At 36.5% G+C, this 66,482-nt stretch overlaps 1 protein-coding gene across 1 annotated transcript; it reads left to right on the top strand.

The window, feature by feature from the left end:
- The first annotated feature begins 6,171 nt into the window (after positions 1 to 6,171).
- LOC145983128 (N-alpha-acetyltransferase 25, NatB auxiliary subunit-like) lies at positions 6,172 to 56,379 on the top strand. The gene is made up of 16 exons (XM_083116408.1): positions 6,172 to 6,183; positions 8,461 to 8,599; positions 9,267 to 9,460; positions 10,011 to 10,148; positions 11,728 to 11,882; positions 17,250 to 17,506; positions 18,211 to 18,380; positions 19,101 to 19,264; positions 26,645 to 26,817; positions 29,122 to 29,291; positions 30,831 to 30,998; positions 32,729 to 32,835; positions 36,150 to 36,405; positions 43,189 to 43,455; positions 46,530 to 46,643; positions 55,874 to 56,379. The coding sequence occupies exons 1-16, from the start codon at positions 6,172 to 6,174 to the stop codon at positions 56,162 to 56,164; spliced, it is 2,775 nt and encodes a 924-aa protein (XP_082972534.1). The 3' UTR covers positions 56,165 to 56,379.
- The last annotated feature ends 10,103 nt before the right edge of the window (positions 56,380 to 66,482 follow it).

Genomic DNA, 66,482 nt, shown 5'->3' with positions numbered 1-66,482 from the left:
CGAGGAAACAATTCATCTTCAGGAATTATTGACTTCACAATTCCTAATAGCAAATAAAATAATTCTCGTATATAAACTTTTAGATGCACTTATATTCTTGGTACACTACCACTGCTTAACTAACATCTTGGGTAACATCTTTCACCAGCTATTCAAGTTTGTTACATAGATGAACTATTAAAGTGTTTTAAAATTTGCTTTTGTTGTGCATAATAATGCCAAGTTTCCCACAAACATGCGGAGTTATATTTAAGTATAATAAACTTAAATATAGTGATCATGCAACTAAATTGTGCATAAAATAAATCACAAACTAGTACTTCAAACTATTATATTGTATTTTTGTCCATCAAAATGAACAGTAGTACTGTGGCCAAATATACCTCCCTAGACCAACAGTCTAGAATATACTCCCAACCAACCACCCTTATAAGTTGATGTGTTAAGCAGTTACTACATCTATGTAAGATATAGCAGCTAAAGAAACATCAACTTGTTCTTGTTTACTTTGAACAAGAAATTTCTGCACCAGATCAGCATGTGAGCTATTGATATTCTGCAAATGTTGCAACCAGAATTTCCTCTTACAAAGTGAACACCTCCATAACTTTACGTGTTCAATGGCCACATTTTCAATAAAATCACCATTCATGCAAAACAAAATTGAAATACGAGAATCCCCAAAATTTTTTATACATAAGTAAGGACCCTCAAACAGAAAACAATATTTTCTTATAGGATTATCATCCATGTCTCTCTGTCTACATTTGACAAAAACAAGATCACCAGGTGAGATTGATATTTTATTCACTTGCTTTTTGTTCAATTTATCTAACCTTTTTGTTCTAGCAGTGTGGCTCTTAATTTGAGACATGATTAGTTTTTTGTTCCACGGTATGATGTCACCTTGAGAACAAAATGCATCACCCAAATTAAAACTTGGCTCTTTGTTTAGTCTCAACTCTATAGGAGCAAATCCTGTATGTGAAGAAATAGCATTATTTAGCCAATGCAAAGCCAAGCTAACATGCTGTGGCCATCGTGAGTGGTTGTCTATGCACAACACCCTCATGACACGATTAAGTTCAGCATGATAACGCTCCACCATATTGGATGAAGGGTGATATGGAGGAGTAAACACAAGTTTAATACCATACTCCTTCATCTTTGTATTAAATATGTGTGAACGAAATTGCGGTCCATTATCAGAAATTATTTTTTCCGGTATGCCGAGATGCACAAAATAAATTTCACATAATTTTTTCAATACAGAAACAGCATTGCTGTTAGGTATAGGATAAGCAATCAAGTATCTGGAAGCTGCGTCCAAAATAGTGAAAAGGAAACGTTCACGTTTAGGACCCATGGTAAAAGGACCTTGTAAATCAATAAATAAAATCTTACCAGGTTCATCAGTTAAGTGTATTTTGGCTAAATGTTTAGCGGGGTGCCTGTTTGGTTTTGTACGAACACAAATATCACAATCTGTGACATATTGTTGTACATCTTTTCTCATGCCTTTCCATTGAAAGTGACAAAATATTTGAGAAAGAGTACGACTTGCACCAAAATGGCCTGCTAAGTCATGAAATTTGTGCAAGACCAAACCAACTAGAGAAACAGGAATACAAATCCTAAGTTTTTGTGTGTTATGAAAATCCTTGACACACAATATATTATCCCTAAGTACGTACTGCTTACTCCAAGTCCTTCCTCTTGGATTAACAATATCAATTGAGGGATGTACTAAATATTCTCTTATTTCCATTAATTCTGCATCATTCTCTTGTGCTTTAATTAAACTCTTAATGTCTGTAATTGGTTTTAAAACATCTTTAAACTCCAATGAGTTAATTTGATACATCAGATCATCCTGCAAAGGAAAAGTTCTGCTAAGAAGATCTGCGAAAATATTCTCGGATCCCTTGCAGTACTGTATATCAAAGGAATACTGCTGTAATTGCACAAACCATCGGGTTAAGCGTGCATTCCAAGTATGTGCAGTTTCTAGCCAGGTAAGTGCTTTGTGGTCTGTCACCACAACGAAATGTCTACCTTTAAGCAGTGAACTAAATTTATCTATTGTATATAATATGGCTAAAACTTCCATTTCTGTGGATGTGTATGACTTCTCATAGTTTCGAAGTAACCTGCTTACAAAATCAAGAGGTTTGAAATCACCATCAATTACCTGAAAGCAGTATCCAGCCACACCTATCATCGAGGCATCAGTTTGTACATAAAATGTGTGTGTAAAATTAGGGAAGGCTAAAAGCACATGCTCACTAATTTTATCTTTCAGAGTGTGAAAGGCTATTGAAGCTTTCTCAGTCCACTGCCATTTAGTTTTGGTTTTTAGCAAGTCATACATTGGTTGTGCAATAATTGCATAATTTTTTATATATTTACTGATCCAATTAAAGCAACCTAGAATTTTCTGTAGTTGCTTCAAAGAATTAGGAATAGGTAAAGCCATAATTGATTGCACATACTTAGGATCCTTCTTATATCCTAGAGAAGTAATAATGTGTCCTAAAAATTTAATTTCGGACCTACAAAATTCACATTTTTCCAGTTTTAATGTCATGCCCGCTTGCTTTAACTTCTGCAGTACTGTATTAACATGTTGTAGATGTGATGCAAAATCTTTAGATTTAATAATGACATCATCTACATAAACTACCACAAATTCTCTGCAGTCAGCCAACACACGATTAAGTGCATCAACAAAAACAGCTGTTCCATTAACGGAACCAAAAACTACTCTTTTGAAGTGGTAAAGTACACCTTCAAACATAAAGGCAGTAAATTTTCTGCTTTCATGATGCAAATTTATTTGCCAAAAAGCATTCAAAAGGTCTACTGATGTAAAATATTTGCAATCCTGAAATTCTACCAACAATTCCTGTATTTTAATAGGGTGCACCTGAATTAATTTTACATGGCGATTGATTCCTTTTAGATCCACGCATAATCGGATACCTCCACCAGGTTTTGGAACAACCAAAAGTGGAGAAAGATATTCGGAATCTGAAAGCTCAATGACATCCCATTCAAGCATGGTTTTTATTTGCTCTCGACCTTTATCCCTATAAGCATATGGTATGGGATAGTTTCTTCCTACTATGGGTTCATTGGTATCTAATACCATTTTGTGTACATAATTTTTGCACAAACCTGGTCTATTAGAAAATATGTCTTCAAATTCTACTAAAAGCTGAATAAACATAAATTTCTGTTCATTTGTCAGAGAATCTGCCTTATTCACATATTCACTGAATTTGTTCTTAGTATGGATTGGCTGTATTTCTAACTTTTGACCCAAGTCTACTTGAGCACAATCAAAATAACACAACTCTTCATGATCACTCACTATTGGAATGAATCGTGCAAAAATTGGATTTTGTGTAGAACCACAAATCAAAGTTTTATTCATAAAATCTAAAGATGCCCTCATAGCATATAATATATCTAAACCTAAAATTACACTGACCTGTAGATTTTGCACAACTATAAACTGTACATAAATTTGTAAACTTTCGATGTTTATGTGTAATTTCACCATACCTAAAATTTTAGATTTCTTGTTCCCGGCAAAATCGACCAATTTTATGTTCGTGGCAGGTAAAAGTTTAGGTTTAGTAGCCTTTATATTTATATCTTTCCACACTTGAAGTGAAAGTAAACTGATTTCAGCTCCACTATCACAAAGGGCTATGTATGTTTTATCACAAATTTTAACACTAATTTTTGCTGTGTTGGGCTTTTTAATTAAAGCATTTTGAGGTATCGGAATTTCCTTTCCTTGGTCACAATTGTTATATTGAAATTCTTGTTCCCAATCACCAATATTCACTTCACAAATGGCAGGATTTATATTAAGACCTTCGATACCCACCTTAGAACAAAGGTCAACATCTAGTTTTTTCTCCAAAAAGAATCACTATTGTCAGTAGGACAATATTCTATAATATCTGGATTTAAATCCTTACTTGCACTTATATTACTGATATTATGCACTGTAGCTTGTACACTTAAATCAGGAGATGTCCTATCAACTTGGGTTTGTTGCAAGCTACACACACCCATACTAGACAAAAACTGTCTAACTTTATCCATGCCAGCTTTATTCCAATGTACCATATCTATATTATTTCTGGATGGAGGATTTCGTACCTGATTTATGCCCATGGTACCTCCTACATCATGAGCAATCAACAGTTTTCCTGTTGTACTGTGTTATGCACTCTTGTATCAGATGATTGTTTATCACGCTGCTGTTGAACTCGATTACCAACATCAGAAGATGGTTGTTTGTTATTATTTTTATTAAAAGTCCTAGAATTTCTATAGGATTTACTAGAATACCTATCCTTATTTCTATTTTGATCATTAGCACATGAAACATTTGCTACTCTAGCCTTATTCTTTGGATTATAATTATTTCTGTTCATGTCATTGAAACGTGCAGGATTATTTCTTAAAGATTGAAAATTTTCAATTACTTGCAACGTTTGGTGCAATGTACGTACGTTATTAATCACCATGTGTTCACTAATCCTGTGTGGTAATAATGAGGCTAATTGTGCTATCAAATGAGGTTCTTCAGCATGAGGCTGAGTAGACTTCAAAATTTTGTAGTTCTTATTCGCATATTGTAACAGGCTTACATTACTCTCTTTTGTAAAAGGAGAATTCAAAGTTTGAGTCAACTTTACTGATTTCCAGCGGTCATTTTGATAATGTGCCAAAAAAGCCTCTTTAAATTCAGAATAAGTGGTAAACTGATTCTTTACTTCTAAGTACCAAGTTCTAGCACAATCAGTTAGAAGTTTTGGTATGTACTTCAAGAATTGACTTTCTTTGATGTCATAAATATCTAGGTTTTCCTCTACTTTTTCTAAGAATTCCGATGGTGCAAACTCTAAAGATATCCCATCAAAATGAGGGAAATGCCTCAAGTCCTGTGGTTTAATGAGAACTTTAATTTGAATCTTATTACAATTAGTCAATGGAACATCTACTGAATGACTAACATTAGTCATTTGACCCGCATCATGTTGTGCATATGAAATTTTGTCATCAACATTATTATTAGCAACTGATTTGTTCTTCCTCAATTTTCGACTCTTAGATGCTAATCTTGTATTTCGGTATGGACCACTAAGCATACTTACTCTATCATGATCTGAATCTGTACTATTATACATCTCAGATTCAGTATTCACTCCTATATTATGTCTAACAAGACTACTTTTTGGTGAACCATGACAAACTTCATCTTTATTCCCAACTGTATGTTGTCTCTGATTTACAGTGTGAGAACTCATTCGAGGTGTAAAGTCACTCTGTGCTTTAGCTGTATTTTTAACTGCTATTATATCATGAGTTGATAATGGTGTTAATGCATTATTAACTACACTCATGATATTGGTTTCTATTTGTAGAAGTGCATTCTTAACACCTAATTCCAAAGAAGAGTTGATATTGCCTTTATTATTTACATCATGCAACTTATGCAATTCATCGTCTCTATAATACTTATGCCTTGTACTAATATCCACCGACTTATCACTATCAACATCACTCCTAATTGCATCATTCTCTGGAATGCGAGTGATAATAATATGCCTTGCACTGCTAGACATAACTTCTTTATCAACCTCATCATGTTGTATGCCAATAGATTTGACATCAACCTGTGGTTCAGTTGAATTAGCATACTTGGTTTCACTTCGTAACTTAATTAGATCATTACTTAATGTACCAAGTGATACACTACACTGAGCACAAACCTCAAGACATTGGTCCAGTTGAGAAGTAAACTGTTTGGATAAATTACTAACTGTATCGTCTAATTTTTTATCCATATCCGCAGCAAGATAAACTAGCTCATCATTCATCCTTTGATCCAGTAATTGAACTTTCTTTTCTAACTTTTCTGTTCTATCTAAGCATTCCTTACGGAACTGTGAAATATCTACCTTAATTTCTCTAAGTTCCTTATTTTGAGCTTTACTGGCTTCAATGCTTTCTTTCATCTGACTCTGCACAGCACAGATACCTTCTTTCATTTCACTTTGCACTGCAGAGATACCTTCCTTCATTTCACCTTGCACTGCAGAGATACCTTCTTTCATTTCTGCCTGCTGCGATTTGAGCATCATCACAATGTCAGCCAATGTGATCTCCTTCTCCATAATGTTAGGTATTGAAACTAATATCAGAAACAAGAATATTCACAACTCAATAACTTATTCTTTCCTATCCAATAATTGTACCATTTGAGTCCTCATAATCTAAGTTTAACAAAGTAAGTCAGTTTAATTCAAACTCAGTATCAGCACAATAGGTAGTAGCTATGGTGCTATATTGGAAAGGAAATTTAAATTTACATATACTGATAACTTTATAATTATTATATTGATAAAAATGAAAGAAAAAACTAGAAACAACAAAAATTACAATAGCATCAAATTATGCCTTTGTTTACAAGAATATTTATAAGATATCAATGCTATACATAAGAAAATATATATATATATATATATATATATATATATATATATCTTTGTTATCTCCTTCCAGGATAAAGCCAGTCTTTGTATCTACAATTCTGAGCTTCAGTTTTCGAAATTCATCATCTTCTCAAATCACCTCCAAACGTAGAACATATAAGTGTCACTCTATGCGACCTTCCTCCAAGCACTCATTTGAGGAACCGTAACATTCACAAGCCAGCCCCTTAAGCAAGATGAAAACAGATACTTATTCACTGCTTCCAATTCAACATGGCCTCTATTATACATATCAGTGTCATTCCACAACTTTCGAATTTTTATCATATTATATCATGATCGAAGTTCATTCAAATCACAAAAGGCTTCTATGTAACTTTAGCATCCAAGTTATTATCACATTGCCAAGTTTAATGCTTTAAAAGCAACAATTATTGTACAAATATATCCCCATTCCATAATGCTAAATTTGTACTTATCTTTGTTCCATCTTGAGCTCTCCCCAAGTCACAGACAACTCGTCTCAGAGCAACTAATTCAAGCCAAATCTTTTAGTATGTGCAATCTTCAATTGTTTTTGTTTTATATTTTTGTCCATAAGTGCTTAACAGCTTGAATGTTTGTGTTGTAAATGTACATATTTGCTCTGTTACAGCTATTTTACTATGTATATTACAATATACTTATCTAATGATTACAATTACCATTTTTTTGAATGTTGATACAAAATACCAAGTATGACATCATATTATACATTGAACAATTTTAAAGAGTTGACCTTTGTATATACACCTTGAAGCCAATGCAAATGTACACAATTTGAATAAATTTAATTATAAATTTGAATATATCATATCTTTGTTGTCTGAAAGAACACACGTGATTGAAGATATTTGTTTTTCATATTGCCAGTCAAATATAACTGCTATGACTAACTTATTATAAATATTGCACAAATGTAGAACTTTGAACTTAGCCTAACCTTTTTGAAATGTTGTTATGACAATGTATTATTTATATTGTCATAGAAGTCATTCATGAAGGAAAAATGAACCATAAGTTTAGAGTGAACTACCTCTCTTCACGTAACCACCAAACAGGTATCTTTAGATACAAAGTGAAGTAAGTTTTGCAATTTAAAGTTTTTCATTTTGTGAGAAATTGTGTCGTGAAACTTTGGTTACGGAAAATAAGGCAATCAAACCTAATGATTAGGGAAAGGATTTCAAGGTGCAACTATGGTTGGGAAAGGGGAAAAAAGGTTCTGAAAATGTTTTCATGAAGGGGCTGATAAAATGCCTTTATTCAGGTCAAAATATTCTTTATTAAACACTGTAGCAAATAATATAATTAGTTACATACGTAGTTGCATAAAGTAACCAGAATTTACTGCTATTTGCTCTTTTCCTGCACCTTCTGTGTATAATGCACGCAGACCACATAGAGAACTGTAGTTGTGCTGAATGGGAGACTATTTGATTTTATGTAGCTTCTCAAGACAAGTGAAAATTGTACATTTTTTTGTCCAATTTTTAACAAAACATGAAAGAAAAGGAAGGAAATAGGTGCTGAAGCATCAAAGAGGAGATAAAAAGGGGATAAATGTGCTAATCTCAGGAAAAGGTGCAACATAGTTGTTCATTTTACTTGATTTCATGTGCTAGAATACCTATCTCAAACGATCAGTATGAAAACAGAATCCGTTCCCTACTAATAATGATGACTTCCTCAGGAAGTACATTGAAACCTTGAGTTTACATTCCTGCATTTTATATTGCTCAAAGAAACAGTATGATAGAAAATGTTCCCATGTTTACCTTTCTGCTGCAGTGCCGGTCGCTCTGCGCATTCACTGCGAATGATTTACTTTGAGCCCTGTTAGAATTAGATATTGCAGCTGTTGTAAGTGGGAGAGATGAAAGCATTATTGTATGCTTTGTAGGTGTTGAAGGCGTTGGCTCTGCTGAGGCTGGGCAAGGAGCAGGAATGCGAGCAGATCCTGGAGGGTGTGCTGGAGGAAGTGCCTACGGATGACTCCACCTTGCAGGCAATGACCATTTGTTTGAGGGAGATCCACAAATGTGAGTGTTAACCTCTGTTTCTTCGGCAGCACACATGATATTTCATTTCTGTATTTTTTGTTAATTTGTATACACTTGAGGGCATGACATATTCAAATCACAAAACATTATATTTATGGTTACTATTTTAAACAATAATGAAAAACCCCAAAAAACTTGTTCACAGCATATCCAACTGGATACATCAGAATATCAAAATTACCAAAAAATCATGATTTTCTGAAATGTTCCATATTTTCCTTTCTTTTTCAAAATTAGGGAATGGGATTACTTTTCATCAAAATAATAGACTTTTGTCACTCTTCCCTGCAAATTGATTTTGAACTAATTTAATTTTTCTTCAATTTATTTTGTACTTCGTGGCTAGTTTGCACCTGGAAAGTTCTTGTTCGTAGATGCGCACACACGGAAGAAGCTTCCTCTGCTAAAGATTAAACATAAACTTTCCAGGATTGTATTTTCCAGAAGATATTTTTACAAGGAATGTGTAGTTTAGCTGACAAGGTCCAGGTACTATACTCATGAGTTTTCCTTGTAAACTTTCGGAAGTAGCTTAAATAATATTTTGAGTTTTCCTGTTAGCTTGCTTTTCTTGCACGATTGGAGCAGGCAAACTAACTGATGTCCCTCTGCTCCAAACAGTTTTGAAGTTTGAATCCCTTTTCAGCCGAAAAGATTTGCGACATCTACGAAGCAGCTACAAAGAAGGACCCAAGCAATGAAGAGCTGCTCACTCACCTGTTCATGGCCTACGTCCGAGTGGGAGAGTACAAGAAGCAGCATCAAACAGCTCTCTCCTTGTACAAGTTGAAGCCAAAAAACCCATACTACTTCTGGGCAGTGATGAGTGTCGTTATGCAGGTGTGTTGCTATTCATATCACTTTCATCTGATTGGTATGTTATAATCGGTTAAAAATTCAGTATGCGTTAATTATTACAGTGGGGTGTGAAATACCAACTTTTTTGTGCGAAAGTATCCGTCTTATGTACGTTAAGGTAAGGTAAAGTTCTCTGTGCACATGGAGGCACATTCAGGGGATGTGGATAGGGCCCCACACATTCTCGATCCCAGCAATTTTGGAGATGATGTAATCAGCACCATGCTCCATTGCCTTTATCCTCCAGGCTTGAGGATTTGAGGCTAGGTGAGCCCAGGTGCCACTTTATGGGGGGACAAGGCTGGTAAAATTCCGAACTTGGATCACTCACCCCGGGAATCGAACCTGTGTTTCCCGAGTGGCAGTCAGGTACCCTACCAAGTAGACCACCGTGGCTCGTCTTGCGTGAGTTACTTGGATTAAGTAAAGAGTTTATCAACTTTGTGATCAAGTGTTATAAATTTTTGGCTGTTTATTTGAATTGCTAATTAGAGGATTTGGTAATTTCGTTAACTTTTTTTCAATTTCCAAGGCATACGGAGCAGAGGAGACGTTTGCTCAGACTGTCGTCCTTCCATTGGCCGAAAGAATGGTAAAGAAATTTGTTACAGAAGAAAAAATTGAGGCAGAACAGGAAGTTCAACTGTACTTGATGATACTAGAAATGCAGGTAAGGGTGAGTGGGAGGGACTCTGAGGAAAACATTTTATTCCTAATGATTCTTTGCATGCCTACGTTGCCAGTCTTCATTTGTGTTCTTTCTGTTGTACAAAGTTCAAGGCCCGTGAATGCATGAAAGGTGCCTAATCTTTAAGCTTGACTGGATTACTGAGACAGCAGCTGGGATTACATCATAGCACCATTGCATGACAAGTAAGAAGGAAAAATTCAAATTTTCAGGGCAGCATCTTCAGTACAGTAAGCGAGTTGGTAGAAAAGAAAAGCGAGAGTTCGACCTCCAAAGTTGAACAGAGTTGATTATCAGTCGAAGATGATCTTTTCTCAGGGTGGCTACTCACCGGGAATTCCTTCAATTCTGGTAATTCTGCGTGAATTATTGGCTCCGGGAATTATGCGCGAGTTCTGCATGAATTTTTCTCCGTAGGCATGAAAAACTGCAACTTTTGTTAATCCAAATTCCATTCAATTTAAATATATTTTTTAAATGGCTTGAGGAAAGTTTTTCACCGTTTAACTTTTATTCTTATCGAGAAGGAAATGAAAACTGCATGGAAAATAAAACAGAATTATCTGTCTGTTTAGTTTGCTTTGTTAGTGTCCTTTGCAGAGCAATCTATCTGGCAGACGGAAGAATATTGCAAGATATCTTAAAGTTAAATTTGAATTTGAAATTTTATCATAGATTAATATATCCCGTAACGTTTGTGACTTGTGTTTGTACATGGTTTTTGAGTCTGGGTATGTGAAATGGTAAATGTAAACTCCGCATCTTAAATTAAATATTTTAAATCTTGTATGTACCATTTAATTGAATTAGAATTTTTGTATACATTTGAATCGCAAAAATCATTTATATTGTAAATATGTGTGTTTGAATTTTTGGGAAGTTCGCCTTGAGAACCGTGAATTTTATCGTGGTTTTAGAGTTGTCACCCTGTTTCCATACTGATCCGTTGGTGGATGGGACGAGGCATGGAAGCAGTCACTGAAAGGGATAATGTTGTTGTTGGTGTGGGTGGCAACAGTGAAGCCCAGGTTGGGTGGGGGAGCAGTAGTCGTTGATCCCGAGGTTAAGAGCTGTGATGCTGTTTGTGGTGTGCCGGGTTCTTTTGGGGTGGAAGGCAGATTTACCATTGTCATCTGGATCTGGAGGCGAGTGCACATAAATGTGTTTGGCTGTTCTATTTTTTACAGGAAAAAAGTAAATTCCAATAACCACTTTGGTGCAGGAGGAAAAATTGGTGACACCACCATGGCAAGGAACGTGTTAACTGGAAACCAGTTGCCAGCCAAACATACATTTTTAAACAATATTTACGTGTTTTGTATCTTTTTAACTATGAAACTAGCTCCTAGCTACATGATGTTCTGCAAGGCTTGAGGTTAGGTACATGTCAATATTTGTATATTAATAATGTAGAGACGTGGCGTGAGATTTCATTTCATCTTACCCGTGACACCCACATAGAACACCCATGTCCAGGTTGACTCGAACCCAGGAACCTCATTGTAAGAAGGACGCCCTATTAAGCTGCGTCCTTTGTTAAAGTGGTGCAATCCTCTTTCAGGGTAAATACGAAGAAGCACTGGAAGTTGTGGACAGCCATCTGGGGGAGAAGCTGGTTTCCTGTCTGTTGGTGTCCTTGAAGAAAGCCAATTTGTTGATGAAGTTGAGTAGGTGGAGGGAGACCAATAAGATCTATAAACAGTTGCTCAGGGAAAAGTAAGTATTGCCTGCATATTGTTAGTTTTACGATTCAAAATTTTTGTGATAAATATCTTGATGCCATGAACTGGTATTGTAGAAATTCAATAAATACTGCAAACATTCATTTAATTTATTTATCTCATCAAATAATACATGGGTTTATAACGGTACTAGAATTCGTACCATTATAGACAAATAATGTAAAATGCTTGACACTCTTATTTGAGGTGATCTTATTCTTCTAAAGAAATTAAAATAGTAAATTTTAAATTTTTTTACATTGTGGACTAGGAGTACACTTCTGATCTTCAAGTGTTTATTAATATATGTAAGATTGGCAATGTATTTTTGGTCATATTGGTTCATCCATGTACTTGTAAATAATATAACTCAGATTTTAAAGATGAAAATTGTTTTTTCCTATGAATTGCACCTAAACATGAGCAGACAGCACGTGCTGCAATTTTACTTTATTCTCATGTAAGAAAGGGATAAAGGTATAGTCAATTTTGCATGTGGATTTTGTAAAGTTGTTACCTTCTGAGTTGTCGAAGGTTGATTAGAATGTGACGTTAGTAGCACTTGATAATTAATGGTATATGTGATTATGAAATTTTCATGCATTATAGTTGAGGGTAGTGCATTCTTATGTATTCTATTAAATCACACAGTTGCGTGACCACTATACTTTATCTGCTACACGTCTATGCATTCGTCCGACGATCATATTAGATAATTGAGACTCATATTGGGTCACATAATGTGTTTCACTGGGTAATACAGTTGAGACATCAGTAGAGTTTCCATAGTACTAGAATATTGTGACTCAGATAGTCCATGAGATCGTCTTAATATCTAGATTATGAGACTCATGTGCATCTACCGATGGTAAGTGCACGATGATGATGTTTAATATATCGTCGTAATATATTAGATTTATGAGACTCAGTATGTCTCAACATGTTGATATGTTGTAATAGGTTCACTAATATTAAAATTAAAGATCAGTGTTTTCGGAGACGCCAAATTATAAATTGCTGAAAGTAGCACTGCAGTATTTTAATGAATATGTTCCAAAAATTTAATGTCATCCAATTTATACATTTGCAATAGAGGATGACTTCATTGTATGTGGATTGGTAGAATGCACACATACACAATCTCCTCCTTACAGGAGAGTAGGGTTAAGGGATGCCTGAGGGATTCAAATTCTTTGGTACAAAATTTTTCTAATTGTGCATTTAACTTCAGGCAAAATTATTTTTAAACATGATAGTGCAATCCCTCAGATACCAGTGCTTGAAAATTGTAACTATTAAAAGTTGTTCAAGATATATTGGCAAGGGCAATGTGGAACTTTGAGGAGAGGCTCCAGATGTGTGTACAGCAACAATGGCGTCATCTTTCCCACATCATCTTCCATACTTAAATCATCACTGTATCCCCCTTGCATCCCCCGGTGTCTACAAGACCACATGCCAATGCCACAACACCTACATTGGCAGAACCATCCGCACCGTCCAAGAACGAATTAACGAACATGTAAAAGATTCCAAAAACGACACACCTAAATCAGGCCTCTCCCAACACCTCCACTCCACTAACCACACCATCTCCTCCATATCCATACTTCACCCAACCGGCTCTGTCATAGAAAACACCATCAAAGAAACCCATGCTATCATCCAGCAAAAACCAGCACTAAACCTGGACAATGGACAAGCACACCCAACTTGGCACCCTGTCCTCAGAAAGATCCCCGACCTGACAAAGAAAAGAGGCTATGCACATACTCGACCCCCCTCCAGCCACGCGGGGAACAGGAACGGCACATTACCGAGCAACATGGCCCAGCCCCCCAACCCCCAACTGACAACGCCACCGGACAACAGGAAGCAGACGACGCAAACCAAGATGCGCGCGCCAGTGCTGCCGAACGGGAAAAATCGCAACCACCGCCGCCCGGGAACAAACAATGTACTGACGCGGTACCACCTCCGCTTCAAACGCCGTACCCTTTTGTGAATGAAGACAGTGGATCTTCGAAATTGATAGGATTGAACCATTAAATTGTGCAACGCGGAATTGCGAAATCTTTTAAATTTCACGTAAGTAATTTTAAACCGCGTCTACCGCAACCACCATGAATTCTACACCTTTCATACGGAAGGAAATGCGGGAATACGAGCGTAACATCAGGAAAATACAAACCCGACAAGCGGATATTGCTTTCCTCAAGGCGTGCAGGAACAGTAAAGTGACCCCGAAATTCCTCAAGTGGAAAACACCCGCCACCAGCTATAGTGTTAAGAAGGTTGTGTTCAATGCCGAAAAACGGGCAATGAGTGCAGTGATCAGTGATAAATATCGTGAAATAGCATCACTTCAAAAAACATGTGCTTCCCTCCGTGATTACATACAACCGAGAATCAACCCCGACGACTGGAAAAAAGCCCAGCAAAACATCGACTTCATGCTAAAAACGTCGCAAAACAAGAAAACAGCGACCCTAACACAGAAACTGCAAACCCTTGGTGCCCAACCTCCGGCCCTCACCCCCACACCAGTGAACCCCAACACCCCCGCCAGCACCATAATCAACCTCACCAACCTCACCGTGCCGACAAAATTCCACTCCCTCCTCCAACACGGCCTCAAATTCAACCTCCTAAATGACTCCCCCCCCCTCCCTAGACTTAATCTGCTCTGCCGAAAAAACAGCATTTGCAACGAAAACTAACCAAGATGCCGAGTGTGTACGCCTTACCTGTGCTTCCATCATCCTCCGCCAACACGCCCAACCTACTAGCAAACATAAACCCACAGTGCACAATAAACTAAGGAACACAACACAGGAATTCCGAAAGTGGCTACAGGACAACAAATGTTGGTGCATAAAATCGGACAAGGGTAACCAATACGTCATAATGGGAAAAGGCCAATACAGTGACAAAATGCAAGCAAAACTAAACTCTGACGGGTACAAAAAGCTGAAACGTGACCCCACAAGCAGATACAATACAGCCATCCGCCGAGCCATAGATAACTGTGCCCTCCTTCAAGATAGTGAAAAGAAGAAACTAAGGAACACCCACCCCAGCCTTCCCTGTGCATATGGCATACCAAAAACTCACAAACCAGGAACCCCCTTGAGAATCATAGTGGCTGGCTTCAATCAACCAAGTGTCCACCTAACCAAATGGCTCCTCCAGAAACTGACCGCCCACAATGACCAACTCACCTACTGCCTAAAAAACAGCCTCGGGGCAAAAGAATTTGTCACCCTTTTGTCAAAGCCGACAACTGCAAACTAGCCAGCATAGACGTAGTGGACATGTACTCCTCCATCCCGATCAGCCTTGCACTTGACTCCACCAGAACTTGGCTACTCAGCAATAACACGCCTCCATTTGTAACTGATGAAATCTGCAACCTTCTACAAGCCTGCCTTACCCACAACTATTTCCAGTTCGAGGACAGTTTCTTCCACCAGACAGGGGGCCTAGCGATGGGCAACCCCCTTTCTGCACCCCTATCCAACATAGTGCTGCATGTGGCCGAGAAGTCAATTCTCACCCAACCAGAGTTTGCTCATATAAGATACAAAAGATATGCTGATGACACCATAGTCATTTACAAACAGGAAGAGGACCTAACCCTTCTCCTAACTGCCCTCAATAACATACATCCCAACATAAACTTCACCGTTGAAAGGGAACAAAATGGCCGCCTCAACTTTCTCGACCTCAGCATCCGACGACTCCAAGACAAGTTCGTCACATCCGTATACAGGAAACCAGGTTCGGGCACCCAGTATATCCATGCAAAATCCAACCACCCACCAAAACAGAAAGCTGGAGTATGGATGAACTTTTACAGAAGAGCCTTCACACACAGCTGCACAGAAGATGACCTGCAAGATGAAATAGCGTGCGTAACGGAAATAGGCCTAAACAACGGTTACACCGAGCGCCAACTATCCATGTGGTGCGCAAAAACAGAAACCCAGTTCAGACATCCAAGAAACAGAGATAACCCGAACCAAAATCCTAAACCCAAATGGATCGCCTTCCCATACCACCCCACCACATCTGGAAAATTTGCCAAGGCCCTCAAACCCTTCAACATCCGAGTAGCACACAAACCCATATCCCAAATCGGAAGAGCACTACCCAACTTCAAGAGATACTACCTACCCAAACTTGCATCCCCCGGTGTCTACAAGACCACATGCCAATGCCACAACACCTACATTGGCAGAACCATCCGCACCGTCCAAGAACGAATTAACGAACATGTAAAAGATTCCAAAAACGACACACCTAAATCAGGCCTCTCCCAACACCTCCACTCCACTAACCACACCATCTCCTCCATATCCATACTTCACCCAACCGGCTCTGTCATAGAAAACACCATCAAAGAAACCCATGCTATCATCCAGCAGAAACCAGCACTAAACCTGGACAATGGACAAGCACACCCAACTTGGCACCCTGTCCTCAGAAAGATCCCCGACCTGACAAAGAAAAGAGGCTATGCACATACTCGACCCCCCTCCAGCCACGCGGGGAACAGGAACGGCACATTACCGAGCAACATGGCCCAGCCCCCCAACCCCCAACTGACAACGCCACCGGACAACAGGAAGCAGACGACGCAAACCAAGATGCGCGCGCCAGTGCTGCCGAACGGGAAAAATCGCAACCACCGCCGCCCGGGAACAAACAATGTACTGACGCGGTACCACCTCCGCTTCAAACGCCGTACCCTTTTGTGAATGAAGACAGTGGATCTTCGAAATTGATAGGATTGAACCATTAAATTGTGCAACGCGGAATTGCGAAATCTTTTAAATTTCACGTAAGTAATCACTGTATACTTATCCGAACTGCAATTCTTACCGATGGTTTTGGTACTAATAAAAAAGTTTGTATCTTGAAAATCAATGACGTTACACTTATTCCAAAAACATGTATTCTTTTGCACCACCTTGTATTGTAGGGTGGTTATTCCACTCCAATTATAAGCAACCAATTTACCAAAGTTTTGCTTCAAAATATTTAGGAATTACAACAGAATACAAAGAAGCCTGTTGTGTAATGACAAAATACAGTTCTTCACACAATATTTGTACAAATTGAATGAAAACTTTGGATTTTGCATAATTTGCAGGATAATTAAGTTTGTGCAAAAATACTACGCAGCATCTTTGCTGCACCCCCCCAAGGAAAGATCAGACTGCTGGAGAAGTATTGACTGGTATTGGTAAATAATATCCAACTTCTCACCTCAGCCGTAATGGTCTGTTTTTTGCACATAAGAACCACATAATGTTTGTGTGTTAAATGTCAGTTTCTGAATTGAAGCTTTTGCTTCCAGCATGGACAGGTGGTCCTATTTCATGGACTACTTGACAGCAGTGTTTAAGTTATACGACTCAAATGACGTGAAGGACGAGGCAAGCGAAGACCCATGGCAGAGGATAGACTGCACTCCAGGCATGGCAAAGGAATTCCTTGGATTGCTCCTGCAGGACAGCCAGTCAAAGTTCCGGCTGGAGCGAGCTCCTTACATTGCTCACCTGGAGCTCTACAGGAGGCTCCATGAGAGGAACGAGAACCCTGAGGAAGTAGTAGGTAGGTGCAGGGTCACCCACTGCAAACATTCTTAGTTTCCTGTGAAAATGGAAGAATCTGTTCTTCATTTCTAGGGAGGGAGTATTACTCTTTGTTCAGGTCACAAGTTCAAATGTAAACAGTAACAACAGGACAGATTAATATTTTACTGATTTGATACATGTAGTGCAAAGTTCTGCCATTTTTTATAATTTTTATGGATGATCTCCATGCCCTACTTTCTAAAAAAAAAAGTAAATGTCGAAATATGCAACTTGTTTGTATTGCAACCACTTGGAAGAAACATTTATTAAGAAGGTCAATGATCTGTTCAAGTTCTTCGAAGACCATTTGGAATTTTGTATCAGATCTGTAGAATATCGCCTTTCGGTATTGATTAATTTTATGTCTGAACTTTATCGGTATCGGCCAAAATTTCCATCCCATAAATGTGTCTTCATTGCACAGTGCTATATGCACGAGAAAGTTCACCTTACCAAACATTAATTTCTAACTTTTTACTGTGCATCAGGTCATACTGGAGATATTCAAAATATCTTTGAGGGGGGAGACATAAATAAGATCTCAATTTTGTCTTTCCCTGCATTGAAGATTCATGGTTTCTATGTGTTCCTTATTCTTTTGTCCTTTTGATGCTCAAATGTTGGTTAATTAACATATGTGTGTCTTTGGGTGACTTCATGTTGTATGAAATATTTCCTCAGGTGATATCGTGGAGTTGCTGATGATGTACTTCAGAAACTTCTCGGAGAAGCCCTGCTGTTTTTCAGACCTCAAAATGTTCTTGCACCTTCTTCCTGAATGCAAAAGGAACACGTTTTTGGATCTAGCCAAGGATGTTGTTTCTCTGGAAGAAGGAGAATATCCAGAGTCTGTGAGTGTACTTATTGTTTCATTTTGTTTGTTTTGGAGGAGGCTAAGTGAAATTTTGTCATCTACTCTCATCTTCTTTTCATTATTACATAGAAAAAGCAAAACATTTCAGCAAAAACTGGTAGTTGAGGAATAATACACATTCATAAGTTACATATAATAATTTTTGGAGGAAGAAAATTGAAATTTCAAAATGCATTTGTTAAAATAGTAGCAATAAATATATCATTGTGTCATCTGTAGTTTCCAATAAATGACATGTTAATTGCTGCCATGTGGTGGTGATGACATTTGAAACCAACCATCCTTTAAAGGTTTTCTTAAAAAAGTAGATAAGGGATTTTATTCCCTTGCATTTAACAATAGGTAAAGGTTAGGTATGTGCTATGAGAATGATTTTTTTTCCTTCATGTATTAGTTATAGATTTTAAATCAAGTTTGGGATTTTAGACACCATAATGACATTTTATGTAATGCTTTGCTTCTGAAATTTTGATACTTTGTTCATCATAAATGTGTGTTCCTATTCATACACTTCACGGTGCAACAGAATTTCACACTTGTTTTCAATCTTAATTTGAAATGACTGAAATGAAAGTGTTTGTACAAAGCTTTATTGTTTTTATCCTATTGTGCTACTTCCGAGTGTTAATTTGGAATGCTTTGACTTTAAATTTAAAGGTTTAATATGTTGCAAATAATTTAGACAATTATTTTGAAGGTGAAACACATGCAGCAGCACATAAACCTCACACAACTGAGTAGGTTTCTAGGAGTCCATAACAGCCTGTCTCCTGAGCAGAAGTTATTGTTGTCCAATCAGCTCCTGAGCCATTACGATGATGGCATTAAGTTTGGGTTGGATCTTTTACCCACGGATTATCAGTAAGTATGTTTGTTTCTATTTTGCTCTTTTAGAGTATTAATCAGCAAAGCTGGAAAAAAAGTTATTGCTCTGGGCCAAATGTGTCTAAGGCAAGGCATTATTTTTTTTTCTTTACTCTGCTGTTTGGGCCTAACTAAAATAATGTAACATCAGTTTGCATATTTCTGAAAGTTTAGTAGACCATGGCTTGAATACTCCAGAGTTGCTGCAAATGCACCAACCCATGTCAGTTCTTGAACACAGGTCACTGCAGAATGTATTAACCATGTCTATTTCAGGAAAATTCCAAGATAGTAGCAGCATATTTCAGTTTATTTAGCTATTTGTTGTAGAGCCACAAGTATGTGCAAAATATTATACCACTTACATCAAGAATGCTTTACTAGTCTTAAATAGATTTTCCTGGTCACATAACAGAATACACAAAACACATGCAAAGTTCATGACTTGATGCCTGCTGTCAGGGGAGATCGTGCGTGATAAACAAACAGCAAGACTTGAGACATACTTTCTGTTTCAAGGTTTACTTTTCATTGGTCCATGTAACAAAAGGGTGAAAATATAGATAAAGGATTTTAGTTTAAGGGTAACTCTGTCAATAAACATAATAGATATTCGTGTCAAACTTTTCCATAGTTTTGCTATCTCCACCTGTTTTCTTGTTGAGCCAGTTGAATCCTGCACAGAACTTTGTTGTTTATAGTCAAATAAGACTCTTGTTTTTACAGCTTGCAAAGCTTGTATATGGCTTAACTTAATGGCTTAACTTAGTTACGTGAAATTTAGAAGATTTCACACTCCCGCATTGCACAATCCTATTAATTTCGAAGATCCACTGTCTTCATTCACCGGATTTTGAAGCGGAGATGGTACCGCGTCACTGCATTGTTTGTTCCCGGGCAGTACCTACCTCCGCTTCAAACGCCATACCCTTTTGTGAATGAAGACAGTGGATCTTCAAAATTAATAGGATTGAACCATTAAATTGTGCAATGCGGAAGTGCGAAATCTTCTAAATTTCACGTAAGTAATTTTAAACCACGTTTACCGCAACCATCATGAATTAATGGCTTAAGTAAGGTAGCATTAGATACCCATTACAAATTACCCTGGCACTATTAGAGCTACAAAAATGAAATGTTGTTGTACTGTGAAACTTATAAATACCACCTTATCTGCTTGCCCATGTGAGTCCATTTTGCCAGCTAAGATGATGTATGCTGGTGCATCTCAAGTTAAACATGGTATAAAAGTATCTGCAGCAATTATATTCGAAAGGATGTTTTTCATATTCCTGTGACCTTTTTTATATTCGGTTGATTCATAAGTTTGTAGCTTTTTTTTCACCATGGCAAAAGTATTTTTATTTGATAGTAATTTGAGATGAATAAAAGACATAAATTAGTCAGTAACATATTTTCCTTCATTGTCTATGGCTGTCTACCAACGCTGGAGCAGTTTTTCAATTCAACTCCTGAAGAAATTAGCTTATTTTGGGTTAAAAGCATCGTCAAACCAAGTTTGAAGAGCATTTTCGTCACCAAAGGAGCTTCCTTGAAGATTGATGGATTGAGAGCTGAAAAGGTAGCAATCTGAGGGTGCAAGATCGGGGGAGTAAGGAGGATGTGTAATAACTACCCAACCAAGCTCGTGGATAGCAGCTTTTGTCATGTTAGCGGAGTGTGGGTGTCGCAGCACTTGATTCTGTCTGCCTGGCCTACTCATTCATTTGGTTGTTTCATTTAAAGCGTGCGGTATCCTGAACCTTATCCATGGAATGCAAATGTCTCACGATGGTTGAATGGTCACAGTTCATCACATTTGCTAATTCTCGAGTCAACTGATGTGGATCCTTATGGATTAAAGCATTTAAACTGTGTTCATTAAAGCCCGATGGTCTTCTTGAATGTGGAGAAAGGCTTAAGTCAAAATGTCCTCTTTGTAATGACAAAACCATTTTCTTGCCCTGCTTTCCCCATTGACATTCTCCCTGTACAAGGGACAAATGTTTCGAGCCGCTTCTGCTGCCTTTGCTCCTATGTTAAACTCAGACGGACAGAAGAATATGTTGGAAATGTTTTTCCCCCCACTGGACACTTATTGTTCTGTAGTCCCTCTTCAAATTGGTAAAATTCAATGCTTATTCACAAGCTCATTACTGCCACTCCAATTGATTAACATCAAATGATAAACAAACTCCTAACACCGCAGTGTTGCCATACCAAACACAATCACTACAAACTTATGAACCAACCTAATAGTTATTTTAAAAAAAATAGTGTTATTTGGTAATATGCAAACATTTAAGAATAACAGAAATTAATTTTGTTCCTTTATTAAGGAGATATCACACCAATGTGACATTGTGACACATGTCAATCGACTGCACATTTGTGCAGTGTGAAATCTTGCTATTGGTTGTTTTTTTTTCCTCAAGAGATGTTTCTTGTGTCACTTGTCATTTTCGTGTGAAAGCTCCTTAACATGTATTTACCTTGCAGATTGCAATGATACAATAGAAGGATAATATTTATTTTCTAGTATATTCAACTGTGTATAGTTTTATACTATTTATACAGGATGTCTACCAAATAACAAATCCTAAATTCTTGACTTTTCTTTCCTTTTTCTTGACCTTTCTTTTCCTTTTTTTTAAACATTTATTTAATCATCCTGTACCTAGGTGTAGTTGGAAATTAAGAGAATATATATTTTTATTCAATGAAAGACCCCTACTACAAGCCTGGTTAAGATGAAAACTGAAGCTGTACTTTAACAAGAGGTTTAGAGTTGCTTTAACCCTCATGGCATCACTGAGTGCCGCCTATTTAAAAGTTTTGAATTATTTTCCTTACCAGCACAACGAACAGAGGTGTTTGCATCTTATGTCTAGTGTTCTTTCAGTTGCTTACTCGCCTCTGAAGAGACCGGTTCTCCTTAGGTGGCACTCGGTACCACACGGAGGAAGGTTTCCTACCTTAAGTAATAGTTTTAGTACACCAGCCATGAATTTAACGGCAAATTAGAAGAATAAAACTATAATACGTTGTTTGGAATGCAAATTATTTGTATGCAGAAACTATTTCAGTATCCATACGAAATGTCAGGTTTGTCAAAATAACAATATTGAAATGTGACAACATTTGCAGGGTTCCCACACACCTGGAAATCTCAGGGAGTTTGAAAAAAGTAAAATCTCAGGGAAAATCACCTAATTGATCAAGGAGTCACATTGAAGTACATCTGAAAGACTATAATATGCTCCTACCTGTTGATTTTCTTCACACAAGCTGCTTGAAGACATAAGCTTGTAACATATGTTTATTTTCCATTACAGATTAATTGATATTGTGTCCATTTGTAAATTTCTGTTTCTCAGAAGTGTGAAAATATTTGTTCTATGTTTGGAATGTTGTTTTGTGCATTGCAATACAGTTGGAAAAGGTGTCAACTCAGACAAATATCTGTAACCGTAGTCCTCAATTCTGTGTGCACAGTTTGATTTCAGAAAGTTAACTGATATGAAGTATTTCCCAGTACTGATAAACAACTGAAATAAAATTGACTGATTCTGATAACTGAGTCAATGCAAAATTGCAAATGATTCTTGCAGAACATTCATTCACCTTCTCAGTTAATGTATGTAACCAAGTGATTCAATATAATTTACTTTAATAATGAACTGCTTATTTAGACATTTACTTCACATCACCATGACATACAAATTGTGTTCTTTTACACATAAAAGTAATAAAAAATGTCTAAAATTATCAGTAATCTTACCGACACACAGATATACCCATACCAATAGAGTAACAATTAGTTTGTAGGTAGTCACGTAGGTATCAAGGGAACAAAGGAGCCTATGCTACTGCTGAATGCTGATGCAGGTGGCAGGCATCCTTCTCGTCCACCCCATTTTTGTTCTCTTCTCTCGCTGAGAATAAGTCATCTTAACTCTGCTTCGAATCTGACACATCCGTCTCACACGTTGCCATTTGCTGCAAGGGCTGGACCCTCCGCTGTGCCATACCTGTAATGTTGTATTAAGTGTTCAGCACATTCCTCTCGCATGTGCTGATTTTAATATCCCCTGACAAAGTTTTAATCTTCCCAACGATTTATCATCCATCCATGTTGGGAGATGATGACAGTGTTTTATCTTTTTTGAGAAGAACTGGCCTTTTACACTGTTTCTAAGGAAGTTTTTAGACTATCCTTGCCTTTTTTTAAATTTTGTGTTTGTCCCTTGACAACTTGCATTTGTAACCTTTCTTTACACCCCTTTCTGAATTTTCAAGATAAGGGGATTTTACCTCTATACTTAGAAGGGTGCAAAATTGCTACAAAGGCCAAAGCACTCAAAAATTTTAAATCAATCAATCATCTAGTCCATCTCATCTCTAAGAAGAATAATAATAATGACAAGGTGGTGATGATATGGCTATGAGGGGAAATGGAGGCTATTGTAAAAAAAAAAAAAAATAAACGATACTACACTGTGTATTGACTACTATGAAAAAAAATTGAAGATTCTGGAAAACTCAGGGAAAATACATTTCAAGTTCACATGGGAACCCTGCATTTGTTTCCTTTTATTTGAGTCAGTATGTCTTATTTTATGTATATCTCATATAAAATATTAAGATTTTAACATTTTAAAAATATTTTGTAAGTTTCTTCGAGTTGTGTTTTGTGCATTTGATTGCTTGTTCTGTCAGTCTGTTAGATTTTGACTGAGAATTTAGAAAAAAAATAGTTCCTTTCTAAAGGTATATAAGTTATAGGGTTTCAATTAGTTTTGAAAAATATGTTGAAATTACATTGAAAATTTTGTAAATGGTTAGTTCATTTTTTAGTTCCTCTATTATATGGCAAAGTTTTAATTATTATTAGAATAATATTTTGGTTCATTTGCTTCAAGAGTTGTAATTTCATGAGATACTTCCCTCTCATATACCATATTTACGTGTGTATAATGCGCACTCTGGTTTTTGATAGGGAAAGTGACAAACAATTATATCTCGTATATAATGCACAGTACAATTCAGGTTCAAGAAATGGCTTTCTTAGTTGTAGGTCATAAAGCTGTTGCTATGCCGATCAACAGAGAATGACATCATTCCTATTCAGTGAGTCGCCTGTTGCTATGTGGACCAAGAGCAGAACATTACATTACAAAGTGAAAAATTATGGCACATCTTTATCTTTTCTTTCATACAAAGTACTATAAAAATCAGAACATTCCTACATTTTGTAATGAGCTTATTTCAACCACATTGCACGTGAGTGTCACCATCTTGTTGCCATATACAGAAACTGCAGAATTCAAGCTTTACATCGTTATACAGGGTGCGGCACTTAAAACCAGCCCGTCCCTTCATAAGATATCATTAGATGAACAATTTGAATGATTAAGTGAAATTCAAACAAAAGCAATACACCAAATTAAATTTAATGTTGTGTGTTAAGATTTCTCACCTTCACAATAGATGCTGAAAGTGTCCTCCACCCACTTCAACACACGTCTGAGCACGTTTCAGGAGATTCATGTACACCTTTGTTAATTCTTGAGTGGTGATGCTGTTCATGACATTCTGGATGGAGGTCTTGAGTTCTTCAATTGTGTGTGGATTTGTTTCGAATACTTTCCCCTTTAACATTCCCCACAAGTAAAAGTCACAAGTTAACAAGTCGGGTGACCGAGGAGGCCACAGGCCTTTGCTAATTGTCCTCTCTGGAGTAAACATTTCATTCACACGGGATAGTGAAGCATTTGATGTGTGGCTTGTTGATCCGTCCTGCTGAAAGTAACAGAACTGACGCTCCTCTTCTGTCAATTGTTCATAAAACTCTTCCAGAATTCCCAAATACACGTTACTGTCTACTGTGGTTTCAAAAAATATGGGCCCCATAACGCGTTGTGCAGAAATGGCACACCAAACACCAATCTTTTCGTCATGCAATGGCTGCTCGTGCATTACGTGTGGATTCTGTGATGACCAATAGAGATTGTTTTGGGAATTTACGTATCCCGACAGGTGAAACCACGCCTCGTCACTCATGATGAGCATCAATGGATCCAAAACACCACTGGCAACATTCGTCAATAGCCATGAACAAAAATCCACCCTCTTCCCCGGGTCAAGCTCCCTCAGTTGTTGCACTACACTTATCCGGTAAGGTTTTAACTTCAGCGCCCTTAACACACGTCGACAACTTCGCTCACTAGCTGGAACCTGTTGACTTAATTTCCTCGTTGATTTACGAGGACTTCTCGCCATTATGTTCTGCACCTGCCTCCGTAATTCAGGTGTGCAGACAGATGGACGTCTGTCCCTGGGAGCATTTGCAACAGATCCTGTACGCCTCCATTTCCCAATCAAATCCTGTATTGTGCGTTTTGCTGGGACAGGACGTCCTGGAAATTTCTCCTGAAACAACTTTCTTGTTTGCACAAAGGATCCGGTGTGCACAAAAGCTTCAACAATTGCAACACGCTCAGGAATCAAATATGGCATTATCACGGCTTCACCCAACAAGGCCTGATTCTCAACTGCTTTCACTCGACCACGGGTTCACAAGCCACCTGTTGGTGAGAAACAGAATTAGTAACTCATGCAATGCCATCTTGTGTTGACATGTTCATTTAGATGTTTTACATGTTCATTAGCAAAGCAATTACAGCGGGCTGGTTTTACGTGCCGCACCCTGTATAACATGATAGGGTTCCATAAACATTAAAAAATTATTCTATGCATAATACGCACCACACTTTTTGGGGGCAAGCATTTTGGAAAAAAGTGTGCATTATACATGAATAAATACAGTATTTTAGTTTATTTCCTTCAGTAGCTAATAGAAATGCCCAAAGTGGACATGTTTGCGTTCATATATATCCCTATAATTCAACATCAATTTGCATCAATAATTCATGTCAATAACTTTGATTTTGATAGGGTGCCACTGAGTGCCCTGTGCGGGACATATGTGCTTGTATGAGGATGCGGATGACGGAGGGTTAATTATTAATGAATGTAAAAATTAATGCTTCAGACTTCATCCTGGGTGGGGAATGGCCACATTACTTTATTTAACATTTTTACAAAAGCTTCAAGCATACAAGATTGTAATTCTTAAGAAACAACGTGAAAGGAATCTTAACTCCAACTCAATACACTTTTAGATTTCCAAATTTTCAATTTTACCAAATCCCAGTACAGGTATATAACAATTTTAATTCACTATATGGGAAAAAAAAATAGCAAAAATTCTTGACCATAAGCATAATTTCTTGACTTTCTTGACTGGTAGGCATCCTGTTATAGTAACTGAAGTATTTATATTTTTTGTAGCAGTGTCTGTTTCCCTTTTTCCAGGCCTAATGATGCTTATGCTCTTCTGGCCGCACACCTGCATTACGACGTGTGGCAGGAGACAGGCAATTGCTCAGAGCTCCAAAGGGCGATGGTGGTTTTGGAGCATGTACTGCAGCACAGTCCCTCCAACTTCAATGTTAAATTGTTTCTTGTTAAATTATATAATTTAGTAGGTGAGTAAATGCCATGTTAATTTTCTCCCGAATTTGTTGAGAACATTCACTCAACAAACATGGTGTTTGGGTGTGATAGGAAAATTCACATTTGGTGTTAAAGGTTGGAATTGCAAACCTTTCAGTAGCTATTATTTCTCTTGTAGTCTAGAAGTATTACAAGCATAAGAAAACAGTTTTTCCTTCATCAGACATTTCTTTTTATTAAAGATACAGTTATAACAATGGTTAAAATTTTTTAAGAAAAAAAAGGGTCAGTTATACATTGGATATTGTCAATGTTATATTGTTGTAATATAGCAACTTAACTATGAATAAGCAGTTTGTTGTATTATTATTTCAGATAAAAAAAATTATCCTGATCATATTTGGGATATTTACAATTTTTTGAGCTACATCTCATGTTTCTTTATAGTTCATCCTCATCCCCAATTCTGATAGATTTTTTTTCCTTTTCCTGATCTCCATGGCAGAGTGGTTTAGAACAGCAGGTTCGAATTGCAGCCTGGACATGTGTATTCTTTGTCAGTGTCCCTTCGTAATTTTATCATATCATCCTCATCTTTGCGATTAGCCATAATTGTCAGAAAAGTAAAGTAAAATAAATGAAAGCAATCAGTCAACAAGAAACAGTTGGACCAAGAAGAGAGAAATCCTTTGGAGCTGTTGTGAGGGGCAAAGTGCGCATGTACAATGTAAGTGCCTTTGCATTGCATGTTCTCCAAACACTTTGATTCAGTGCCAAGTGTCTCTATCATTGAAGGTATTGAGTTGAAGCTCACTTGGCTGATATCTGGAGAAAACCTCATCATCTTTTGCTGCCAGGGAAGTTTCTAGAATTATTTCAGGGACGTAATGCTTACGTTGGTTGATTTTTTCACAACTTACGTTTGTTGATTTTTTCACAAAACAAGGGAAGGGATGACTTCCACGGGGACTCAGGAACAAGCAAAGGGAAAACAAGAGGAGAAAACAAATGACTGTCCACTTTAATTCGGGATTTTGCTGGGGATCGGTGTGGTCACCCTTCTCCCTCCTAACAACCTACTTTTCTGACTTATCATCAACGTCACCCCAGCTAAAGCAAATCATGTAACCAGGGTTGCTATGCATCTGGAAAACAGGGAAATGTCAGGGAATTTTGCAGATTGTTTGGAATTTACTTGCATTTTGGAGTCTGCAAGAGAAAAAGTTGCAAACAGAACAAGCAGTTTACTTCCACTTCTGGATTCCATTCTTGTGATTTCACTCCCAAAAAAGATTCAGTTTAGAAACTTCTTTCTTTTGTTCTTATGATTCTCAGTCTTGCGCAAAATTGTGTTTCCTTCGAATTTCTGTAATAAATTTTCACTTTTATAATACTAGATATTAGAAAGAATATCAAATTAAACTTGCATTCCAGATATCTGATTGATAACTAAAGTACATTGACAATATGATCATAATTATTGGAAAGGTTAGTAAAGATGAGGTTATCGTCTATTATATAATAGATCTTAGTCTTGGTGGCATTTCCTTTAGAATTTCTATATGCAAGAGAAATATCTCCACATGCTGTGTACTTATAAATGTAAGCAAAAAAGCAGCATTTTCTACATTATAAATCTGTATGGTTTATAAACTTTTTCAGTTGTTTTTATAATGTGGAGATCTGTTATGGTGTTACCATAGGCTGAAGGCTAGATGCACGTGATTGTAGCACCTAATACATTTGTTGCTGATTGTAATTTTACATTTTACTCTTCAAATTTTCACATGTTCTTGTGTGTATAGAATGAAATTTGCTAAACAAATGTTGTAAAATTGAATATTCATAATAATTAACTGATTATATATTTAATTGAAAACCACAAGGTTCAAAAGCAAAAATCGTGATGATAGACATGTCTGGAAGAAAATCATTTTTGGACTTGAAGACCTGGAAGTGTCAGGGAATTTCATAATAAAATGTTAGCAACCCTGGTAACGTTTATTTTTCCACCAGCAATCCTGAATTTGCTGTTTTGGATGCTATCTTTGCTGCATGTACTGAAGTACTATGAAATATCAAAGATTTCTCCTTTCCATTGACGACATTTTACACATACGTGGACACAGATATAAAACAAGAATTATTTACCCTCTGTATTTTTCTGGACCAATTGAACTGCATATCTCCACAACAGACTAAGAACAAAAGGCTCATTGTTTATGGTGGCCAAACATTGGACCTCTGTGCTGTTTTAATTTATTTCATTTCATGTACCTGTAACAAATATGCCTTGGAATTACATTTATGAAAAATATTATTGTTATTATTTATAGGTGCTGGCACTGCAGCGCAAAAGGTGTATGAGCTTCTAGACATTAAGCACATGCAATTGGATTCCCTTGGGTACATTCACTGCTCTCACGTGCACAGCTCGGGTCATTATTCTGTGGCAGGCTCTTTGTATGAAGCTTCTCTGAAATTCTTCACTGCCACTTACAAAGATGTAAGTAGTGACTTGACGATGATTCTTTAGTGGTTACTCATGTGGGAGTACTGCGTGTCATTAAGTCACTTTAGGAGTAATATTGCTGAATCGATTTGCCATAAAGCAAAATTCACATATTTTATCTTTTAAGTAAATTTCCAAGCATGCAGTATTTTTCCTAAGATAAAAATCCATTTGCAGCATTTAGTTGAATATATCATTAAGTAATGCATATGTTTGCTAGTTTATATCAGACTCTTCTTTCTTTTCTTATTGGTAACTTTTATGTTACCAGTTGAATAAAGATTTTGATTTTGCATCATGTTGTGCAATATAATGAGAGCGTTTATTCTGCTTCCACAATCTGTTTTTGTGAAAAAAGGATGTTAATTCAAGTAATTTTAAAGTTATCTTAACAAATGATCATTCCTATCCCCACATTAGGGGGGTAAATCCCCTAAAAAGATACTTTATTAGGGAAAAATACATTTTGTGAAATTGCCAGTAATAAAAAGAATGAACATGCAACAACAATCCACCTAAGTTTTGCCTGTGCTGTCGTTAAAGAAGAGTTAGCATAGAAAAAAGTATTACAGTTAGAATAAATTAGGCAGTCTTGTGCTGAGAAATAGTAATATAATTAAGCCTTGTTTCCATATTAAAAGCAGTAAATTCATAATTGGGAAAAGAGAGACGCGGTAGTATATAAATACGGAGAAACTAGTACTCACTTTTATCCGTGAAGCTGTTTTTTCTTCTTTTTCGATTAATGAAAGTGAGTACTAGTTTCTCCGTATTTAAAAGCAGTAAAGTTGCTGACCAAGGCATTAGTACACACTCTGAGCTACCTGTATATAAAATTGGGGTGAAATTGAAGGGGGGCATTGCATGAAATTCGCTCTTGAAGTTAGTCATTTATTTTTCTAAAAAGAACATAAAAATATATGGTTATTGATACCCTTATCTGAAACCTTATTTAAATGAAAGCTTACACTATTATGAAGTTTCTACGGCAAACCTGAGAGAAGATGTGATCATTTATAACTTAATACATGTCATTCAAGTGGAACCGCAAGTGGCCTACACGGAGGTTTTAAGAAGCGCGTAACTTGACCCCTTGACCAATCTAAAAAAAGTAGTCATTTTTATAATAAGCAATAAGTATACTGGATTTCATGAAAATCTGGGATGGTGGGTGACATGGCTTGGATGAATTGACATGAAATGACCCAATTCTATTATGTCAAGCCTTCATATGTCTAAATGAACAATATCTTTGATTCACAAACTTAAACAATCTGATTGTTAGTTTGTGTGCTTTTTCATGGGTTAATATGAAGATATTTAAGATACGATTATGCTGAAAAATGATCGTTCTGGACATAGAAATTAAGCAGTTTTGAACAGGCTCCAATATGTTGGGTGAGATGAAATTTTCCAAAGGTTGTCTGATTTTCATTATATGAAAGTGTTAATGTAAGCTGTAATTTTAATGCAAGAAGACAGCAAGAGAACAAAAGTATTTTATTGATATCTAATTAGTTATTTCTTTTTCAGAGTGTGGATCATCTCACCTTTTCATACAAGTTTGGTTCATTTTTAAAGATAGAAGAATTCGTTGAATTCAGAGAGAGGTTGAATAATTCCTTGCACTATGCAATAATAACCGTGGAGAAAATGCTGTTAGATATCATAACAACCACAAGTCATGAACAAGCTGAAGAGGCAGGTTTTTATTTATTTCGTGCTATGTTCTTTCTTACCTGTTGCAAGGGAGGTAAAAGCAGTGGGGGTCTGAAGCTCGGAAACCAATAACATATTGCACTTGTAGCAAGTGCTGGGAGCAGTGTATTTGCATGAGCCTAGCCAAGTGGAAGCTGTGGTAGCCTAGTTGATTCCAGTACCTGTAGAATTTTTAATATTTTTGTATCTAAATATTCCGGAAAATATGCAAAATACATAATTTTTATTTTTATTAATGTTGCACAGGTATTGTATGAAAAAACTGAAATTCAGCATGCCAGAATCCAACATATTGTAGTGAATATTTTGTGGTAATCTAAGAAATTTGGTTTTGTTCTTTTGTGAATATTCTGCATCACTGTGCTCCTACATTCTCATGGATAAGTTCAAGTTCCATTCTTGTAAGGAAGCCATTTTGAGATTTCCAATCCAGAAAGATAATTTTGGAAGTTTCCATTAAACAGAGTAGTTTACTTGAAGTTGAAATATCTATGAACTGAAAATTATATGCATTGATAAGAGGATAAGTTTTGCTCCTATCCATGTTTCTGCTAAACGTAGAATCATACACTCCCCCTAAAAAGTTTGGAATATTGTTACATTAGGAAATACGTTATAGGTAGACGAAAACACGAAATGTGAAATAACACATTGTAATGTTCATTTTTCATTTTTCTGAGGTGTGAGGTGCATTATCCTACCCTGTTTTGTCACGAAATGATGTGAAATGAACTGCAAAATGCGAAATAGACTCTTAAACATGAAATTTACCATTTATATAATGATATGACACTTTCTGAAGTCTGAAGTATCCTGTGAGTTATGCAATTCAGAAAATTGATTACTTCTGCTGTAAATATTTGAGAAACAAAAATGGACCCCTTTATACAGGAATGAACTTAATATTCTGGTAATGATTTAATGTGCTATTAGAAGGGATATGTTTATTTTGTGTAGTAAGTGCAGTTTTTAAATCAAATTTGGGATTATATTCACATTTTTAAAACCAAAATGTAATTTTACATATACTGCATTTTCACCGCTATAACAGCGAAATTTAATTTTATTTACCGCTTTTGAAATTGACTGTTTTTGTACCGAAATTTTTCTTTTTTATTTACCAAAAATATGTGCCTCTAGTTATAGGGAAGATCTTGTTATTCAACAACATGGTATCTGTATGCTGTACATTCTCGTCTAATCGTCATCGCCTTGTAATCAAGGGGTTCAAGGTTCGATTTCTGGTGGAGGCACATAGAGGTTTGGAACCGACTTTAAACTTTAGGTTCAGTTTCGATTAGCCTTACTGTGCATAAAGTGGGCTTAATAATACCAATCAATCAAGCAAAACCTATCATCTAATATAACAATATTCCAAATTTTTGTGGGAGTGTATTTAGGAGAAAGAATTGATACGAGACTGTTTTATGTTCACAATGCTTTTTAGGCCCCTCCCCCACCCCAAATTTTTAACACGAGAAGTTGTGGCATAATAAAGTAGGAAGCAGTGCAATTTGGTAAAGAATACAAAAGAGCAGAATTTACAACCAGTCATTGTTCTTCCAATGTTTACTTTAAACGTAACCTTTGTTCTTCAGTGGCTTTATTTCTTTACACGTAAGGTAAATGAACTACGAGTATTAGTATTGTTTAATTTTGTTATGAGAACACCATAACGCTGTATTTTTATTCTACATATTTTGATTGCTTAGGTTATGTCTCACATGGAGATCAATCCCCTGAAGGACACTCTGGTTTTGGAAAACTTACAGGACAATAGAGATCTTCAGACTGCTGTATGTTGGGATCCTCCTGACAGGTGAGTGGCAACAATAAATAGAATGTCTTGTAAAACGTGATAATTTATCATTAGAGACCTGATTTTAAAGGGAAAAGTTTTCCTCTAAAAAGGACAAAAAAGAGAGAATTATTTCCAAAAAAATGGGAAAAAAGGACTATAGTTTTTTTTGCACTCCATAAAAAATACTAGTACATTAAATTTCGTATTGATGTATCCCTTTTTATATATGAATGGTATATATTGTGCTTTCATTTTAAATAATATTTTTAGTGGGGTGTAAAAATAAAGTCCAGCAAATAATCTTACCATCAGTTTCGATGAAATCTTCCTTGCAATAGCTTCTCACATTTCATAGCTTGCTGTCACTGTACCTAGTTTCGCAATTTCACTGACACACTATACTGTAGTCACTGTTACACAGTTAAGTTAAAACTATTCTAAAAAGTACTTCACAAAAGATAGTCTAAATTAGGGATGTGACGAAGCTGAAAATTTACCGATGCCGATGCCGATATTTAACCGATTCCGATACATAAGATTATTAAACAGAAATGGGATGTTATTTTCAGCATGACAAAAATAAATTTGCTATGTACATTTCTATTGCATATCATATGTATATACATATATATTCTCAAGAGATGCGAATGTACATTTGCATCTACAAAATGTTATGTGAACCTTTAAGAAGAACATTGATTCTCAAGAGATTAAACATTAGTACACAAGCAGTTCTTTGAAATGCAAAATTAATTCCTGTTCTGCCAGATTCAACTTCAGAAACACGAGATTTGGAAGCACTTCAGGAAGTAACCTACTTCTTCTCTTATCTCAAATCTGTTCAGCAACACTGAACACTCAATCACTGAATACTGATGCAGCAGGTATGCCCAAGTATTTTCTCAGCACTTGCTTCAGGTTTGAATATTCATTTTTGAATTTCCAATACAACAGCAGATCCTGGTTCAGCAATGTATTGTTCTATTTCCGATTTATAGTTAGGTTGATCCTCTGAATGAGTTTGCAATAATTTAATTACAAAAACTCTACAATAATGACGAATCATAACCAAATTTTCAATAAATCTTACAAAACTAGAATATAAAACTTATTAGAAGGTAAAACTCTAGTATAATCTGTACCGGTTTAAATATCGGATTTTTGCTGATTCCGATACCGATACCGATATGACAATTTCGGCCGATTTTCATACATCTGTAATCGGCTTCGGCACATCCCTAGTCTAAATCTAGCAGACAAGTACACTTTCAACCCAACAGGCATGTCGCTTACAATGCATTTGTTGCTGCGTAAGCCCAAATCGCATTGTTTGAACAATCGCTGCAACGTACTCCCAACACTGATGGAGCGAAGGTAAGGTAGAAGTTATTTCCTCTAAGCTGCACCAAGTAGACAATTGTTGAATGTTTTGGTCAGGGAAAAGCAGTCTTACAAAATATGTGATATCTTGTCAATAAAGGGACCAAGAGAGATGTTTTTTAAAATGGAAGAGAGAAAGGGAAGGTGAGCTGAAAAAGGGAAGTCCCTTTAAAATCTGGTCTATTTATCACTGTATTTCATTCTGCCATAAAGAAAAAGAAATTGTCAAAACATCTTGTAGATAATTTTTATGAATGATGTATTTTCTAGGTTTATTATTGCAATCAAATGTTTGTGTATTTCATATTGTTCTTGTGAATTAATGAAAAATGAATGTGTCTGTTTCTATAAAATACTTTAGTGTAATATCAGTTCACTCTTCAGGACCAATATTGACCTATCCTTTCCCAGAGTCCAGATATCCTGGAACTTGGACAAGAGAAAATGTACAAGCTTCTTTGAAATTTGCAGGAAACTGAGATTACATGATTGAATGACAACTGTTTTAACAGTCTGATTATTTCACATGTGAAGCTATAAAAGTGAAGTCCTTTTAACATATTTATATGGCACAGTCTAGCTCTAAGCATTCAGTTTAAATTTTATTTGCAGTCTCACAGTTTCGATAGTTAAGGCTTCTTGCAAGTCATGCAAATACTAGAACTTTTATTAGATTCCACAGGAAAGAAATGTAGTGTGATATATTAAACCATTTAAATAGGATTGTAATATTTGTTCCAGTTCCAGAAGAATCTCAACGTTGATGGTCAGTGAAGAGCAATGTGCTGTACGTTGTGGTAACCCTTGAATGCTGGCTGGGATGCCGGTGTCCCAAGGAGTGATCAGGGATGGGAACACCCTTTGTATCAGATAACATTCATTAGCAAGCAAATTTTAATTTCACTGACTAATTTCTGACTATAATTTGGAGCAGAGAGGCAGTTTCAAACTACATTGGAACCCCGATTGTACATTTTCCCACGTTTTAAGTTATTTCAACTTGGTCCCCTGAAAGACATAAAATCAAGGTTTCACTGTATTTGTTTTCTTCGAAAGTATCAGCAGCAACTGTGCAATTCTTGCCATGAGAATGGAACACATATTGGACAATACACAGGTAGTTTTCAACCCTCGTGTCCTGGTGTTGCCTACATGGAGGCATGACGAAATTGCAATTTTGTTAAAAAAAAATAAGATTTCTTTGCTTTCTTCTTCTTGTATTTGATAGAGGAAAATTAGGGTTTTTGGAAAATATCATTACAGCCTAATCTTCACTGAACAAGAAGAGGCATGTATCATTTGTAACTCTAGTGTTTGTAGTTTCCAAGATAAAATATCTTATTCAAATCTTTTCAAATTTCAAATTTCCCACTTGTAATATGCTTGCGGAGTTACATCAAAACTGGGGGAAATCAGCCCTGGGATCCAAGCATTGGAAATACACAATGCATGTGTTTCTAAAGTCCAAGATTTGTGTGTATGAAATTGCCTCATCAAGTACTATTCCACTAACTTCGATTCAGAAAATCCAAATTCATAGGTTACCAATTTTGTTAATCTGTTACCTTAAAATTTATTTTAAAGTGCTGATGGAATACATTTTGCAATGCAATAAAACTACTACTTGTAAATTTTGTGGGTTATATTTTTTTCATTATTTGTTTCATGAATCATATACATAGAAATAAAAAGTAAATAAAACTCCTTGTAAAGTGTCAGTCTGTTACTTCTCAAATAACTCTAATAGTACTCATTGTTTGTATGGAAAGAATAATTGATATATTTTTATTTGTTGTGTATAATATTGTATGCAATTTTGTTTCTTCAAAGTGCATTCACCTTGGTACTTTCACAGGCGCTTTTCATAAATTTGACTTCCTTCATGGTTTTTATTTATATACTTTTTTCTTTCTCTTCCCTCTTTGCGTATTTATTTACATTTTCTTTTGTAGGCAGATAGACCCAGACATCATCCAGAAGACTTATGCATGCGACCTGGAATTCCTAAAATTACGAAATCTGATGCTGAGGTGCCTGGCGTCAGCAATGGACGTGGGTGGGAAAACACACAGCAAGAAGGAAAGTGGGGACATAGTGAACGGTGAGAAAAATGGAGATGAACCTGTTGAAGTTCTAGTGAAACTTGCAAAGGAATTGAAAGAAGTTTGTGAGTTGCAAAGTGCAATACCACCACCTGTTGTTACACAGGTAAGATCACTTGACTACGAGAAGAATTCTTTGGATCCTTGGAAGGTTTATGACAATGTGAAGTCATTAAATTTTACAAGTGTGGTTGGTTGTACAGATGGGGGACAAAATAATACGAACACCTGTGAATCTAGAGAAAATATTTATTAATAGGGGGTTGGACCACCCTGTGACTGAAGTACACTTTGTATGCGACGTGGGATGGACGCATAGAGGTCATGCACAATGTTTAAGGGAATATGGAGCCATTCTTCCTCCAGAGCAGTCTCCAATTCCGAAAGTGTGGCTGGAGGCGGACTTCGAGCACGAAGTTTGGACTCCAAATATCCCCACAAATGTTCTATAATGTTCAGGTCAGGAGACTGTGGGGGCCATTCAAGATGTCCTACTTCATCGTCATGTTCTTCAAACCATGTTTGGACAGACCCAGCAGTGTGGATAGGAGCGATGTCGTCTTGAAAAAGCGGTCGGTCCCCAGGAAATAAAGTCTGGACAAAAGGATGGAGATGATCCCCCGGAATGCTGCGATAGTGACTGGCATTGATCTTCCCATGCAGAAAAACAAGTGGTCCCACACCATGCCAAGATATCGCGCCCCATACCATAATGGACCCACCTCCATGCTTCACAGTCGGCAAGAGGCAGTCAGGATGAAATGCATCTCGAGGCGTTCTCCACACATAAACGCGCCCTGTGGTCTGAAATAACGTGAATGTTGATTCATCGGACCAGATGACTTGTTGCCACTGCTGTGGGGACCAACTTCTGTGAGCTCTGCACCATTGGCGTCGCTTGACAGCATTACGTGATGTCACCAATGGCTTACGAATTGCCACTCGGCCATGAATGTTTGCAGCATGGAGTTCCCTTTTGACAGTTTTGGTTGAAATGGGGTCCTGGAGATGCCTGTTCATTTCAGATGTTATCTCGGATAACAATTGCTTGTGCTTTCGGGCCACTATGCACTTCAACACCCTCCTATCCCAAGCAGCAAGCTTTGTCTTTCGTCCACTGTTGTGCTTTGAAGACGCCATCTTACCTTGTGTTGTGTACGCTGTCATAACGGCTGATACTGTGCTCCTTGCACACCCAACAAGCTTTGAGGTTTCAGTCACCGTGGCTCCAGCTGAACGTGCTCCAACAATCATGCCTCCTTGGAACTCTGTCAGGTCTGACATTGCAGTGTCTCTTGAGAGCGTATGATAGACGAATGCACCACCAATGACTGCTGTTGGCAAACTAATACCTTACCCTTCACAGCCACTAGGTGGCAGACTTCAGTGCCAGGTGGTGCTGCTGTACTGCCGGTGTGAAATGTGGCATACTTTTTCACAGGTGTTCGTATTATTTTGTCCCCCATCTGTACATAAATGTATTTCTTTTTATTAATTCTTCAGGTTGCTGGTCCCCTTGGTAGAGTGGTTAGCACATTGCGTTATAATGCCAGGTGCCCCAGGTTTGTCCAACAAGTATTGGGACCAGTGGCAGCGATTAGGGGGCAAGGAGTGCAATTGCCCCCCCCCCCACTTTTTCTCAGTTTTGCCCCGGCACTATACTAAACCTTATCTACAAAGGGAAATATACTGTCTTTGCCCCTGCCCCTAGTTTTGGCACCTTGCCCCCTGGTTTTGGAATCCAATTGCCACCACTGATCGGGACTGAAGTCCTAAAAAAGAAATTTATTGAAGATATATGTAAAGTGTGTTAATATTCTTAAAAAAATGACCCTCCTGCATCAATACACCGCTGCCAGCACTTTTTCCACTCTTCATACGACCCCTGGAAGTTGGCAACCGCAAGGCTGTTCAGGCACCCCGTCGAAGCTGCTTCGACCGCCTCAATCGTCCCCGAAACGATGCCCTTTCAGGCACCTTTTGATCCGAGGGAACAAAAAGAAGTCGTTGGGGGGGGGGGGGAGCCATATCTGGACTGTAGGGGGCTTGCGGCAGCATTGCCATATTGTGTTTGGCCTCACAATTAGCGACGTGTGACTGGGTGCATTGTTGTGATGCAGCAGCCAAGAATCGGCGATCTCCCTTTGGATGCAGCGGACTGTAATCCTCAAACGTTCGAGCACTTCTGCGTAAAATTTCCCGTTCACTGTTTGTCCAGCAAGCATAAACTCCTTGTACACCACACCTTTTCCGTCAAAAAAGATGACTAGTATCAATTTCACTCTTGATTTGCTCATGTGGGCCTTTTTTGTTTGAGGAGAGGCGTTGTTCGTCTTCGACGTCTTCCCGGCCATCTTTGAATTTTTTATGCCACTCAAAAACATGCGTCCTTGTAAGCCTCATGATTCATATCAAAAGTCTCCGTAGTAGATTTGTTCAGTTTAACACAAAATTTGATGGCACAACACTGCTCAATGGTTCGCTGCATCTTGACTCTCGACGCGAGCACTAAACACACTTTCACTTCAGGCAGGACCTACCCACTCCAAAGGTTCGGAGGCAACTGAGCTGGGTCTCCTAGCTCAAGTGACATCCCGCGACACCAATCCCACCCACAGAGACCACCCTCCACCCCTTCCCATTGGCCGGACAAAATCAATCCCAATACTTATTGGACAAATCCTGTATCGTCACTCATCCTCATCTTCGCAATTAGCCAAGTAAAATAAACCAAATCAATAAAAAATACTTCACGGTGAATAGGGTGGTGTGCAGAAATGTAGAGGGTTGGGGTTGGTTTGGCACAGTATTCCTAAAAAAGAATGCCAAAGGCAGGAAAAGATGGCAAAATGAAGCAGGGGGTAAGCATTAGTCGAATTGGGCTATTTTTTGGACAATGTTAAAAGTATTGCACCCTCTTTTGAAAATGCTGGGCAATCCACTGTTTGGGTACCATGTTCATCCCTCCACCACATTCAGCAAAAAAACTCTGTGAATTAAACTACCTGCTCTCAAGAAGTGGAAGTTATAAGCTGGGTGTTGCCATCCAATTCCTGAATTTTGTGGAAGACTATGCATGACCTCTCATGTGGGCATTGTTGTATGGCATGAAGCCTTTTTTGGCTCAATAAATCTGGCAACTGGAGGAGGACATCGCAAAACTGTAGCTGGTCAACATACAGATTCCCATCATCTACCCAGACCATGTGGCACAAACTTATAGTGGACAGGACACTCAAGGTTGATACACTATGTGATGGAAAATGTGTACTTTGATAGATTCATCAACAGTTGTGTTGAATTATTTATTAACAAACTAACGGAAATTTCAAACAGTAGAACAAAATAGTAAATAGAAGAAAGCTTTACATGCATGAAAAACAAAAAACGGATTTGGCATTCTTGCAGTAGAGAAAAAAAAAACAGATTACTGCCTGGTCACAGTTGCCAGCTCATAGTAAATTTTTAAAAACAAAGTTACTGAAACAAATATCTTCTACAATCTCCCCCTTGTAATGATATCTTACAAACATCTAATATCATTTCGCACCATTTCCTTTTAAACAGCATTATGAGTAATACTCTTACAATGTTTCTCATTCAGATTACAACATAGTGATTTGGATTGTTTTCACTTGATACAAATTGCACTTCCACAACTCCTTCCATTACTTCCTCTCTTTGCAATATACTTGGTTCTTGACTTATCCATAAAGTTCTTAGTATGTGCAATGGCTGCTTGACTGTCACTTTTGATCACTGTTGGTTCCACATCTGCATCTTCTAATTTAAGTGAATTCAGCATTTGCTTCATCCAAGTAATTTCATGTGCACAAGATGCTAATGCTAAGTACTTAATGTAATTGTTGTTTGCTTCATGCTTTTCGAAATAATGGGAGCATTTTCCAAAAATGACTATGTAAGTAAATAATGGTGTTCTTGCGATCCTCTTCACAGTTCGCCCAGTCAGCATCGCAGTATGCCACCATTGGTTTTCCTACAGGTTGATATGTAATGCCATAATGTTTGGTAGTTTTCACATATCGAAGAATTCCCTCAGCTGCCTTCCAAAGTTTTCTGTTATATTTGGAACAATATTGTGCTACTTTACCAATGGCAAATGCTATATCTGGTCTGGACCTTTGAGATAAATATAATAGCCCACCAATAAGCTCTCGACAAGGAACATCAACTTTCTGTCCGTCTTCATCTGAGAATTCAGGTTGAATATCCATTGGTGTTTTGACATCCTTGGCATTTTGTAATTCAGATCTTTTCACCAGCGATCAACATAATTTTCCTGTGCTAATCCCATATATTTCACTTTGAAACACTATTCCAAACGTCTTCAACCACTGTCTTGCTGCTTCATTTTGTGATATGGCTAGTATATCATCAACATATAGTATTTGTATCAATCTTCCCTCGTTTGAGTCTAAGCTGTAAACACAAGGATCAACTTTGTTTCTAATAAACCTTTCTTTCTTAGTCTCTCATCCAAATATTCAGTCCAACATCTTCCACTTTGCTTTAAGCCATACATAGACTTTTTCAGTCTGCAATAGTTCGAGTATTGGTATTGATGTTTTCTTTTTTGTGTCATAACTACTCATAAATGGTTGCCTGGTTGACTTTCCTGTTAGGCAACTATTACATGGTGTTGGCTTATCTAATTTATATTAGAAGTACAATATAAGAAAATATAAATACTATGAAATACTTACATTTCATGAGTATCTGTTTTGCGAAAAAACAAAAAAACTTTCCCTTCAGTTTTTTGTCTAGGCCAGTATGATCACCACATAGCCGCATCAATTAAGGCAAGGATTAAGGTGACAGGTAAAACTGGTTTAAAAAAAATGAAAAGTTGACTCCATATCAACTGACCCCATACACGTAAAACCTTCATGTTCTAATCCTAACTTTAAAAACTACAAATCTAAAGAGTCCATAAAAAACTTTACACACGAAACACGTTAAAAACGACTTCACACTGCCATGCTCTCTGTCACGAAGTATGCCAGTGATCATACTGGCCTAGACTAAAACCTGAAGAAGGAAACAGTAGGATCCCGAAACATTGTTTCTTTTTCTTTTCATAAAACAGATACACTCACGAAACATTGTTTTTTCACAAAACAGTTACTCATGAAACATAAATATTTCATAGTATATATATATTTTTTATATTGTACTTCTAATATACATAACGTGAGTAAGTCGCAAATATGAGCTTATCGAATTTACAATTAAGACCTAACATAGTCTCTGGCTTTGCCATTTTTAGAATTTTATGCTTCCCTACATGCATGAAATGCCGATGCCACAAATCTAATGATTCAGCACACTTTAAACCCTGACTTAATGTATTTACAACATATAATCTACCTTGCATTTCAGCCTGAATCAATTTGTTCCCATACTCATAAATACAACAACCCTTTTTGTTAACTGTTTCACTGACAAAATTCCATGTTTCAAACCAGGAACAAAACAAGAATTTTTAGCTTCAAATTCACCAAGTACACCCTTATTATTTTTGATTTTTGCTTCAACCATAACCTTTCCAGTTATTGGCGTTGTCGTACCATCAGCTGTGGTATTTTTTTCAGCACACGATTCCTTATCAATTGTTAAAGAAATAATTTTCATTTGGAATCATATGATTCGTTGTACCAGAGTCTTTTATCCACACATTTTCATTTGCAATAATAGTACCACATGAAACATTCATGCTTTTGATGTTAGTTTTCTTTACACTGTCCTTTTTTGCATAAATAAGTAACTGTAATGATAACCCATCTCTGTTGGGAGTGAGGGGGTCATTGTTACTAGGGTCGTTCAAGGAAAAAGTTTCCCTATGTTGCAAAAAATTTATTTCTTAAGTTAGACAAAAATCAAGTTGCACCAAGTAGCATGCTCCTTTCTCACTTTTCAACATAATTTCCAAGTCGGCACAAGCATTTGTCCCATCGTTGCACAAGTTTTTGAAAGCCATAAATTCGGGGTCCAGGGAACAAAGAACACTTTTCACGGCTGTTTCCATTCCATCAACGTCCGTTTGAATTCTGGAGTGTAGTGATGAACGAAGCTCTCATCCTGAGTCACAATGTGGCAGAGAAACTTGTTCCCTTCATTGTGGTACCGGGTCAGAGAATCCAGGCAACATGTCCTATGCGTCGTGAGATGTTCTGCAGTGAGTTGTCGTGCGACTCAACGTGATGAAACCTGACTGACACTGACATTACAGTCTCTCCATAACCAACAACCAGCTTCCTGTGAATGTCGATAGGAGCAAGACCATTTGGCCACTCATACCGGATCACAGAACTAATCTATTCTTTACTCCACACCGCCAAAACGCGTTGTTCTGCCATGACTTGCTACTCCTTATGGCCAGGGCATGTTTCTCACTGCATGACTCACGCTAATCATGTGCCACGCATGCGTGGTAGCCCGCCCGCACGAACATTACATTGTGTGTAAATGTAGAGGGAAGACGAAAGAACATTGCTAGTTTCATTTCATTTCTCGGGCTCGTACTTTCTCAAAAAAATAATAATAATAATAATAATAATAATAATAATAAAAAATAAAAAAATGAAACTTTTCCTTGAACGATCCTCGTATAAGTAGTTCCACAGAAAGGTTAGTAAGTTGCATCTTTCATTCCCTAAACAGGAATAAGTAATTTTATGAAGAAAATAATCAGTTTCCTTTTCCTCGTTATTTTGGCGGGAAATGCTGTGCTGTCAGATGTACCTAATAGAAAGTGACTTACTTCCTCAATGGAAGAAGAACATGTTTGATGTAAATAGAAGTGTTTTGATTGTGGGTATGGAATTTCACTAAAAGTTCGTTTATTGCAAGAAATGTGTTAATCTTCCAGTACATATCAGCGCCCCTTCCATCACGCGTGCACGGCTTTGTGGGGAGCCGCTGCTGCCATCTGTTGCTGGAGATGCTGGAGCTGGTGACCACTCTGGAACAGTTTGTGGGGAAGGCCGACAGTGAGAGAGTGGTGGATGCAATGGACAGAATTTCTCAGAAAGTGTTGTCGGTCGTAACAGACTTCAAGAATGAATGCCACGATGAGAGCGCTTTTGAATTCACAAGGTGGAAATGTATACTAGAGAAGACAGTAAACATCATTGAGGTAAGTTGTAAGAACAGAGGTATGTCAGCAGGTTTTTATTTCTTTTTATTTGTAGGAATAAATGTCGATTCAAGATGCTATTGTGACTTTTGGCCCACCATGTACAAGAAACTCCGTAACAACATTGAATTTCAGTAAAAGCTTTTTATTATTTGAGATGGACCTATTTTGACTTGTTCATATGTTTAGGTACGGACGTGATCATTCCGTTTCCGGAATAACTACAGTTATGGTGCCATTATTTAACTGTTCAAGGAGCGTGGATTCACTGTGTCCAAAAATGGCATATCACGGGTGTGTAAAGGGGCAGGTAAGGCGAGCCATTGGATGATCCCTGTGGGGCAGAAACAGGCACACCCTCGGCCTGCCACTAGTCTCACACCAGCTACAATTCGGGACATCAGGGTGCTGGTCACCAGGGAGGATCCAGCCACACAGAGAAGTATCGCGAACTGACTACAAACATCATTGAAGACGATGCACACCATCATTCACTAAGATTTGGGTTTGGAAAAGCGACACAAGGGTGTGTGGGTGCATCAAAGCAAGGCATCAAGTCGCACATCTCACTCAATCTGCCTCTTCCTCCAACAAATGGCAGAAGAAACTGGAATTTGTGCCATTCCCCTGTTACAGACATTCCACTGAAGTCACCTGATGCCTCCTCGATGGACTTTTGCACCTTCGGTCTACTGAAATGAGCCTTGTCTCAAAGGAGACACTCCACCATTGAAGGGCAATGAAAAGCCTGTCAGGAGGAGTGGTTGAGGCTGGACATGACTACACTTCGTGCCAGTCTCCTACAGTGGAAACTTCGGTGTCTGCCAATTGCCAAGATGCAGGGTCACCAAATAGAGCACTCTCGATGGTGGCAACATGTATTACGATAAATGTGATGAAAAGAGAAGAAAGTGAGATGCAGACAGTGAGACTAAATATCGAGAAGACAGTTCAGTTAATCTATCTCACTAATCAATAACTTTGATAAATGCCCTCGGTTAAATATGAAGTAATGATTGGCACATCATTTTATTTATATACCTGTCAGAATTCAAATCAAGCACAGTAGGAAGCTATGGATATATGTTGAAAAGTAATACCAGCTTACATATGCTGGTGAATAGTGTTTATACTCAAACAATTATAAGTATTTTTATGAAAATTATATTGATAAAAAACAAGAAATAACAAAAGTTACAACAGCATCAAATTATGCATTTGTTAACAAGAATATTTCTTTATTATCTCCTTTTGAGGTAGAGTAAGTCTTTTTCTTATATTTTAGCATGCACGAGTTCTACATCTGAGTATACTCAATATGTCGATTTCTTCAACCAGGTTTACAAGATGGCTTCCATTCTTGAATTTTTTAAACTTCACATATGGTTAATTCACATCCAAAATGCAGAAGATATTTCTCTCACTTTAAGTCTTATTTCTCAAAACATTCATTTGAGGTAATGCATTATTCATCTACTAGCTTGATAATGCAGATGCAAGCAGATAATAATTTCCTGCTTCAAATTTAAACTTAGCACTTTTCACAAGTTCCAAATCTTTTAAAAGATTATGCTATTATAAATGTATTTTCAAGATTCTGTTATAAACAAAAATGTCTCTATATAGTTTCAACAAACTATTAAAGATTAACTTGCAAAGTATAATCTTTCAAAATATCAAGATTTATACAAATAGTAATCCTTCACCAATAGCCACATTTTTACTTATCTTCCATACATCATGAGATTACTCAAAAGCCAGAGAACTAGTATCAGAGCAACTAGTTTAAGCAAGATTTTTTAGTATTTGTTATCTTCAATTGTTTTGCTCTGTTACAGCTATTTTGCAATGTATATAATAATATACTTATCTAGTGATTACAATTACAGTAGAGTCCCGATTAACCAAGGGAGTGGGTGGAAAACATCGTGCTTCATAACACACCCCCTGTTTGTTTACTAGTAAGTTGGAGTCAAGTCACCGTCCGCGCTGCACGTGTTCGTTACATTGTCAGTGTATCCGATTGTTACGGTGGTGTTTAAATCTGTGTATAGGTCTATTCTAAGCCAGTAATGTAGTATGAGTGGTAAACGGAAAAGGTGTGTCCAAAAAACTATGAAAGACTTTTTGAAAAAGTAATCTTCTCATTTATGTTGTACTAGTAATAAATAATTACTAGACAGTTTTAAGTGTTGTTTCATCATTTACGACCTATTAGCACATTATCTCCGTATTATCAGAGTTTTTTTCCTTATCCGAGGTAGTCTCGGTTCCAATTAGCTCGGATAATCGCGAGTCTACTGTACCATTTTTTGAATGTTGATACAAAATACCAAGAATGACATCATATTATACATTGAACAATTTTAAACAGTTGACCTTTGTATATGAACCTTGGTGCAAATGTAAACAATTTTGATAAAATTAATTATAAATTTGAATGTATCTTATCTTGCTTGTCTGAAGGAACACATATGATTGAAGATATGGTTATTTTTCGTAATATCAATCAAAAATAACTGTTATAAATATGAATTCAAAATATTGCACAATTTGATAATTTTGTCATGATATACAAATTGGCTTTTTTAAACATCATATTTAATAAAATTTGTTTAAATAGTAATTTCAGACACTTAATTGCATTATATGAATAAATTGTGAGCAATCCTATGACCAAAATTATTAAGTATGGCACAAATGTGGAACTCTGAACTTAGCCTAACCATTTTCAAATGTTATTATGACAATGTATTAATTTTGTCATACATGGTTTCTCTTAAGGTAGGTGCAGTTTGAAATCTCCACCATAAATCGGAAACAACCTCTCTAATAATGTGAGTTCAGATGACGAATTGTGTATAACATGATAAGAAATTATCGAATATAATGTTTTAGGTTAGCACCTATTATTTAATAGTAATAAAAGATCATTATAAGTGGGAGAAGAATAGCCATTGCATTTTCTAACAGAAGGTAAGTTGCTATACAACTTGTTTGAAATCTTGGAAAGTCATGCAGTGTGATAATGTGGAGCAGGTAAACCTGAGGGACTTTGGTGTTGTTTGTTTCAGATGATGAGCTTTATGGCGTTACTTTGCGGAGTCTGCCATTGTTTACTTCGGCCACTGAAAGCTCCTCTAGTCAAAAAAGGGAAGAAGAAGAAAGAGTGCTCAAGTATACAACAGGCGAGTATTACCATTCATTTAATTATCTATTCTTTCTGAAATCTGATCTGATTTGATTTCTGTTGGAAATATGGAAGTTCTCAAAGGTTTAAGCTTCCTACTACAAATTTCAAACATCATCTTGACAGTACGTAAATTATCAGTGGCATTGAAAAAAGAACAACTAATTTCATCACAGGGAAAAATAGAATTTAAACTTACAATTAAACTCAATCGAGTTACTAATTATTATCCACGGAACATTACTTGTAGAGTTTCTATTAATTTCCATGGCCGGAAGCCAACCCAGAAGTGAAGCAACAAGTTCCCAAGCATACGGTGGCAGAGACCTCCTACGCTAATAGAAACTCGACAAGTAAGTTTCACGGATAAAAATTAGGAACTCTATTATGTCTAATTATTGTCTACAGTGTGTTTTATTCCACAAACATGAATTAAACTTAAGTTTGAACAATATAAGTGTCTTTTTCTTTAGTATAGAAATAGCTCATACATGTGCATCTTTTCTAACGCAGGTTGTAGAACTCTATTTATTGCATGTCAGATGTGCTTAAGTGTGCCGAGAGAGGGAGATTTTGTTTGGATTTAATTTTGAATGGGTTTATTCAAGTCAAAATTGAAGTAGTTCAACTTGCAACATCATGATAATGTTTTATTTGCACATTTATGATTGAAAAAAGCAAAATTTTTGCACAAAAGCAGTCAATTTCGGGTTCAAAGGCTGTAAATATACTGTTGTAGTGGTGAAAAAGGTATTAAATTGTGAATATTATCCTAAATTTGATTTAAAAACTGCACTTATTACACAAAATAAACACATGCCTTCTAATAGCACTTGTATGTAGTTACCAGAGTATTAAGTTTATTCCTGTATAAAGGCGTCTATTTTTTCTTCAAATATTTACATCAGAATTGATCAATTTTCCATGAATTGCATAACAGGATCATTCAAACTTCAGAAAGTGTTGTGTCGGTAAATAAACTCTAAAGGGCCTCCCCGATGGTGTAGTGGTAGGATCGTTGCTTTGTAATCAAGGGGTCCCGGGATCGATCCCCGGTGGAGGCACATAGTGGTTCGGATCCCATTATAAACTGTACATCCAGTCTCGATTAGCCTTACTGCGCACAAAGTGGACTTAAAACACCAAATCAAATCAAATAAACTCTAAATTTCATGTGTAAGAGTCTATTTCACAGTTCATTTCGTGACAAAACTGGGTAGGAAAATGCACCTCACACCTTTCAGAAATATGAAAAATTAACATTACAATGTGTTTTCACATTTTGTGTTTTTGTCAAAAACCAAATTCCAATGCTCTAAGCATTGAAACAGTAAAGCCATGTGTTGATAATCTCATCTTGCACATTTTAACAATGTTCGTCATTAAAATTCAAACTCAGAATCAGCACAATAGGTAGTAGCTATGGTGCTATATTGGAAAGGAAATTTAAATTTACATATACTGATAACTTTATAATTATTATATTGATAAAAATGAAAGAAAAAAACTAGAAACAAAAATTACAATAGCATCAAATTATGCCTTTGTTTACAAGAATATTTATAAGATATCAATGCTATACATAAGAAAATATATATATATATATATCTTTGTTATCTCCTTCCAGGATAAAGCCAGTCTTTGTATCTACAATTCTGAGCTTCAGTTTTCGAAATTCATCATCTTCTCAAATCACCTCCAAACGTAGAACATATAAGTGTCACTCTATGCGACCTTCCTCCAAGCACTCATTTGAGGAACCGTAACATTCACAAGCCAGTCCCTTAAGCAAGATGAAAACAGATACTTATTCACTGCTTCCAATTCAACATGGCCTCTATTATACATATCAGTGTCATTCCACAACTTTCGAATCTTTATCAGATTATATCATGATCAAAGTTCATTCAAGTCACAAAAGGCTTCTATATAACTTTAGCATCCAAGTTATTATCACATTGCCAAGTTTAATGCTTTAAAAGCAACAATTATTCTACAAATATATCCCCATTCCATAATGCTAAATTTGTACTTATCTTTGTTCCATCTTCAGCCCTCACAAAGTCACAGACAACTCGTATCAGAGCCACTAGTTCAAGCCAGATTTTTTAGTATGTGCAATCTTCAATTGTTTTTGTTTTATATTTTTGTCCCTAAGTGCTTAACAGCTTGAATGTTTGTGTTGTAAATGTACATATTTGCTCTGTTATAGCTATTTTACTATGTATATTACAATATACTTATCTATTGATCACAATTACCATTTTTTGAATGTTGATACAAAATACCAAGTATGACATCACATTGAACATTGAACAATTTTAAAGAGTTGACCTTTGTATATAAATCTTGAAGCCAATGCAAATGTACACAATTTGAATAAATTTAATTATAAATTTGAATATATCATATCTTTGTTGTCTGAAAGAACACACATGATTGAAGATATTTGTTTTTCATATTGCCAGTCAAATATAACTGTTATGACTAACTTATTATAAATATTGCACAAATGTAGAACTTTGAACTTAGCCTAACCTTTTTGAAATGTTGTTATGGCAATGTATTATTTATATTGTCATACTGGCCTCAACAAGGGACGAACCCACAACAACAGATCTGAGCACTACTGAGACTTTTAACATATAATAATTAATATAATGCCTCTATATTTACAAACTGTTTTCATGTTTAGCATTATAATCAACTGAGTATAACTGAATATTTTTTTTTAATGAGTATAACTGAATATTTGTTTTCCAACAATAGAACAAGAACATGTTCATCATGAACCAATACAGTGCAACTACACATAGTGAGTTTTTAGTACATAATAATGTTGAAAAACAAACAAAAAAAATCAAGTTGTACATACCAACAATTATCTAATGAAGTTCCATATGAACCATTTTTACATAAAACAATGTAGCTACATAACATTTTTATTTATTATCAACCAATGAAGCACCATTCAGAACTTCATTCTTAATCTGACAGCATAATTTCTATATTAATCTTTATTTAGCCAAAAATATATTAATTATAATTTTCTATATGTAGAGTAAGTTACCTATGATCCAACTAAGTTTCATTGTGTAATCATCCATTTGTCTAGTAACATCAGCTAACAAGACAAGAATCTAAGTCCCTGCATCAAAAGCAAACATCCTCAGATTTACAGACTGTCGAAACTAAGATTTCTTACATCACAAATCAATTCATGCAAGAAATGTATAAATTATGATGTGTGCACAAAAATTATAAATCTCAAATAACTGTTGTTCCTGAACTCACAGAGTCACTGCACGAATTTCCTATTCTGCCCTTTGTGAACACATTTTGGAGCCATAATGCATTCTAGCATTTTAAAGGAACCTACTACTTGACTTAAGCTTGGATCAATACGTCTTTGCTTCTTGTCAAGTTTATTTCTATTGGAGCCTACAATCCAATTCTTGGAATCTTAGAGCTCTAGTAAATGTTTTTAAGCCACAGCTAAAGCATAGCATTAAAATCTATTATGCACATGCTATCACATTATATTATACATTTTTTGCACCCAAAATGCACATAACAAAGAATATTTGTTATATTGAATTTTTCCACCGTTAATCACAACTAAGGATCAAGATATATGAATGAGGATCAACTTAAGGCAAACTCTACACATGAATACTTCATACCTGAATAAAAGTTTCAGACTCAAGGAAAGAAGCATGAAAAATGAGAAAATTTTTACATTGACATCTGATTAAAGAAAAATTGTGCATAAAGTACTGTGACTCACTGTGACACCCTTAAACAACAGTCTAAGCGAAGAACTCAACCAACCAACCCTCCATGGGTATGGTTGTGAAACAAAGCAGTATCTTTTGTCCTTCAAAGCAACAAAATAAACAATATGTTATCAGTTAAGATATCATTATCATGTTTTGTAATGATGAAGAAAATATTACATTATACATTTATGAAGTATGAAAATAAATATTGGATATATAATCTCACATGCATAACACTGTCAAACATATACATGTGTATATTAAAAAGAATTTACAACCATGAATCAATTTTCGATTATCAGAATTGCTTTGAGTTTGCAATTGAGAAAATACTATCTGATATTGTCAAATAATTAATCAATCTGTGTCTACTCTTAATATAGATCACACTTATAGAGAATGACATCACACTGACAATACCTTGTGAAAGCTCATTACTATAATATCTTCAAGTGCAAAGATATCATATGATCATGTCAAAGTCCTTTGATATGTTTTAATAGGAATTCACAAATTAACGTTGTTGCTCATTTAGAATAAAACAACTAAAATATACCTCATACCAACAAAATTTCATCACATTCTGTATAAATATTTTATCCTAGCAAGTGCATTGATAAAATAACAAATCTCTGAAGCTTAATTGACTAAAACCTTTTTAACGTAGTCATGTGTGACTTCAGAAGTCATCAGAAATATATCTAACATAGTTTTAATCGAAAACATGGTAAGAATGGTTATCTCAAAAAATACTTGATACTTACGATCATTATCAATATAAGACACGTGGCTCAGAGTAATCACTTATGTAATTAAGTACATTTATATTATAACATAAATGGAACATTACATTCCCTGTAAAAACTAGTATAACTGGTCTTAATATGTATCTTTTCTTCATAAATTTATACCCCTAAGATGTGGAAATAGTCAACCTTCAATCATCATATATAGCAGCATCATCGTGTGGCTTAGCTTGATAAGTGTATTTGAAATCATAAATACCTAACCTATCAACACTACACGATTACTATTGGAAGAATCCAAACTTGATAAAGCACCAAAGATACATGTGCATCATAAAAATATATATATATATATATATTCATATAATAAATATTTCTGCATTAAGTGTCACAATAGGACTTACTATTGCCTTTACGTGAACACTTCACAATGCTTTCATGCAACTGTGGCATGGAATTATGAGTGACGAGCTTGGATCATCTAGTGGACGTCTCTGCTACATGTCAACTTCATAAAATATACGAGAAAACAATTCATCTTCAGGAATTATTGACTTAACAATTCCCTAATAGCATATAAAATAATTCTCGTATATAAGCATTTTAAATGCACTTACATTCTTGGTACACTACCACTGCTTAACTAACATCTTGGGTAACATCTTTCACCAGCTATTCAAGTTTGTTACATAGATGAACTATTAAAGTGTTTTAAAATTTGCTTTTGTTGTGCATAATAATGCCAAGTTTCCCACAAACATGCGGAGTTATATTTAAGTATAATAAACTTAAATATAGTGATCATGCAACTAAATTGTGCATAAAATAAATCACAAACTTATACTTCAAAATATTATATTGTATTTTTTGTCCATCAAGATGAACAGTAGTACTGTGGCCAAATATACCTCCCTAGACCAACAGTCTAGAAGATACTCCCAACCAACCACCCTTGTAAGTTGATTTGTTAAGCAGTTACTACATCTATGTAAGATATAGCAGCTAAAGAAACATCAACTTGCACTTGTCTAACTTGGGCAAGAAACTTCTGCACAAGATCACTAATTTTACATTACAAAATAAATAAATAAATATCATGTATATGCCTACTTAAATATTTAATTTGATTCCTAAATTTAATTTTGTTATTGGCTTTGGAGTCTCCAATTAGAAGCTGAACTCCGAGTATAAGCAGAGTTTCTATAAGTTTTGCTACGGCCACCGTCACTATCTGATCGGTAATATTCTATTTTATCATAACCAGGACCATTGTTATTGCTCTCTCTGCATACTGTGTTTTGCACCATTGGATCACATGATTGTTTATCATGCTGCTGTTGAATTTGATTACTAACATCAGAAGATGTTTGTTCGTTATTATTAGAAAAAGTCCTAGAATTTCTATAGAATTTATTAGAATACCTATCCTTATTTCTATTTTGATCATTAGCACATGAAACATTTGCTACTCTAGCCTTATTCTTTGGATTATAATTATTTCTGTTCATGTCATTGAACCGTGCAGGATTATTTCTTAAAGATTGAAAATTTTCAATTACTTGCAACGTTTGGTGCAATGTACGTACGTTATTAATCACCATGTGTTCACTAATCCTGTGTGGTAATAATGAGGCTAATTGTGCTATCAAATGAGGTTCTTCAGCATGAGGCTGAGTAGACTTCAAAATTTTGTAGTTCTTATTCGCATATTGTAACAGGCTTACATTACTCTCTTTTGTAAAAGGAGAATTCAAAGTTTGAGTCAACTTTACTGATTTCCAGCGGTCATTCTGATAATGTGCCAAAAAAGCCTCTTTAAATTCAGAATAAGTGGTAAACTGATTCTTTACTTCTAAGTACCAAGTTCTAGCACAATCAGTTAGAAGTTTTGGTATGTACTTCAAGAATTGACTTTCTTTGATGTCATAAATATCTAGATTTTCCTCTACTTTTTCTAAGAATTCCGATGGTGCAAACTCTAAAGATATCCCATCAAAATGAAGGAAATGCCTCAAGTCCTGTGGTTTAATGAGAACTTTAATTTGACTCTTATTACAATTAGTCAATGGAACATCTACTGAATGACTAACAATATTCATATGACCAGCATCATGTTGTGCATATGAAATTTTGTCATCAACATTATTATTAGCAACTGATTTGTTCTTCCTCAATTTTCGACGCTTAGATGCTAATCTTGTATTTCGGTATGGACCACTAAGCATACTTTCTCTATCATGATCTGAATCTGTACTATTATACCTCTCAGATTCAGTATTCACTCTTATATTATGTCTAACAAGACTACTTTTTGGTGAACCATGACAAACTTCATCTTTATTCCCAACTGTATGTTGTCTCTGATTTACAGTGTGAGAAGTCATTCGAGGTGTAAAGTCACTCTGTGCTTTAGCTGTATTTTTAACTGCTATTATATCATGAGTTGATAATGGTGTTAATGCATTATTAACTACACTCATGATATTGGTTTCTATTTGTAGAAGTGCATTCTTAACACCTAATTCCAAAGAAGAGTTGATATTTCCTTTATTATTTACATCATGCAACTTATGCAATTCATCATCTCTATAATACTTGTGCCTTGTACTAATATCCACCGACTTATCACTATCAACATCACTCCTAATTGCACCATTCTCTGGAACGCGAGTGATAATAATATGCCTTGCACTGCTAGACATAACTTCTTTATCAACCTCATCATGTTGTATGCCAATAGATTTGACATCAACCTGTGATTCAGTTGAATTAGCATAATTGGTTTCACTTCGTAACTTAATTAGATCATTACTTACTGTACCAAGTGATACACTACACTGAGCACAAACCTCAAGACATTGATCCAGTTGAGAAGTAAACTGTTTGGATAAATTACTAACTGTATCGTCTAATTTTTTATCCATATCCGCAGCAAGATAAACTAGCTCATCATTCATCCTTTGATCCAGTAATTGAACTTTCTTTTCTAACTTTTCTGTTCTATCTAAGCATTCCTTACGGAACTGTGAAATATCTACCTTAATTTCTCTAAGTTCCTTACTTTGAGCTTTACTGGCGTCAATGCTTTCTTTCATCTGACTCTGCACTGCAGAGATACCTTCTATCATTTCACCTTGCACTGCAGAGATACCTTCTTTCATTTCACTTTGCACTGCAGAGATACCTTCTTTCATTTCCGCCTGCTGCGATTTGAGCATCATCACAATGTCAGCCAATGTGATCTCCTTCTCCATAATGTTAGGTATTGAAACTAATATCAGAAACAAGAATATTCACAACTCAATAACTTATTCTTTCCTATCCAATAATTGTACCATTTGAGTCCTCATAATCTAAGTTTAACAATGTTCGTCATTAAAATTCAAACTCAGAATCAGCACAATAGGTAGTAGCTATGGTGCTATATTGGAAAGGAAATTTAAATTTACATATACTGATAACTTTATAATTATTATATTGATAAAAATGAAAGAAAAAAACTAGAAACAACAAAAATTACAATAGCATCAAATTATGCCTTTGTTTACAAGAATATTTATAAGATATCAATGCTATACATAAGAAAATATATATATATATATATCTTTGTTATCTCCTTCCAGGATAAAGCCAGTCTTTGTATCTACAATTCTGAGCTTCAGTTTTCGAAATTCATCATCTTCTCAAATCACCTCCAAACGTAGAACATATAAGTGTCACTCTATGCGACCTTCCTCCAAGCACTCATTTGAGGAACCGTAACATTCACAAGCCAGTCCCTTAAGCAATATGAAAACAGATACTTATTCACTGCTTCCAATTCAACATGGCCTCTATTATACATATCAGTGTCATTCCACAACTTTCGAATCTTTATCAGATTATATCATGATCAAAGTTCATTCAAGTCACAAAAGGCTTCTATATAACTTTAGCATCCAAGTTATTATCACATTGCCAAGTTTAATGCTTTAAAAGCAACAATTATTCTACAAATATATCCCCATTCCATAATGCTAAATTTGTACTTATCTTTGTTCCATCTTCAGCCCTCACAAAGTCACAGACAACTCGTATCAGAGCCACTAGTTCAAGCCAGATTTTTTAGTATGTGCAATCTTCAATTGTTTTTGTTTTATATTTTTGTCCCTAAGTGCTTAACAGCTTGAATGTTTGTGTTGTAAATGTACATATTTGCTCTGTTATAGCTATTTTACTATGTATATTACAATATACTTATCTATTGATCACAATTACCATTTTTTGAATGTTGATACAAAATACCAAGTATGACATCACATTGAACATTGAACAATTTTAAAGAGTTGACCTTTGTATATAAATCTTGAAGCCAATGCAAATGTACACAATTTGAATAAATTTAATTATAAATTTGAATATATCATATCTTTGTTGTCTGAAAGAACACACATGATTGAAGATATTTGTTTTTCATATTGCCAGTCAAATATAACTGTTATGACTAACTTATTATAAATATTGCACAAATGTAGAACTTTGAACTTAGCCTAACCTTTTTGAAATGTTGTTATGGCAATGTATTATTTATATTGTCATAACATCCATAAATAATATTAGTCTACACTGACTAAATAATTGATTATTTTGTTCAAAATGGCAAATGTAATAAAGTTAACATTATAATCAACCAAGTAATGAAATCCCATTGAATTTTGTTTCAGCCGAAGATGGTGGCAGCATTTAATAGAATGACTGAAGAGTTCCAGCAAGGGATTGAGAAGTTGGAAGACGTAATGACAAGACTGGAATCAAGTGTGATATCCACAAGCCTTGGTAGTTTAGTCATCGATAGTAGTGACCAGAATTGTGTAGTTAAGGACAACATGAACATTAGGGAGTCTCTCGCCTTGCATGTAAATAAAAAGCTACAAGAGAGTTACTTATCTTCTTTTAAAGAAATTAGGCAGCTTCTCCAAGCAAAAGTGAAGTACTTTAAAAGTGTGATGCTGTGATTTTGTGTGCAAGTTTTATTGCAGTGCAAGGTGTGTGATTCTGAAATTTGTGCAAAAGTTCATCTCATGAATTGCGTGACAGAAAGTGAACTCATTTCATTCTTTTGCATTGAGTGAGCTTTCTTAATATTTTCTCCTTTTTTTTGTAGGAAAGGAGAAGCTGTTGACACTTATACAGAAATACTTGGAATTAAACAGTTTCTTATTACCATCAAGTTTCGTATTTAATTTAGTGTAGATTTGAAAATGTCATTACCTGAAAAACTTGAAAATTTCAGGAAAAAACAAAACAATAAAGAGCCATGGAAAAATCATGGAATTTTGTAAAAACCATCACAAAACAGGCTGCTACTTTTTCATTATGTACTGATGGAGGAGAACGGTAAGACAAATACTAGTCAAGGGTACAAGTATAATTGAGGGTGTCCATAAGGGAAGTGAGCTTCATTACCTCCCTGTGTTCATAGAACATTGATTAGATGGGGCAGAGGTTTGGTGTACCCACAAAAATTGAAATTGGCCTTTCTTATTTTCCAACCAAATCCACCAGTAAAATAACAACAATCTGAGAAAATTATTGAGGAATGTTACTTTCAATTTAGGAATACAAATATCTTAAAGATTAGAATGTGTTGACACCATACAATTAATTCCAAAATACGTGCAGCTGTCAAAATGTTGGTTGCACTAGTATGAAAGAAATAGCAGTTCTTATATTTATATCAAAGTCTGTTCAAACATTTGTCATGGTGTGACACGAGTTTCTGAATATCTTGTTTGAAGAATTCCCGTCTAACTTTCGATAACCATTCTTGTGGCACAGTTCTAACTTTCTGTTCAGAATCATATCGCCACTTCCCAGGTTCTTCTGTCATAGGCCCAAACACTCGATAATCGCAGGGCTCGAGGTCTGGACTATGAATCAGTTCAGTAACATATTCAGCATTGCCCCTCTTCGTCGCAGTTGACAGCGTTCTTTCTGGTAGTTGTCCTCAATATCCGTACGCCCATTCTTGAACCAATGCACACAATTTTGTGATCACCCGAGATCAAATTGCTTTATCATCGTACACTTCAGGCAATTGGCGATGAATCTCATTAGGGTTAGACCTTCTTGCCCACAGAAAGTGAGTCACTTCGTGCACTTAACATTTTCACCACTGATAACATCCGATCCCAAACAGCCATCAGTGTAGCCTTCAGTCATAACTAAACATCTAATGTACCCCACCCCCCATAGGTTTTCTCCGAAGTGGATTTTGGGGATTTTATTTTTTGGCTGCCTGATTGGTGGGTCATTTTTGATACGTTGTATCTGCAATAGAGCAAAATGGCATTCTGGCTGCATGTGGAAAGATGGTAAACAAATAAACATAAGAATCCTATGTTCATTATTTTATTGGGTTTTCTTACGTTTACAATCTTTTGTGATTAATAGTTACAAAAATAAAAATGTGAAAAAAACAAATGCTAAGAAGTAAATAATTTTTTTTCGAGTTATTGAAAAAAATAAAGAAAAAAAGTTTGTAAACAAACTGTCAAACACAATTTTGGAGCTTTTATTGTAAATCCTCGGAGTTCTTAGTAAGAAGAATGTGTGTGCATAGCCTGACACAGCTTCTTGATGTACTGGTTGTGCACTTAAAACTTTCAAGAGGAGATTAGGCTCCAAAATTAGTCTGTTTTGGTATTTGTTTTTTAGGTACACCATGGATGAAAAACAACTCTCCGAGCTGATTGCATACCCTACCCTCTTCAAGTAGTTCTACACCACCTTTTCAAGGAAACCATGAGCAGTGTTTCTAGCCACTGTTATCAAAATGAAGTACTATGTTATGGGTAAGTGCAACTTATTTTATGACTGACCCATATATACAGGGTGCCGCGGTGGCTCAGTCGGTAACGCATCTGACTACCATGCTAAAGGTCCCAGGTTCGATCCCCGGTTGGTTCAAATCCGGGAACTTTTCTAACGATGGAAGCGGCCCCGGCGCCCTCCCAGCGTCGAATAACATGGGTACCTGGGTGGTAAAGGTGGTCAGAGGCATGATGCTATCACATCAGCCCCACTCACTACCGGATCAAGAAAGTGTGGGGCTTTACCCCCACACCCCCTATACACCTTCATGGCGTGGTGCTATGCACAGGGGAGCACTTTTACTTGTAATTAGATGTATTCCCTGAATAAAGTAGAGACAATTTGCAATAAATTTGACCATATGATACCCCGTCCGAAAATTAGTAGTTTTCGAGATAATCAAATTTCTACTGTTTATTTAAAAATTACAATTTTCCACATAAAAAGATGAACTGAGAAAAAACTGCTCATTGTATGGCACATATTTCAGCGTTTTCTGATAGCTAACAAATAAATGGTTCGTTGAAAAAAAAGTTTGTCCCAAATAACAATCACATGTAAGTAATGGGTGGGTCTAAACTTACAAGTGATGATAAAAAAATGCACTCTTAGTTTACTTGGCAACGTATTAATAACAAAAATGGTATGACACGAAGTGTACAAATTACTTAAATTACTTCCTTGTGTCATCAGCTATCCAACAAGGTAGAAATGTTGCTAACATTCACATTTGTGTACAAGAAATAATACTTCATTCATCATCATGTGAATGGAATCAATGAACAATACAATTAAAGAACATTACATGTCTTGCTCAAAGTGGACACCTCCATTACGAATGCAGGCACGCAGCTTTTTACGGACATTTGGTCTCGTAACTCGTGATGTGATAGTGTCCTTGATGTGTTGACCAGCTGTTAAGTATTGTGTATATAAGGACAGAACTTGGATGAATTACAGAAGATCTTTACGTGTTATAACACAGGTTAGTGCTCGTTTTGCAATATTTATATAAATGTCTGCATATGTCCATAAAAATAAGTGGGCATTACAGGCCGCCAACCACGCTTCTCCCGATCTCTCGGCTGAAGATCGAAATGAACACACGGTATATGCACTGTCTAGCTTGCAAGGCATCATTCAATTTGTAGTCGGCCATTTGTCAGGAAGAGAATTTAGAATGGGGCATAATGTCAAGAGTGGTAGGCTGCGTGTGAAACGACCTGGGAATGCTTCCATATCCAACCATTTGCCTTTCCTCATAGCCGCATCCTCCCATGTTCCTCCAACTGGGGTCTTCATCCAGATCCTGTGCAGTTCATGCAGTGGAATCTCATTTTCATATTTTTCAGGGATCCAAGTTAATATGAGGAACTTTAAAGTGCAGAAAAATTCTATAACTTAATGCTCTATTACAATCATGTGGAAAAATGTGCAAAAAAAGAAAAGGCTCAGTAGAGCTTATAATACTCCAAAGGGAGTACAAGTCATCAAACTATTTTTTTCAGATCATAATTTCTAGAATATGGTTGAACAGAGCTTATAATTTTGAAATAATTAGTGTGGCAACACTTTGGTCATCATTCATTTCCTCGTGTGGGGACATAAGAATTTCATTTTCTTGTAGTTTACGGTTATTACAAGCATTTTACATACCTTCCATTCACACTTAATCCAGCTGTAGGACTGGCAGTTGTTATAGAACCTGTGTGATAAATGGTGGTTTAAAAGATTTTCATCATTAGGTGTGAACATGATATGCAATACACTGATTGATCGAAGATATTTTTTTTTTTTTAAGTTGGTCAGCAACCAATTTCAGAAGCAATATGATTTGCACAACTTGATGAGAACATGCAGGCGACAGACCTCTTTTATTTATCTTGCATATGGGAAGTAGCGAGGATAAATAGAAGAATCATTACAAAGCTAAATTCTTCCACTATTGATCTTTCTTCCATAACTTTAATCTGTACAGATCGTTAAACTGCCGCACACGCTGTCTTTGTCTTTCCGTAGGCTACACGTAAACTGAATGCTCTAATAGCAGACGACAAACCAGCTACGCATATGTATCAACATGGCAGATCATGTTTGAAGCGGAATGCTAGCTTTGCAAATTTGAAAGTCTCATTTTTGCCTTAAATTGAACGCAGAGAAACATGAGAACGTCCAGGGGTTATTCGCCATTCCCTGATTTTGATGGTATAATTAATTACAGGATTAACAAGGAACAAGAAAGCCAATCCTTCCGCTGCTCATGAAGGCGGAATGTCTTCAATATTGAGTATTTACCAAATGTCAAGTTTGAACGAAATAAGAGAGACAATCACTGGATCAGTTACTTCTGAAGTGAAAATCAGAGATTTTGTATCCAGTTGATCGAGAGTTTTTATTATAAATAATATTTTACTAAAAAATCACAATACCTATTCAGAGTACAAACTTATCTCCTGTACTTATTGTACGAGGGCCAGTATTTATATTTTGAGCCTTGGCAACACTGATTGAAGTTAGGCGTGATTTGACGTTTGCATGGAATCGTCTGGCATTAGTGACCATAACGTACTTCAAATGTTTTGTCAATAGCTTCATTTGTGGTGTTTATGTTGCCTTGGAGATTGCGCGACAACAATAAAATGGAATTAACTCGTGAACATTTTCGTGCGATGATTTTTTACAATTTTCGACGTGGATTATCAAGACAAGAGTGCATCGATCAACTTACTTCCACATTTGGCGATGAAGCCCCATCCTTTGCCACTGTGAAACGCTAGTATAACGAATTTAATCGTGGCCGCCATTCGCTCACCGACGAGATTTGCGAAGGTCGTCCAAAATCAGTTGTTGTTCAAGAAAACATTGATCCTGTGCAAAACCTAATACTGCAAGATCGTCATGTGACATACTGTGAGATTGAGGCAACCATAGGCATTAGTTCCACCAGCATATATAAAATATTACATGCTCCTTGAACTGTGAGAAAGGTATGTTCTCGTTGGATCCCACACAATTTGACAAAAACTCAAAAAGACGCTTGCATCAATTGGTGCAAACAAATGCTCAATAAATACAATCGTGCTGCTTCAAAAGACGTATATAAGATTGTAACAGGTGATGAATCATGGATATATGCATATGAGCCGGAACGTAAACAGCAGTTGACTATGTGGGTGTTTCAAGATGAACCCAATCCAACAAAAGTTGTTGGCGCTCGAAGCACATCGAAACAAATGGTCGCCTGTTTTTTCGGGAAAACTGGTCATGTGGCAACTGTGCCTTTAGAGGAACGTAGAACGGTCAACTCTGAATGGTACACAACAATTTGTTTGCCAGAGGTCTTCGGTCAAATACGGAAAACAAACAAACGCCGTCGGATCATTCTTCATCAAGACAATGCCAGCTGCCACACATCTCGTCTAACAACCAACTTTATGAACAGTCAAAAAATAGAATTGATGGGTCATCCGCCATACAGTCCTGATTTGGCACCCAATGACTTCTTATTGTTCCCAAATGTCAAGAATAAATTGCGTGGACAACGATTTTCGTCGGCAGAAGACGATAGTTGATGCGTTCAAAAACCATATTATGGAGGTGTCTCAAGAAGATTGGAAAAACTGCTTTGACAAATGGTTCGAACGAATGCAAAAGTGTATTGACCATAAAGGAGAATACTTCGAAAAACATTAAAGCAGTTTTCAATGCCAAATTCCTGTTTTTTCATTTTAGGCTCAAAATGTAAATAGTGACCCTCGTAGTTGATGAGTTAGGGATGTGGAAAACCAAAAAGCCTTCTCTTAATGATCCTTTTTGTACCACTCTCTGAAAGTATCACCAGGACCTCCCCAATTGCGCAATGGTAGAGTCGTCGTCTTGCAATCCAGGGTTCCCAGGTTCGATACCCGGTGGAGGCACATAGTGGTTCGGATACCACTTGAAACTGTAGGTCCAGTCCCGATTAGCCTTACTGTGCATAAAGTGGACTTAAAAATCCAACTCAATCAATCAATCATAAGGTATCAACAGACAAAGAAGTTGCAAGCACCGCTAGAGCTTTTTCGCATTATAATCTGTAAACGCCTTCAAGTGCCTACAAGGTAGCTGTAGGAAAATTGGGCTAAAGTGTTCAGTGATATGTAGGTAAGCATAGCAATGATTAACCTGTTCAGAACCTGACACTGTTCTATACTCTGTCGAAGGAATCTCTGGAGTAAGGCCGTGCAATTCTGTTCCGTCTCACGCGTTCATTTGTCTAGTATTCTCGAGTTACTATCTGCAGAAGAGACCTGTATTCATTCGCTCTCTCTGGGGATTTCCTGGACAGAATCTAGAAGAGGAAGGGAGCTTTCAGATGGAAGCAGCACGTGTCTCTTGGAAGCTAATCTTAAGAAAGAAATGCAACTTTTCGATTTGAAACTACACGACAAGCTGCACACACGTGTCGCTCCAACTGGTCCAGTTTCTCAATGGCATGCATCTTACCACTTTGTTAATTGCACATACAGGGTGAATGTTTTCCTTTAGACTAAAGGGGGCTGTGTCGGTTTGAAATCCTTGTGTAGAATGTGGCCTGTAGCTTTCGCTTCGATCTGAAAGCTCACGACAACTGTGATGATCTTGTTCATATGTATTTACAAGAATTCTTGCTGGTTTGGTTTCTAACAGTAGCAGAATTACAAACATTATGTTCATTTGTTTTATATTAAATATTACAAAATTACTGTTTAATTTACATACATATATTACCACTTGAAAACACATTTTCAAGAAAAGTTATTAGAACATTTAGAATAAAAAAAAAGTAAAATGCTCCCTTGTGCTTTGCACCATGCCATAAAGGCGTATAAGGGGTGTGGAGTTAGGACCCACACTTTCTTGAGCACGGCCGAAGTTGAGGATGATGTAATCAGCACCGTGCCCCTAACTGCCTTTACTTCCCAGAGTTTCCTCCAGGTACCCACTTTATATGATGATGGGAGCCGGAGCTGCTTGAACAGGTGGGATCAGGCAGTCCCCCGCTGGGATCAGGTAGTCAAGACACCCTAATGATTTTTTTTAAGGAATACTCTTATGCGGTAGTATTCCCCGTCATTCACCATTTTCTCAACTTTCACACATATCACTTTTTACTAATATTCTCGGTTTCTCTCATTACGGACATACACAAACGTCCATGTCCACGCCGGGATTCGAACCCAGGACCCCTGGCATTACAGCATACTGTGCAAACTATTCCACCATGAAGGTCGACAAGACAGCTACCACAGCTCATACATTTAGAATAGGTATTTTAATAAGAAATAAGAACTTGTTACCTTGCAAAAAAGTTTCCTTGTCATTCGCTCTTGCAAAATGGAGCGGAGTTAAAAAAAGGAGTGAAATTACTAGCTCCTTTAGCGCCATAACGGTGCTTTCTAATCAAAAATGCACAGAACCTTTTTTGTAGAGAATTTTGTGTAAATTATTTTTCATCATAACCTCTTTTGTTGTAAGGTGGTTTCCAAACGAGATAATTGCAAACAACTGATTTTGGGCGTCATTTTTCAAAGATGGCGGCCAAATCTAAGGTGGTACAGGGGTGCAAAATTAATTAATTAATTTATTTATTTACTCAGTGTTTCAGATACAGTCTTATTTGGACATTTTACACTGAAACAACATAAAGTAGACACAAAAAATAACAAAAGATAAAAACAATAACAAGATGGGATAGATTTACATGTTCTTGGTCAGTAATATACAAAAATTACGTTCTGGAAGGAAAATATATATACATTCAGGGGAAGTTTGTTGTAGATTTCTGGGAGCCTGTAAAACAAGGAGCGTTGTAGAAGGGATAGCCTAGAGGTTGGGTTGTGGAAGAGTTGCAGGTTGCGCGTTTGCTTTTGGGGTACCCTAAGTGTGAATTCACTGATTAGGAGATCTGTTCTGATTTTGCCATTTATTATCTTGTATGAAAATTTCATGTCAGCTACATCACGATGAAAGGATGGAGTGTGAATATTCAGAGCAGCCATGGTGTCTGATTTGGATACATGTCGGAAAGAAGGTATTCTATGGCGAACAATTGCAAGAAAGACACTGAGAACAGAATCTATTCTGGTGAGATTGGTTTTTGAGGCCATTGCCCAAATTGGAGAACAGTATTCGAGGATGGGCGAGATGAAAGATTTAAAGAATAAAGCAAGAGGTGATGGGTTTTGAATTTTGCTAAATCTGTATAGAAGACCGAGAAGGTGCATGGCTTTTTTAGTGGTAGCTATAATATGATAATTAAAAGTGAGTTTTTCATCCATGATAATACCTAGGTCCTTTTGGGTGGAAACGTTTTGGATTGGATTGTTTTCAATAAAATAAGTAGACACCACTTTGTTCTTTTTTAGGGAATAAATAAGGAAAGAACATTTCTGAGGGTTTAGTTCTAAATTCCACTGAAGACACCACTTAACAAGTTCTGTGAGAGCATTTTGAAGAATCATCATGTCATGATGCGATGAGATCTCCTTAAAGAGTTTACAGTGATCCGCAAACAAAAGTATATTGATAGGGAGGGAGAAAAGTTTTTCAGGGAGGTCATCCATGTACAGAAGGAGTAGGAGCGGCCCTAAGACACTCCCCTGAGGAACTCCAGACAAAATGGGAAGAAAGTTAGAAGAGGTACCTGAAAGAACAACACGTTCACGCTCATGGAGGTAGTCCAGTAGTAAAGAGAGAAATTTGCCATGGATGTTAAATCTTGATGATAATTTATGATTAATATTGTCAAAGGCTTTCGAAATGTTCAAATATATAGTGTCAAGTCGGGAGTTATTATCAATAGCTCTGGCAGCATGCGAAAGTAAGACGGAAAGATTTGTTAGGCAAGAGCTGCCTGGAAGAAAACCATGTTGTGCTGTGTTGATATACGGTGATGTAAACTGAAGTAACCTGTTTTTGATGATTTTTTCAGTGGTGATAGAAGTGAAATTGGTCTATAGGATTTTACACATTTTTTATCTCCAGGTTTGTGAATGGGCACAATGTTGGCCCGTTTGAAGTTTTTCGGAAACACACCCTTAGAGAAACATTTGTTGAGTAAGCCAGACAGGGGAAGAGCCAAGGAGTCAGCAGTTTTACGTAGGAATATTGTGGGGATTTCATCTGGACCTAGGGACCGGTGGAGGGGCAATGAAGCGAGAAGGTATTTTACTTCCTCGGGGGATGTTTTGATTGAAGATAGTGTGTGAGGACAGACAGCATTTAAGTGGGGGAGACAGTCGGAAACTGAGGGAGGTGAGAAGTTCTGATGAAAAAAACATTGAAAAGTTCGGCTCTTTCTTCTCCACTAGCAATATCAGTATTATGAACAATTTCTTTAGGTATACGTGGGCTTTGTTTTCTTGAATTTAGTAATGTGAAGAATCTCTTAGGGTTTGTAGTACATTCGATTGTTATGTTATTTATATGTTCACTATATTTTTTCTGAGTAGGTATTTTGAATGACGTCTGATGTCACAATAGGTACCGCGAGTGTGAAGATTAGGGTGCTGCTTCCATAGGTACCAAGCCTGTTTTTTATTTTTTAACACAAAGATAACTTCTCTGTCGAACCAGACCGGGTATTGGTAGATCTCGGTCTCGCAGTGGGCACAAAGTCCTTTATCGTGGCATGCAGTATTTCGACAAAGTTCTCAACGGCTTCGTTCACTTCCTCTTCATCAACAAAAACCAAGGGTAGACATTGACGCCCGCTGGATGACATTCCATGGAGCTTTTCGCCATAGGTGGTGGGGGGTTGGTTCTGCTTGACAGATTCCTTGTCTTTCTTCATGGCAGACAGGTGCGTTGTGACATCGAGTGAGTCATGGTTGGAGGTTATAATTTTTTTTTCTGTAGTTACCTGCATATTAGGCAGGGTTGCCAGTACATAGTCAAGGTTGCTGTCACCACGTGTTTTATGCAAGTTGAACTGGTTTAACCCTATTCCGTGAATGAACGTATCAATAAACCACTGATCATTTTGGCAGTTTATAGTTTCCGTATTTGGGCTTTCCCAATTGATGGACAGGTTGAAATCACCAAATAACATAATATCACCACTTGTCATTGCTGCTAATACCGAATCCCTGCAGGCTTCGAGGATGGAAATAGGAGAGTTCTTATGTGGGCAATAATACGATCCAATGAGCAGTTTTTTTTTCACAGTCCTTGATTAGGTCTCTTTGTATTTTACAATTCCATTTAACATTAACGCAGATCATCACTCCTCCACCACAATGACTTGCACGGTCATTGAAATGTTTTAAAAATGGAAATTCACTATCCATCACCTTGTCGTTAGCCAAAGTTTCGGTGAAAACTAAGCAGTCATATTGCAGTAGCTCGCTTAAGTGAATGTCACAGTCAGAAAGTTTGTTTTTTATACTTAGCACGTTCTGGTAATACACGGAAAAAACAGTATAATTTCCTTGGGAGGGT

Source organism: Lepisma saccharinum, unplaced genomic scaffold, assembly GCF_977018435.1.
Source record: "Lepisma saccharinum unplaced genomic scaffold, izLepSacc3.1 HAP1_SCAFFOLD_680, whole genome shotgun sequence".
Lineage (NCBI taxonomy): Eukaryota > Metazoa > Arthropoda > Insecta > Zygentoma > Lepismatidae > Lepisma > Lepisma saccharinum.
This window is presented reverse-complemented; position numbering and strand designations above follow the sequence as displayed.

Coding starts and splice junctions, on each gene's coding strand:
- LOC145983128 (XM_083116408.1), top strand. Junction 19,265..26,644: donor CTTTTACCCACGGATTATCA/GTAAGTATGTTT, acceptor CCCTTTTTCCAG/GCCTAATGATGCTTATGCTC. Junction 46,644..55,873: donor AGTGCTCAAGTATACAACAG/GCGAGTATTACC, acceptor ATTTTGTTTCAG/CCGAAGATGGTGGCAGCATT.